Source organism: Dromaius novaehollandiae, chromosome 4 (genome assembly GCF_036370855.1).
Source record: "Dromaius novaehollandiae isolate bDroNov1 chromosome 4, bDroNov1.hap1, whole genome shotgun sequence".
Taxonomy (NCBI): domain Eukaryota; kingdom Metazoa; phylum Chordata; class Aves; order Casuariiformes; family Dromaiidae; genus Dromaius; species Dromaius novaehollandiae.
Genome location: NC_088101.1, coordinates 17569549 through 17641637, shown reverse-complemented (window position 1 = coordinate 17641637; position 72089 = coordinate 17569549). Strand labels below are relative to the sequence as shown.

General features: G+C 37.6%; 1 long non-coding RNA gene across 1 annotated transcript; it reads left to right on the top strand.

Annotated features, from left to right (window-relative positions):
- The first annotated feature begins 25558 nt into the window (after window positions 1-25558).
- On the top strand, window positions 25559-62319 carry LOC135328373 (uncharacterized). Its single transcript, XR_010389204.1, has 2 exons — window positions 25559-26013; window positions 60894-62319. It is a non-coding gene; the product is annotated as an uncharacterized LOC135328373 (long non-coding RNA).
- The last annotated feature ends 9770 nt before the right edge of the window (window positions 62320-72089 follow it).

Below are 72089 nucleotides of genomic sequence, written 5' to 3'. Positions count from 1 at the left end.
GAGCCTCTCCCTTTCTCTGAGGTCTCAGTTCCATAAGCCGCTTATTCCTTGGCCTTTATGGAGGCTTTCTGAGCTCTTGACTTTTACTTCAGCTAGATGAGATGACATGGCCTTCACCAAAGCTATGATCCAGCTGAATGATTAAAAAAAAAAAAAAAAAAAAAAAAAAAAATAGCCTTGCTGAGATAAGTGAAGTCCAAGTGGAAAATGCCAATCTTGCATTCTGAAGTTGCGCTAGACACACAGCAGCCTTGGACCTTCTATTCCTCCATGGACATTGAAGTCCTCTCGACTCCCACCACATCAATCTGAGAGCAGAAGGAGAACTGATGTTTTCCAAAGGCCTGGTAATTTAAATAATAGGTTTACCCACCCTTTATAGCAGTAAAAAGCTTCTCTAGTTACGGCATCAAACATTTTCAACCTTCAGAGTGATTACAGCCATCCTTTCTAAGACTGCTTTCTCTGCTCACTTAATTGGTTACCATCTGAATCACTGTAACTGAGCCACTGGTTCCTTAGATCCCCCTGAGGTAAGGTATTGTCTATGGTAGTGTGTATTTTTTTGCCATTTTATTGCCAACAATATTTATAATATTCCATGGGATTAGAGTTTTCAAGGAGTTTGAGAGAATAAATCCCAGTAGGACTGGATATGTGATTTTCTTTTAGCTCCTTTGAAAATTATTTTATTTTTATTTTGTATTAGAATTCAAAATGAGAATAAACCAATAATGTAAATTCCTGACTGCAGTCATTTCCTGCTCTTACTGAAGGTGCTTACCAACTCTCAGGATAGGATTTTTAGGGAAGATGGAGCAGACATCACAAACTCCTTAGTTGGTGACATCATTATGCATTAAAGAAGGAAAACTTGGGAAAGGGTATAAACAAGAAGTAATGAACACTTGATTTAGGTTTATCTTAACAGAATTCGATCCAGGATGTAATCAAACAATGTAGTAAATGTGTCATCCCTGCTGATGCTGTGGCTTTTTAGTGCTCTGTCCCCTATAAAGTTGCATGAAAAGAAAATTAAAGGTCCTATTGTTGTTAGTATAAGCAATGCAAATATTTCCAGAAATTTAAAAGAAAAAAGAATACTTAAGAAGCCAGTATCATTCCTAAATATATAGAAACCTGTGTAAATTTTGTATTTCCTGTATAACATTTGTCCATACCTTAAAGGATCCCCAGTAACATTAAGAATGGTTCCGTTCTCATTCACTGGAAAAGCACTGTTACAAAATAATTTTTAATTCATTAGAATGTTTGCTTAAGAAGGTTTGTAATTGTCAACCATCTAAGAATTTTTCCACAATGAATCCCCATTATTTTTAGTGTATATTAAGTTGTAAAATTGGAACACACTGCTTTTTCTGTGTAGGCATTAGGTAAAATACTTTCTAAATAAGTGGGTTTTGTATTTTCAGTAAGACACGTATTCTTAAGGAAGAACTGTTGGAATATATAATATTAAAACTGAAGCCCAAGAATTGCTGATGTAATGATGGACCATATTGTCTGAAGTATAGTGGTCGTCATTCAATAAGGATTTCTTCCTTTTCCTTTTTCTAGTTATTTAAAGTTAACTTGACAGAAGTATAAATCAAATTTTCAGTATGGAGGTTATAATTTGTTGTTCTTGAAATGTCAAGATTTATGAAAAATTTTTACAGTTGTCTAATTTTAGTACAACTTATTTCATTTGCTGTGTATGATTTTGTTTTTTATATCTCATAATGTAATAGATCTGCAGAATGTCCTTAAGGCATGGTTCTCTTCACTTAAATTTTTACATTTTTGAGGAGTGGAGAAAGAGATTTCCCCCCCCCCCCTTTTTTTTTAACATTAGACCATTGCATCTTTTTCCTTAGTTCTGTTACTAACCGAGAAGAAAGAAGTCGAAAGATACGCATTCTGCTTTTCTCAGAGTGCATAGCCTTGCACTGTCAAAAATGTCACAGGTTAATGGTACAACTGAGCTTCATTTATCTTATTCTGACAGCTTGCCCAACCTCGTACATCTAGCAACAACATCCCTCCTAAAGTAGGTGACATTTTAGCCTTTGTTCTCTTCATATGGTCCTGTTAAAAGGATTTACAGTAATTCAACATAGAATTTGTAATACATTGTCTCTTATTGTATGGAATTACAATGGACAAATTTTAGGCTAATTTAGTTCCATAGAATAGTTAACACAGTGTTGAAAATGAAAGTCTCACCTTAGAGATCTGGAATTATAGGAATGATACAGTGCCAGGGATTTTGTGAAAAATGATGGTATGTATTTTTAATTTTATAACCTTTCTATTACACTTGTTTAATTATTTATGGAAGCTAAAACGGACAGCATGTGGTAAAGAGCAATCTAATTTTATCCTGAAAAAATGATTCCTAATGAGTAGTTGCCAGACGACCTATAAAATGTAACCAAAGATTTTTGCTGGAATGAGTTTTATAAAATCGGTGCTAATTAAAATCTGAATATTTCACGTTTAAAAATTTGAAGTAGTTTCATTAAATCGTGTTACAATCCACTCTTGTGTCTTTATAGGCAATAGCTGTATAAAAGCAAGCTGAAAACCCTCCCAAGCCCTCCCACGTTTCTGAAGTTGCTTAATTACTTTTAATAGACTTAGATATTATCTAGCTTAACTCTGGATGGCAAAGACATTTGGGACTTTTACTGTTGACTCAGAAGAAGCAGCAGCTGAAAGCATGTAGTCTTTCAGATGCTTTCTCCGTAGTTTGGATAAATCGGGTGTTGGAGCCCTTGAGGGATATTTGGCTTTGAGCTACGCACAGTGCAGCTTGGGATCCTGCGGGAGACTCCAGTCTTTTGAGTAGCGCCCTGGGCAAGCGTTCTGGATACCTAGGTGGTTTTGGACAAGCCCATTCCCCCCTTAGTACTTACATTCTTTCTTTATAGATTTGAAATAATACTCTCTCCATTTGTGAAAGATCTAAAAGCTGCTTGTGAAAAGGCATATCCTATTAAAAATGTCTCTTTTTTTACTCTCCCCATGTACATAATAAGGCAAAACGGATATTTTCCTCACCTTCTGAGGAAGGAATCCTTCCAAGACCATGCTGTAACAGAGTTGACAAATGTTAGAATATTCCCTTCCTCCTATTTGCACCACCTGGAAAAACCTCTCTCTGATCATTCTGAATCGGTCCATTTTAACTTGAACGTATTTATCATTACTTTATAGTAACCATTCGTGATGTTTTCACGTTACTTATTGTTTCAGGATTGTTTCATAGAGAGGTTAACAATATGGCTTCATCGGTTTAAAGAGTTAGGAGATGGTTTAAACTTGGTAAGGTTCAGCATGTGTTTCAGCATAGCCATCTGTTTCGAGCATCTGGGAACAGAGAAAGGAAGGAAGGGATGTTTTCTTTTGGAAAATATCGTTCATCGTAAAATCAAATGAAACCAAACCAACCCTGGGGTGGGGGTAAACAAACCTGATAGCATATAGGAACTACCTGAGCCTGCCCTGGGATATGCTACTATATTTAAGTATCTTATCTAGGGGAAGATAACTGGTGGGATTAGTGTTTCTCAGTCTTTCAAATAAAGACTTCAAAATATCCAAGACTAGAACTTGAATTTAAACAAATTTAACCATTCTTCTGGCATATAGCAAAAGAAGTTTTGGAAAGGATTACCAAATGCCATTGCTTGGGTACTTTAAGAAAAGAATAGCCTTTCAATGTATTTTAAAATAATTTACATTTTTTACTAAAAACTGAGCTACTTCTTCAGTGAATTGTAGCTAGTAGATGGAAGCTTTATGACAACGGCTCGAGTTGCTTCCAGTATAAAGTTGTAGCAGATTGACATGTCGTAATAATAACCACTATTATTTTATTTCAGCATTAATGGTAGTTCTAAGAGATTAATAAATTGAATGAAATAGGCCCTTCAACTTGTTGCATTTTACACAAAGGTATATATTACAAAATGGTGCCGCTGTATCATGTATTTCATCGTAAGTTATTGTGAAGATATCTTCTATACATTAGGACTTATGCTCTAAATTTACTTCAGTGATGAATCTTTATTTTACTTAATAATAAATTTATATTAATTTCTGTGGATTATGGGGTCCTACCAGCTGTAGTTTATACAAGAATAATTATGAGTACAATTCACATTCACCACATAAATATTAACAGAAGACATTTTCATAAACTGAACCGATTAAAATTAGTGCTTATTGACTATATTTAGTGAGAAATTTATTTTCTATGTAACATTGATGGACCATTTTTTTCCCTTCCCAAAAGTTTTTTCTTTCTTTTTTCCTAATCATTCAGCCATCTATCAAAATTGTATTGTGAATATTTCTTTAATTTTTTTTCTTTTAATTGCTTGGGTGGCATGACCTGCAACTAACAGTCAAACAGAATGAGGAGGCTGCTTCCAGTGCGGGTATTTATGCTCTGCCAGCGTCAAAGTGCCCTGTGAAGACTCTTAGCATTTAGAATCAGAAGAAGCTTAACTGTATCGCTATGACGGTTAGGCTGGCAGGTACAGTGCTACAAATATTATTGTTTAGTTTAACAATGGGTTTTCAGTCAGAAGTTGACTCAATGTGTATGTTTAGTTTCTGACACAAATCAGTGCGAAATAACCAAGAAAATAACATTTGAGGCAAATGCATTTGAAAACAATTCAGCAGAAAATTTCTCAAACAATATATTTATCAGTATATTCATTGTAATTGAGATAATCATTGCAATAATTTACTGCCTACATGAACACCATTTGTTATTTTAGAGAATTTTGGTGGTAGGGAGTGTCCATTTCTTATGGATGCAAGATTGGCTGATTACTATGCTCAATATGAAAATAATGGATGAGATTTTAACCTGATATAAATGTATCTGTAATATGGAGCTATTCTAGGTTTACTTCAGTATAAGTGACGTTTTAGTGGCTTGCCCAGAGCAGTCCGGCAGGCTGATGGCAGGTCTAAAATAAAACCCAGGCCTTTTTAGTTTCATGATGCCACTCTGCTTTCCTCAAAAAAAGTAGCAGTAAGAGAAATGTGTCAGATGTCCTGGTTTTGCTCTTTGACAACAGAAGTCTTCTCCAGAATGATGAATTCCTTCTCACTCTTTGGAACTCATTTGTCTGGATTTTGTTGGCTTTTTGTTTGTCTGGTATAACTTGAAGTCACTCCAGTTTCTTCCCTTGGCTTTGATCTTCATGGTTTTACTCTGCCACAGGAAAATATTTTGAAGGGCAAAGTGTCCTGGGGCAGGAATGAAGGACACTAGTTTTGAGGTGGATCTATGGGCCTTTCAGAAATGCTGCATTGACTAATTGCTGTATTTAACAGTTTTACAGAATATAATGAATTTCTTTACATAATACATATAATAGAGGAAGAAGATTTTCAAGTATTAAAATGAAGATGTTTCTCAGTGCTAGGACAGGCTGTCTTAGTCATTACAGAAGAATGTCAAAACTGTAGATGAGAACACTGTCATTACTGAAAGCTGGAATTTAGCTACAAAATTAGAATAAACATTTCCGTTCCTGGAAGGACCTGATATTCAGTTAGTCAGAAAAATCAGGTTTACTTCTCCTTCAAGTTCTTTCTTTTTTTCTTTTTTTTTTTTTCTTTTTTTTTTTTTAGCATCACAGATCTAGTCTGTGAACACTGTGTAAGAGGATTGGTTTGGTACCAGCTCAGAAAAAGGAGTATTTCTGAAATAAAGTGCCAATATATGTTGTAGTTTATTAGCAAATTGTCAAGGGTATCTTTTTTCTTTTTTTCTGTAGAATGGGTGATTTGGAGTGTATGTGCATGGAATAATCTGATTATAGCCTTTTCCTTCTATCATTTTCCTGCAGAACGTACTTCTATTATTATGGAATACAAATCTTCACAGAAATTTCCCATGTGCTTTTATTTTGTGGAGCTGAGTTTTTGCTATAGCATCATGTCACATATAAGCATTTTTTACTAGCATTTGGGCTCTTTACTAAGAGGTCGGTGGTATGCCGCTGTATACTTTATCTTACTCTGAGAAGCAGAGGAAACTAAATGTTCGATTTCTCTGGTGTGTTTGATAGTGTGCTGCTATTACAGTATCCTCGACAATGCATTTTGTAGGTCAATGTACCCAGACCCATTTTCATCCAAGGTGATTGACGTTATGATAGTAATCTGTAGTGACATAGTAATAGAAAACCTGTTTAGATGTTTGTATCAATTAGTTTATTAATACCCACACGTATTCATTCATATAGAGTGTAGGTGGGTGAAGATGCCAAGGTTGAAGAGTTAACCGGTCAGGGAGGAGCCGAGTCAAGATGTTATCTGTAGTTCAGGTATAGCTGGTCAGCTAGTAAAACAATACCATGTTTAAAAAAAAAAAAAAAAAAAGAGTGGGAGGAAGATCACAGTCTTTTCCTGAATATGTTTGAGATAAATAGGCTTGGGCAGAGAGAGACTGAGTCCTACTGGAACTTGTGGATAATCCCCAAGAAGCGTGCAACTGTACCACCTTGTTCACTAGGTCAGCAAAGGTTTCTTCTCTGGTATGAACCTGAGATGTAGGACATGCGGAAAGAGGTACTTCCTCGTTACGGGATGCCAGGATATGAATAAGAGCAAAGCAACTAAATATAAGCAGAGATTTCTAACCAGACCTCACAATCTGATCTTGGTACAAATAAATTAAGCCTGATTTTTCATTCATTTCTTCATTTACCTCTTTTATAAAGCATTTTTAACTGTTCTGTCTGTTTTGGATGTTGGAAGTAATTACTTTTATTATAATCTAGTTTGAGATTAGGTGATTTCAGTGTACCCTCTGACGTAAGTGAATTCCTCCCACAACTGATGAACTAAATATTGGACTACTGGAATACTAACAAGGACCCAGCTCCTCAACCCATTACTCACAGGCACCTGGAGGATAAATGAATGTGCCTAAAGTTTCACAGGTCAGTTTGATTGCAGGTATTGTGGGGATGAGGAAAGGAAAAACCATCAGTTTTGAAGCATTAGTATCCTGAGGAAATTTTTGACAACTCCTCAAAACACAGTTTTAAGAAAGTCAAACTCTGAGAATACTACTGATTTTCAAAAGTTATATGGACTTCCTGAACTCAGTGAAGATTGCCCCTGGTTTTAGCAGGATTATGAATTGGGACTGCAGCACAGAATGGCTGAGCGGAGAAACTCTGGTTTAGGAAATGCAGAAGAGGTAAGTAATTTTTCACTGTTCAGTATCTGGTTTCACTGGTTTTCACATTGCCGTTTTTGCTCAGTACTTTTGCTGGTAAACCTTACGTTGGTTGATCTAATGACGAAATAAGCTCTAGGCCTTTTGAGCTAGCTGCAGAGTTTCGTAACAGTGTCGTGGCAAGCCTTCATAGCGTCACGTTAGAGGGCAATACTCCTGGTGAGGAGGGCAAGAAACAGCGTTCCCTAGGAAGGATGGGGCGGGCTTGGGCGTTGGCCTTGGTGTGCACGTGGTGAGAGGGGAGGTGACTGTGTAGCCATCTTCCTTCTGTACCTTTCCGTTCCTTTGGGTGCGCCTGGTATGTCCAGAGCTGTGAAGAGGGAACATTCCTGTGCTTTTGTGGAAAACAGCTGTGACTGGTGTTCTGTGAGGCTGCTTTTGGTTCCTGACTCTATACAACAGTATCAGGAAAAATGACAGTTTGGTTCCTTACTGTTTTCCGGTAGGGAAGGCGAGCGACACGTATTTAAATTGCTGTAGAAATTTGCTAACTCTTCCTCTGTTGATTTGGCAGAGGTGACCGGGTGAAAGAATGACGGTGTTTCTGTGGGACTGATTAAAAACCAACCCCATGTAGATACCTAAAGGTGGAATTTAAGTGTCTACTCAAATGAGATGTCCAAAAGGCTCCATGTAGCCACTGTATTTAGGGACAGGGGAGGTTGGTGAAGGGAGCACATAGGTCACCTGTATGTAATAGTCCAAGTTAAAGAAAGCAGTCACCTAGAAGTGAGTACCCACAGTTTCAAACATGCACGGGCGGCAAGAAGGGGAAGAGACGCTTGCTTAAAGTCTCACTGCACTGAGAAGAATGCCAGGTTAATGGGATATAGATGAAGTAAGGGGGCATGGCAACATATCAGGGCTCTCCTTGGGTGAAAGAAATGCTGGGTTCTAGTCCCTGCTCATTATCTTTAGGTTTTACCCAGCTGCTAAAACAAACAAAAAAACCACTCTGGAGAGAGGCAAAAGAATCCAGATATTCTGGTTCCTGATCAAATGCTTTATTTAAATGCTTTCATGTGATTGTGACTGTGACCATTACTGCTTGTTAGCAACTTTTGTGCCTCCTCTCGTGATTTGAGTGTTTGCACTCCAAAGGCATGACTGAGGCACATAAATGCAGGAAACAGTTTCAAAACTTAGTTGTAGTCTTATGTGTGTACCTAATTTATCGCTTTTAGCTTCCTATTACCTGACCTAATGCACCCCTGCCCATCCTCAATGCTCCGTGCTGGCTGTGGTGACTCACATTCTTAAATATCCACCTTTCCTTATTCACTGTATATAGATGGTACAGGTGTCTAGCCCGCGTTTGTGCACCTTATTCTGGGCCTTCTTCTAGTGCTGAGGACCTAAAAGTGGTGGCGTTTAGCGTTAATGCAATGTGATGGGAACATTAGCATCAGGCAAGTTCATATCTTTCTAATGTAACTTGAGAGGCCATTATTGTTATTGATTATGATCAAATGTGCCACTGCCAATGCTGAAAAATTGTTGTAATTTCCAGCTGCTGAATATATATGAGGTAAAAAATGTTGGTAGTTATTCACTTAGGAAGATGGTACAATGGTCGTGTAATGAGATTTTTTTCTTTATAACATTATTAAAACATAATTTTAATTAGCAGATTCAAAGTAAGACATTGTAGTTTGTCCCAAATGAATAAAGCATAGAGTAAACAAACATTTGAAATTCTGCAGTAACGTTAGTGGTTGAACAGCTTTCCTGTTCAATTTGAATAATTTACAGAGCTGTGGAAAAGTCTCATTTTCCTCTATAGATTACTCGCTTCTTTCCAGTTGCTTTGGTTATCTTCCTAAAGCATATTCATACATTTTTTTTTAGAAGAAAGAAATTAAAATCCCATTCAAGCTTGAAAGAGTTAATGTCATTTTACATCTGAAAAATATCTCCCTTAGAAATATGGGCTATCTAAAGATCTTTTTTTCAAAAGTGAAATAAATTATGAAACGATCTAACTGGGAGGGAGACAGCTTGATTTTTGTTTCATCATTTGTCTCATACACAAATAATGATTTTTATATGTGTTGGCTATGATCTCTTATGACTGCGGAATAGTCTCCACAAATTTTGATGTTTTTGTTATATTGGAAATAAAATCAGCCACTGGATGATTCAGAAGTATATTATTTTTTATTATGTGGCTCTTTCAGTATTGTCCATAAAACCAGGTAATCATTGAGGCAGCGTATTGCTACTCCAAGTCTGACCGCAGTTTTGTTTCTCCGCTGGCAGGTTACTGTTACATACGTTACAAACCTAAAAGAACTGTGTTTCTTGACAAATTTTGTGAGTATATAGAAATAAGAGGAAGTACACAGTTGAGGATGGTGTTATGATAGCTACTAAATGTCTCCTGTGCAATCTTGATTTTTATCAGTTTCCAAGTTAATGAAGCTAAATGTGGAATAATTGGTTTCTTTGCATAATTAATGATGGCATAGTTGGGTAATTGGGCTGTGACCCAGCAAAACCCTTAAGCACATGCTTAACTTTAAACATGTGAGAAGTTTTGAGAAAATCAGACAAAGTTAGACTGCTAGGCCTCATTTATGCCTTGAAGTGCTTTGCTGTGTTTGGCTTTCGATAATTAAAGAAGCTAAATTCTTGAAAAAGCTCTAGTCTTAATTATGAAACATACTTTAGTCATATATTTGACAAGTTTTATATAGCTTTAATTGAAATGTTTTAATATAAATTACCTGATGCACATTTTCTGTTTAGAATTTATAACAATGTCCTTTAAGTATATAAAAGATATTGAATTTATGTTTTATAAAACCAGTGAAGTCATAATATTATGCGGTGATAACTTTTCATTTAGCTATTAAGTCTTAATTGAAAAGGATAGTCAGGTATTCTGAGGTTTGGTGAAATATTGCACATCTGGAAAATGGATTAATGTTTTCTGCATATGTAATGGAAGTCTAGGTATTTAGCTTAAGTTAATATAGTGGGTTAGTTCATCATTTTGCTGTAAGTGTAAACTACTACTGAGTCAGTATTGGAAATGCAGTAGGAATCAATATAAAGAAACTGAGTTAATGAGGATACTAAACTGTGCTGAACCAGAAAGTACTGTTACATATCTTATTTCATACCAGCGTGAAAAAAACCCCACATTCTTGTTCTGTAAGAACTGTATTTTCTAAAATCTGAGTATTTGGTTTGGGTACATTGCAGCAAAAAAAAGCAAAACACAAAAAGTCGTTGTTTCAGGCTGTGACAGGACACCATGAGCTTAAAGTGGAGTCATTCTTTTGAAATGTTGGATTTATTTGACTATTCAAATAATTTTTTTAAAGAGGCATGATTTTAGCTACAGGCAATATTTTGGGCATCAGATAGTTCTTTGGAAATGCAGGTCAGTAGTAAGAGTTACTCAAGTAAAGTAAATTTCAGGATGCTTAGATATTTGGGTGGGGATTGGGATTACCATTTCATCTAAGATATGTACTTGGACATAATGGACCATGACAGAGTGATCAGATTAATTCCAAAAAGCAATAACTATGTGTAGTTCCATAATGACATACGGTAGAACACAGTCTTACATTACATATGTGCTATTTTCCAAAATCATTTAAGGGATAATAATTATTAAGTTAATAATTGCGGTCTGTTCTGCTACGGTGCAGCCAAAAGTCAGGGGGCCGCGGAGCTGCCCAGCTGCGCTGGGCGCAGAGGTGATGTCTTCCCTCTCAGGTGGCACTTGCAGCAGCAGTATTTTGCTTGGAAAATAGGTAGTAGTCACTAACTCTCCTAGTAAGATACCGTAGTAGCTGCATAGAAGTGACACACTACCTTCTCCCTGTACTTTTGAAGGCCTTCTCCTGTGTTACAACAGAGATGGAAATTGCAGCTTATGAAACCACAATGGGCTTCAAAATCATGTTAAAAGTCAGCCCGGGAATAGCATTTGGATTTCCTGAGTTCATCATAAGCTTCTAATGAGGCCACCTACCACAGGAAGAAAAGACAGGATGCCTGGCATGTTTAGGGAAGGAGGTAACAATAATACAGTTAAAGAAAAATTATATGTTCAGTTTTAAAATCAGGTGTTAACTGAAGTAGGCAGAGATAAGGCAAAACTTTCCGTGTTCAACCATTCTCCCCCTACAGTCCTTTTTTGTTATTAAGCTTCACCTGTATTCAGGCTGCCATTGGATCTTGTCAGTTCTCCTTATTCTTTATCTTCAGCAGTTTATCTTTTCCTCTTCATTACATGGCTACAACCATTCTTCCTACCTCAGACAATTTACATATTAAATATGGGAGTCTTATATCAGCCTTATCACTATTAAGTACATCAGTCTTATCCCAACTGGCTGTCCTTAATTTTCTGTTAGTCCCTCCCATTTTCTGCAAAACGCCACTGAAAATACCATTTTCTGTCCCTGTCGTTGCACTTGCACCTCTGTGCTTCTGCATCACATATCTATGAATTTGAGCCTTCTTCGATGCAGTGATCAGCCTCACTTTTTTCATCAGATCCCTTTTTTTCCGCTGCCAGACCCTCAACAATCTCTCTTGGATATTCTGCTCCCAAACCTGTGTTTATTTGTATAAAATAACAACAGCAAACCCACCAACAACAAGTACGAGATTAAAATTAATGTAGTGATCTGGTGTCCATAACCCATAAAGCATACAGTATTCTTTCTTCTTGTTTTGACCTCATTTAGTGTTGTGGCATTTGTGCTCCATATTAAAAGCTCCAAATAAACTAGATTGTATACTTTGTGGTTTGTCCTCAGAGTTGCAATAAGTTTTTAAATTTATATAGAAGGTAGGAAAAAGAAAACAAAAAAATAGACCTAGATAAGCAGTTTAAAATGAGGTTTCAAAGATATCATCTCAGTGAGATGGGACAGAGGAAATTTACTGAGGGAGAAATCTTTAATTTTTGAAACGAGTGAGGCTATGACAGACCTGCTTAAATATTCAGTTGATGTGTTTGTACTTCTTTGTACGCAGAGGAGATAGACCATAGCCTTTAGCACGTGCTGGCTTCTGGTGAGCTGGGATTTAAAGAGCCCGTGGAGGAAGGAATTGCAAAAATTAAGATAAAATGAGCGTGGCACGTGCTCATCGAAAAGGACAAGAGCATAAAATAAGGAAGTTTTGTTTGTCATTTCAGTGAGAATACTCATGGGATGGTTTAAGATTTGTAGCATCAAAGATAATTATTTAAATCAAACGATTTCATTTGAAAATAAGATCCGAACAGTTCCTTGAGTGTATTTATAGATTGCATTGATCACACGTGCTTGGAATTTCAAAATACATTTGAGGATTTTTCATTTTACATGGCATTTTAATTCCAGCAATGATTGTAAATAGGATCTGATAGTTTTGCTGTGGCACTAATACCTTATGTCAGGGCTTTTGATAGAAACAGTGGAACACAAAGAGAATTTCCATATATTTCTCTTTCATAGTTGGGTCATTTATTTTCTTTGTGACTTGTATGCAATAGTCTTGTTTTCTATTATATAGCTAAAATCATGCAAAAAGAGTTGTTGCTGCTGTCATACTAAAGAGCCCTCTGCCTGTTGCGCACTTAAATTTATTTATGGTTAGAGGCAATCCTAGAGATAATTCTACAGACTGTCATTTGCTCCCAACCATTCCAAATGTGTGATGATTTCACCTGAGAAATGGTTCTTTTCTGAATTCAATGACATTACATGAATGCAAAAATAATATCTAACTATCTAATATCATTGTTTGATCAGGTAGATTCATTATGGACACCTAATTTTCATCTACAACAAATAGCGCTGAATGAAAAACCTGTAACAGAGGAATATTTTATGTATTGGAAAAGATATGGAGACTCATTTCTTGCATGCTCGAGGCACTTCTATTAAGTTAAAAATGAGACTGGCTTTGCCTTGTTTTCATTTGTTACTTTTCACTAAGATTCAATTTAGCTAGACTCGACGTTGTTTTGATTGGAACAGAAACTGCACGTACGCCGTTCAGTAGATATTCCCTTTTACAGAGGGCCGCTATGGTGTCTTGTTTTCATTTTAGAATGATGATATTTGTATTCTTATGTTCATTTTAGCTCAGCATGCTGGCCTTCAGACTTCGTAATCTATTCCAGATTGCACTGTTTTTTAGTCTGCTTCTTGTCCCTGGAGATTTAGAGCACTAAAATGCAGGGAAGAATAAAAAAGACATTTCTTGTCATTAACTGAATATTTCTGCATGTGTATTTCCTTTCACAGACATTCAAATCACCTTCAAAATTTCCTTCTAGACATTGGATTGAAAGGATTTTAACATACCAATGTTTGAATAACATATATTGATATTAGTGCTGCACATGAAAGGAGTTTTAAATGATTTTAGTTGATATGGATAGTCAATGAATTTAATATAGAGACTCAGTGAAGAGCTGCCCAAACCTGTTACAGTAATAGCTTAAACTTCACAGAATCTGATGGTTTCCTAGCAAAACCTACCTCTAACATGGTGAAACAGTTCAGTTTATACATTCAGAAGAAGAGATAATAAGACTTTTCCAAATCAGTTTTACACTATACGGTCATAGGGTGATTCTGGTTAGATATAGTTAGATATGATAATATATATATAATATATATATCTATAGAACATATATGTCTATATAATATATATAGATATAGTATAATAAGATTGTTCAAAGTACTGTGTTTGAACGCAAATAATAGAAAGGGAAAGACCTAATATTAATAAAGTTTTGAAGTTTAGATACCAAATAGTCAACATCTCAAAAATTTTCAGGAGTCTAGTTTGCTTCTAAGATATTAACAGGGATACACAGTCTATGAATTTGATGGTATATATTTACAGTGTATCCTCAGTATACAAATGGTAATAAATTTTAGCTTGTAAGCGTCAGATTCTACCATCCTGTCTCCTACTTGACAGTACTTTTTGCTAACAGGTCGTGCAGTAAAACACTCTTCAGTTGTCGTAAAGTAGTAGTTTGCTCTGATTTATTAAGCTCATAACGCCTGACTGTGATTAAAAAAAAGTTTGTAGTGTTTTTGTAAAAATCATACTTAATCTTTAGTGTTTGGGTTAAATACCTCCTTCCTCAAATTCATGTTAAGCTTTTGGTATAAAATCAGTGAGATTTCAACACTGATGATAAATTTCTTGGTCTGGATCTGTGGAGCATGATCCTGCACCTCGTTGTTATAAGGATGTTTTGTCTCCCTTGCAAAATTATAGGAGTGCCAGTTCTGCCATCTGTATTCAGCTCTCCTGCTCTGTTAAAGAGAAGTTATTTGGCCCATGTAGTTCACAAGTTGTCCTGGACATGCCAGTGCTCAATATATATGTCTGTGGCCATGGTTTTCCGGTTTGTGGCCAGAAAACTCTATCAACAGGGTTTGTTAGGAGTTTTGAAAAGGGCCAACCGTCTGAGAGCGCCAAGGGAAAGGAATTTATGATACAGCAACCTTGCTCTTAATGGAGACATCTGTCATCTTTTAGAGTCCTATTTGTTGCTTTTTACTGCAGCCATACTGTTTTACACTTCAGCATGCAATAGATGCCAGTTTTTTCAATATATATACACCGATTTTATGTGACGTAATGTATCCCAACTTTCGCATCTCTCCAGACTTTGACCCTCAGGCATTTTAAAGCATTGAAACTCATGGATGGAGTATATTATACATGTGAGAAATACTACTTTTTATTAGAGGGATATAGCCGTAGTTACTGTGTTAGCTATCTTGGTAATTCTCTTCCAAAATTCGGTGTGATAAATATGGCAATTTCTTGATGTTTAAAATATAAATTGAAGTATTTAAGTACATACTTTTTAAGATTTTAAAAGGAGTAGGACACAAGCGAAGGCCAAAAGAAAACTAAAACCTCTCACGAGAAGCACATGCAGGTAAACAGAACAAGTGCATGGTCAACTCTATTTTGAAGCTCTTGAATAATATGCAGGTTTTACCTCAAACAAATTTACACAGTTTCTTTCCTTGCTGTTTTATTGCTGAATGTGTTAGTACCTCAAACATTTTTGCTCACTTGCTTTTCTTACTACTATTTTGCTAAATGCATTGGTCAAATAAAACTTGTTCCAGCTATCCTACACAGCACTGAATATTAGTAATTATGATCTATTTTCACCTTAACTGGATTTCTAAGCTCTTGAATTTCAAAGTTTCAATTTAAACTCAAGTTGAACCTCAGTTATATTGGAGCTTTTGGATAAAACCTGACTGTTACGATTTGTTCCTTATTTTCCAGCCTTCAGTACTTAAGAGTTTAACATTGGGAGAAACAATGAAATATTTTAGTTTGTTTTGTTTTTACCCTCAAGGTTTTATTGCAAGTGTTTAATACGCTGCTATTGGAATTATTAATCAATAAATCAATTGAAAGTTTTATCAGCCGCTGTTTTTTCTTGCAGCGCCTATGAAAGAATTCAGACTTACAGCTGTGTGAGAAGCCAGTGAACGTGCTTTTGAATAACTCTTGCTCAGTGCTCGCCTGAGTGGTTCATCACCGTGACTTCACTGACCTACCTGAGCGGAGGATTGTGTGGACTCTGCATGCTTTTGAAAATTTTACCCTAAATTTTGTTCTCAGTCCCCTTACCTGCTTAATTTAAGCACATGTGGTACATAAAGGAAGAAAATTGTTCTGACATGAGCCATGCTTCATCTCCTCAGCCTTAAGCATAGGAATAACAGAAAAACAACTTTATAAGCATTTCTTTATTTCAAACATTTCCTGCCCAAGTTATCCATGAAACTCCGTTTTGAGCTGAGGTGTGGCAGTACTGGTTATACGAAAGTTTTGCTGTATTATGGTTGTTATTCTGCTTTCCTGAGCAGCCTATGGCAAGCAGATTTTCACTGTATATTCACTGGGGAGGAAGGCAGAGAAGGACCAGTGCTCCATCTTTTCTGTTCTAACTGTGTGAAATGGAGAGAGCGTGTTATCCCCAAAATTCTGCAGAAAAGCCTTAGGATGTGCTAGGTCCTGGTTAGCTCTGCCTGGAGGGGATTGCAAAATCCACTCAGCACTCCTTCAATCTAATCTCATAAATATCTTGAGCTCTCTCTGAGATCTTCTTGGAAAGAGGACTAGAATATTTTTAGATCCTGGATAGCCGAGTCTCAGCTCTAGCCTTTGCCTTGAGATAATCCTTCCTTGCCTCAGAATGATCTTACATATAGCGGGTTGCTCTCTGTGATTCTAGACCAGGTGTGGCCAAAGTTTGTCCTGAGAGACAATATTCTGTGTTTTAATTGTGGGTATATGTTGCAAATGCTAAAGATGACAAACATTGCGTTGTTAGTGAAAACATTATATGCTACTACTGGTCATATTGTTTCCGTCCTGAATGGCTATGAACATACACTACTTACGACTGCTTAGAGAGTTACTAAGATGCTCTCCACTGTGTCCTTTCCGCTGCATTTTGGCATAAATGCTACCTGTAGTCCTGCATGACTTCGATGCTTAGGTTTTCCACTGTATCAGACTGCTATCATCTGTAATCAGTGACGCATGTATTATTGCTGCATATTTAGGGAACTTTATTTTTATTCCGCAACTTATCTACAAGTTCCCCAAATCCCTGGGGAGATTTAACACTTCTATGGGATCCGACAGAGAGGAAATCTAGCTGTGGATTTGTTAATCTTTCTATCCAGGAGGAAGGTGACATCTTTATATTGCCCAGTAGAGTGTGATTTAATAACTATTTTTCTCCCCAAAGGACTTGCTTTAGGAAAGACAGAAGTTCAGTTGCTTCTGTTTTGTCTTAAGCAGATATATAGAATTATGCTAGACAGTTTTGCTATACTGGTTCTTTTCTGCATCACCCTTCCTAGAGAGTTCTGTAAATCCATAAACTAGCAGATCCTCTTTCTGTAGCTGATGTGCAGCTAAATTGGTGTTTTTAAAACTTTTTGACATTCTGAAGGACTCAAAGACCTTTATGGGGTAGGACGTGGGGGAGGGAGGAATAGATTTTGCCTTATAAATGAAAGCCAAAAGCATATGTGTAACACGCTTCAGGATTATAGCCTGAGATCTCTGTTAGTAATTTGGCTCCACTGCATGTGGTCAAATATAATAGCAAGATAAAAACTACAAACACACGATTTCATCGATTTGCTTTCTAGGACTTTTAATTGCTTGTGTTAATAACCAAAGTTTGAGGACTGTAATGGATTATTTTTAGCACGCTAGTCAATCGAGTTAAGTTTATTTTGTCTTTATGTGTAGAGTAGCTCTTAATTAAGCACTTACTTGAAGTTTTATAGTTTAACATAGGTTAAACTATAGGTTATTAGAGATTAGCAGTAGTTTACTGATGTGGTTTTACTGATATTACTTTTGTTTGTTCAAGTCTGAAAAAACATTGGTATCTTTTTCTTGGCAGTAAATACTGGAACACTCAAGAAACACAGGGGATTCTCGCTGGAGAAATTAGGTGTCACTTGACTGTCATCTAATTATACCCTCTTAACAAATAAAAGCCCAGGAATCTTTTGCTACAAAACTAGTAAAATACACAAGAGAAGAGAAAAATATTGCATTAAAAAATAATTCGATATTTCTAAAGCAATGAATAGAAGAAAACTGTTCATTTTAATATTTGGGTAACTGTTAAGTTCCAGAAAATACCGTTTGCTTCTATGTGATTACTGTAGCAATTAAACAGAAACTCTTTCTTGCCCTTAAGGAATGGAATACTGTGTTGTAGTGGAGACTCTGTATATTAGGCACTGTGACTTACAGAGCTGTACCAAAATATGAAATATGTGCACTCTGAATTTCTCATTTCTTGACCTTAAGTCCAAAGTTTTGCTTTTTCTAATATTTTTAAAACTGCTTGATTAATGTAAGAATACATACTGCAAGTTGTTTTTATAGTAATAACTGTAATTATTAAAATGATGATTTGTCTACTGACTGAGATACTCTGTTAATAAGAGCCATTTAAGCAGATTTGCAAAGATTGCTATCTGGAGAAAATTGTTGTATACAGAAAAAGCCAATAAATGTCAATTTTTGTAGTTCTAAATATACTTTAGTTCTTTCTCAGGATGAATTCCTGCTTTTTAATTCTGAGAGTGTCTGATTACATGCTGAATCTATATATTGTAGTGAGAGTTTCTGAGTCCTCGGTTCTTGCCAAATTTTATTTTGTAGACTTTGAAGTGATTTTTTCCTGAGCAGCTATTCAGTAACTGAGGACGTCTTTCCAACATGAGTCGTATAATAGAATCCTAGGGCAAGTTTCTATTTCTAAAATTTTCTGTGGGCAAGGCCTCTAAGTTAAATAATACTTCTGGATTTCAGCTCTTTTTATTTACTAGTAGTTTTCAGCAATCTTTTTTTTTGATGTTTTGTTCTCTTTTTACGGCTGAGTCACATAGATGGAAATTTGTACAAACATCGGACAAGTAACGAGAATGGTAATGGAATCTCAGCCCACTGTAGATGTACTGACTTCCCAAGACCTTTTCTTCCTGTTGTTTGATAGCAGTGGTTCAGATGTACGTGCTGCATTCAGAAAATACTGATCTTGTTTCTCCACTGCTTTCTTTTACTCTGGAAAGAAACCAATCCAGAGTGAGAAGGGAGTTCCCTGCCTTGCGTGCCAAAGTCTGAGAGCAGACCACAAGCAGTGTGCTGCTTTTGCAGATTCAGAGGAACTTAACATATTTTTCTGCTTACTGCATAGAATATTAATTCTAGTGCTCTGGTGTATTAAGGCCTTTTACTATTGAGAGTGCATCATGGTAATGCGTAGATTGTGTGAATTCAGGTGTAGAGTGTTTTCAATAGCCGACAAATCATAAAATGTAATTTTCTCCTTTAGTTCCAAGTTCATGATAGTAAATGGTTTAGAAAATTGTATTAGGTAATTTTCTCTAGTGCATTTGATGTAAATTACACTAATATCGTGAAGTGCTTTTGTTTAACATATTCTTTGCAAGTTAGATAAATGAAAGTTCTTGAAGGATGGAATTAGATGAAGCTGATTATGATGAAGGAGATCACATTAAATATATTTAATTCTCTGTTTCAACTGGTGCCAACCCAAATAGCTTCCATTCCCTATAAGACTGGTTTTGGTTTATCTATACATCAAAGGAAATCTTTTCAACCGCTAAGTATCATGTAGTGTGGGTTTTTTTTTCTCCCTTTTCCTTGAACCTTGCAAAATTATTGTCGTTGGTCAGTGACTGTTTTCCCATGAATGTGGTCTTGCGCGTTTTGTAGTATTGGAAAAATGAGAACAGAGAGCAAGACCGTAAAGAACAATGTACGTGGGCTTTGTGACTTCTGCATTAATCACTGGCCTTGGGTGCTAGAGTTGTCGCATTTCCTGCAACACCGGTGATTGTATATGCCCTTCAGCCAACTTTGAATAAGGAAAAAAGGTGCTTTTCTATTTGCCAGTTTGCTTTAATGGTCAGTGGTAGCAGAGCCCAATTAATTTGTGGCCCAAACTGGGTACTGACGTTACCAGTTCTTATGCTTAGTAAATTAGGAGGCGAAGAACGGAAAGAGGAAAATGGTTCGGAGTTAATTTAACATCCTCTCTGACTCCCTTAACAGCTTGGATCTGATTCAGCAGAAGCACAGTACAGTGAGAACATGCGCAGATGCTGAAGTTACCGGTAATGAATTTCCTTTATAACGTATCTAAAATTTGGGATTCCTACTGTTACCAAAGTTTTGGGTCATTTGCAAAACTTTTTGTTCTTCTTCTTGTGCGATCATTACAATAAAGGATTGTTGAAATTTAATGGGACTCTAGCAGCAGTAGAACAAATCAAATCAAATCCACTGCACTTGAGAACAGTTTGAAAACTACAACCACAATAACAAATGACAGGTTTCTGAGGTTTTTTATTTATTTATTTATTTTTCTGTAGGTGAACCCTCCAGAGAGGAGGCAAAAAAAAAGTTAGAAAAACTTTGTAGGGCTGAACTCGAAAAGTCTATTAGAAAAGGTCTTTTCTAACTGGATTATATGACGGCCCATATGCAATAACCACAGTTGCATCTTTATGGTTGGTGTTACGCTATAACTTCAAACATAAACTTTTATCATAGGAGTATGAACTAAAGTTATGACTGCATAAAAGGAAATTCTAAGGCACTTACTGTTGTGTAAAACAAACAAATATTTGAAAACAGGATCTTTGGCAGTTTTTAGCTACTTTTTCTGTGTTGTACTTACTATGATCTTTATTTGGATTTTAGAAACAAGTATTATGTCTTAGATTACAGCATTTTAAAATGTCTGAACATAAGCCTCCAACAAATTACCAAGGTAAGCTAGTACAGACAGCCAAAATTTTCTGAGTTAAAGATGGCATATTTTAAATGGGTTGATTTTTATGAGGATTATTGAAGAACTGGTTATGTCTGTTGCTAAAGCCCTTCACACCAGCATTGTACTGACTGTATGGTATGAAATGTCTTCATTTACTCTTAAAATAGACATGTAACACAAAAACATCTGTGGGTTACAAAGCTATGAACTGAAATATCCTTGTCCTTTTGAGAAAGAAAGAAAAAGGAGGAATTTTGAGAATATTAATTAGAAACTAAAAATGTGTCTGTAGGAAAGAAAATTACTCCAGTCTTATGGTAACAAAGCTGGATCCTTTTTTTTTTTTTTTTTTTCCCCCCTTTAGCAACCTATACCAAAATATAGCCACCTTTAGGGGATTATATTTAGCAGTCTACATAGCGGACTGATGTACAGCAATGGCAAAGTATTACAAGCAGGGTCAGCATGACTGAAAAGGTTATATTCTTAGTGTGGCTAAACTACTGTAACGGAGTGGGAAGGAAAAGAAGATGGCAAAATTAGCAAAATTCAGGACCGAGGCAATCAGTAGGGAGACAGATTTTACAGTTCAAGAACCTTTCATGTGAAATGAAGCAGTGAGGTCTGAAACACCTATATTGAAATCTTTATAGCCTTCTGCTTTTGAAGCATATAAGCTTTGGCTTTAATGTCACTTTCCAAACTCCATGTAGTCTTCGTGGGAGTCTATAGAAAGAGTTTACTTACAAATGTTTAATTTATATGGCTTCCCTTTATAGGCAGTTGGCAACGGGCTCAGTGAAGTGAGACAGATGTACTAAACTCTTTTTTTATTTTCATAAGGGTAACTTCCGTTAATTAGTAGTTCACAGTTCACCATTGAAATTACCAAGTAGTCCTTTTTTCTCATAAAGGAGAATGGAGGCAAGAAAAAATACTGAATTTATTTGGATATGAACTAAACACAACTTCTGAATTTTGCAGAATTTACTTTCCTAAAAAGTGAAAAAGGGATATATGAACCATGAAAACATGTAATGCAGCTAATGATGTCTTCAAAGCTTCAAAAACCGAGAATGTGGCTTATTCTAGAGGGGCTACCTTAGAAACACTCCCATTTTTAAATTGAGAGAGACAAACTTGTCTTATTATAGATCTTCTGTGTTTCATATAGCTTCATGCAACAGGTTTATGAAACCCCCAAGATACTCTGCTATAGAGCTCTTAATTCCTCATTCTTGAGAATGAATCCTACTGTGTTTAGAGAAGATGCTGCATGAGCATTTTCTAGTGAGAGAAGGATCTATTTGAAAAATAGATCCATTTTCATGCCTCACTGCCTGTTATATCGACAAAGGACATATTCAGTCCAGCTGATAACATCATCTCAAAATTCAGCTAACCATGAGTTAATGATGCTGCCTTGCCATGCAGCGTAGCACTATACCTAGCTGTGAAGCATCATTCATCAGGCATAGTGTAAAATAGGCCTGAAGTGGAGCAATAAGTCAACAACCCTCTTTTTTTTTAGTTCTACACTTAGTTTTTCAATGTTATTTTCACCCAACTGGATGATTTGGTTATCTGAACTGATAACGAGATCTCAGCTTGCCTCCCCTGGTCTGGGCTTGCAATAATAGCAGTATCTGCTCACATACCTGCTGCTCCTGCTTTAACGCGGTTCTCCTAGTAGGTTCAGCTGCAGTTCCCCTGGCCTCCTTTTATGAGCTGCTTGTGCAACTGAATGGCCACAATAACAAAATGCCGGATCAACTGAGTGACAAACGTAAAAGAGGAGAAACTGTTAAATGGTCAGGTAGGCAGCTGAGGATAGCGTATGGGATAGCATTTAGACTTCTGGAACTCAAATCATGGGATTTCTTCTTGATCCAGCCCTTGGCTACCGAAGCCAAGGTAGCCACCCGTGTTCAAAATGTATGTGTAATTGTTAGAATTCAAACCTAAACAGCACAAAGACCTTCTGCTCCATGCTTCAAACTGGAGAATGATAAGCCGTCCCTACTCCTGTACCTAAAAAGGAAGCCCATTCTGGGTGTCCTGCCACCTTGGTCTGCTCCCCCTGTGTCCACCACCCTCTTCCCTGGCCTCACTTAGCCTTCTGCTGCAGGCGCTTTCTGTGGTCCTCTTGCTGGTGTGGCCTCAGACGCGGGAAGGTCACACCCTGCGTGAGTTTGCAGCAGGGCAGGTGATGCCCTGGCACTCACGGCTGCTGGCCCCAGCCCTGTGGTTCCTCTGAAGAGCTCCCTCCCGGTTTGCTTCTTCCCCAAGCTCTCGGGCAGCCAGCCGTTCTCCGATCCACTGAAGAGAGTCTGCTTTCCCTGCAGCTTTTCTTCTGGGGGCGGTAAGAACTGTCTAACTTCCCAGTGGGGCTAGCTGCAGGCATAATCTGATTATTTCACTTGATTGCCACTCTCAGCTCTGGATCTGGATGAAATGCGCATCACCAGATGGGTTTAGATTTATAAATCTTTTGAAAACCTTCTGTGGGTCTCTGGAATTACCCCAGGTTTTCACAGTGGGGGGGACAAGGCAGAGATGCTTCCCCTCAGGAGAACCATGGCTGAGGCAAAGGAGTAAAATCCTGCACCTGAACAGCACTATTGCCTGGGTCCTCACGACCTCTGCTTTCACCTTGCAGACTTGTCTTGAAAATAAAATGATGACCATTCCTGGAAATGACAAAATAATTGTGGTCGTTCTATCAAGCAAAAGCACTTCTTTCTGTAAGACAAACTATTTCATTTAATGTTTGAATGACAAAATAGGACTTTATTTTCTGCATTTCTGAAGATAATTTTTAGATCGTTTTTATGTAAAAGATTGTTTTTGATTAACATATTGACATTTGTAACATTCTTCTTTCTCATTGCCTTAATACAAAATATTATTTAAATACTTTAATAACATGAAAATATTAAGATGGTCCAGAATGACGAATCTTGAGGAAAGTGGGGCATGCTAGTGATGTACCTGCACATTGTTTCTTCTTCTGAAAAAGAAAATTGTCTCCAAGCATTTAGAAAAACTAAATCCAGATGATCATTCTTCAGGAAGGAATGGGAGGTGATGCCTATGTTAAAAGGAGTTGTGACTCGGGTTTGCTGGCCTTCATATTTTTTGTTAACATCTTTACTGTTTAGTGGTAAATTATCCTTTAAATGACTTCTTTTTGTACCCTGGGATCAGATGCTTTCTCATAACAGCTAATCACAGTGAACCTATTGTTACCATTAGAAATGTATGATGATTCTGGTGTTAAAAAGAATCTAAAATCTCTTCTGTATTAGTATACAGATTTTAAGTAAGGGTTTCTGACCAAAACATGAAAACAAAGCAATTACTAGTGTATAAAGAACTTCCCCAGTCAGAGGTGAGTCTGTGAATACACAACAGAGCATGGTTGGAAGGTGGCAAACGTGAAAGATTCGGTGCAGCTTTCGGGGCCAGACCTCTGGGGGCTTGAGGGTTACCAGGGCACGTGCCCTTTGTCATACCATCACTTGCAGATTTGTTGAATGTCACCATGTTGAAACAATCTTGTCATGAATCATCACACTATACGGTTGCTCTCTGCCCCTTTGAGCTGATACACTGGCTTCAGACTGACGAATTGTGAATTTCGGTAACTTTTTATTGCTTTGACTTTGCTGCAAATGAACTTTCTGTCACCATAATCTTGCAGTTGTTCCTTCTTCTGGCCTCTGCCACTGGACTCCAATAATTAAATCAGATGTTGTATGTTTGTGGTAATTTTTGCATTTAGTTATTTTCTACAAGATAATTTTTGTTATGATTCATCGAGTGTATACTAGTTCATAAATTATTCCCTCTTTATTTTACAAAGAAGGGATGTGCGTGTTCGTAAGGGACTGGAATGAAAAGAGGAGTAGTTGGATTAGCAGTGTACAAATAACAAATATTCCTGAGAAAGCAGGAAATAATCACAGTCTTCATGAACAAACAATTCATATGATGCTGCAGTAGTCCTAAGTCTGCATTCATTATGCTTCTAAATTGTTGCAAGGCAAGATTTTAAAAAATAGGCTTGCAAAATGTATTAATATACATCAATAGATTGAAGCTGAGTATGAAGTAGTGGTAGGTTTTTCTTTTCTCCACAAAATGCAGAAAGAAGCACGATATGAAATCTGCAGAAAAGATAACTGCACAACTGAACACACTTTTTGAGTGGCTTAGCCTGGTCTGCCTATGCAATTTTTAAACGCTATAGATGTAAAGTCAGCTCTGAGTTCCTAAAGCATTTGTTGAAGGAAGCTGATGGCTTATGCATGTCCTGTGTGTTTCATTAAGTGTTTTTATGCATGTTTCTGGAGATAGAGTACGGGACAAGATGGACCACTGATGCACTTGCTGCATTATGGCAATTACGTTCTCCATTTTCCTTTCTACATACAAGCTTTTTAGTCATGGTTTCCATTTATTCAAAAAAATACCTATCCATTTGTCACAGCTATTAAGTTTAGTTCTGTTATTTGCCGGTTTACTAACTTTACTTTACATTACAGCAGAACAAAATTTTCCTAGGCAGTATGATTAAATTCAGAAAAGAGACTCTCTAATAGCTCTTGGCATTCTGTGTTTACTATCTATATATGGTTTTCAATGTAAAATTTGGCAGGCTTAATAACACGTCTGACCAAAGCTGGTACTGTTAACTAGGATGTCATTCTGAAGCCATAGTTAACTGTACAAATATCATCTCTTTATTGCTACTAGGTCCCAATATCTGTTTTTGAATAAGTTTTTTTCCACTATTGCTAATTTGTTTCTCTAACACATAATAATTGTTATAAGATAAATAAGAAACATTAGTTATTTTTTGAATCAGTTCTGTATGCTCTTGTGGTTCAGTTTGCTTGAGTTTTGTGGAGTTGTTGCTATTTTACCTGAAGTGTCTTTAATAGTAACCAGCTTATTAAAAAAAGCAAAAACAGTTAATTAACAAGAGTCAAAAATTTCTTTTTTTTCTTCTGCAGTATTTTGTATTTATAAGCTTGCTTTATGCCCTTAGTTTTAGGGGAATTATATGGGTTTTATATCTTTAACTTCCAAGCAAATACCCATATTTTTTCTTGAAAAGCATAGTCATCAAATTCAAGCATTTATCTGTCGGAGTGTTGGGAATTTTTCTAAACCGAGATTTTTCTTTCTGTCTCTGAGCGATCACCTCCGACCGGAGTCGTCGTTCTGGTGTCTGTCCACGTCCGGGACTGTCCGCGCAGACACGGATGCCCGTGCCCCGTTTGCCCGTGGCTGTGATTCTGCCGCTGCCGTCTGACACGTTTCTTCTGCAGAGGGGGAAGGAGTCACCCCGCCGTCTAGCATGTGCTGTGAATGCAAAGGCATAGTGGGTATCTTGACTGAATTTTAACTGAATAGTATGGATACTGAATGTAACTTAAAAATGGCTTTGTATCACTTAGTTAAGTAACTGTGTCGCCTGCAGTGTGTGAGAGAGGCATTTTGGGTAGCAGCTCTGTTAGTATTATATCAAATGCCAAAGTCTGCCAAGGCATTTTACTTTTTGTGCTAGCAGGGGGATGGATGTACATAGCACTGAACCTTCAACTTTCTCAGACGAATTCGTTGTCTTAACTACCACAGTTTCTTTGGCTTTCAGAGGAAGGGTCTCTAACTGCTTCAGTTCGGTGCTCAGAGGCACCCACCTTAGATTTTGACGTTTGGGGTAGCCTGGCAGGGTTGGCAAAACTTTGCCTGAAAAAGACAAATTGGCGAAGGTGGATGGTGGCTTATAATAGCTTCGTTTCAGCCAAGCTTGACTGGCATTTAATCTGCTAGGGAAAAAGGTATTTTTCTTCCCATAGGATTTTTTTCCACTAAATTTCAAATCTGCTGCATGCAATGGTGGTATTTGAACTTCTTAATGAACTAATCGAAATCTTTTATATGGAAAGTGTGAGACAATCGATGTTTCGCTCCAGTACTAGTTTCTCCTAAAATATTTTTGTGACACTAGAAACGTCTTATCATTTGACATATTGTAATACAAAACTTACATATATGGTTTTCATAACGTACTCAAGAACGTGAGGCTGATGGGTCGGCTCCTATAATATGTGTTCCATGGGATCTTGCGTATTTTGGCAAAATGGCTAAACTTTCTAGCAATCTGTAATTTTTCCCTGTAGATAGGCACTGGCTTTCGGGGAGATTTATAATGTCATAAATATTAATATGTTTTTTCCAGGGTTGTAAATAATGTTTTGGTTCTTAATAGCTGGTAATATAGATATTAGCAGAATTTCAGCTTCTATTAAATAATTCTGTCATCCTTTAAATTTACCATATTTCTGATGATTTCTTAAACATCAGAACTGGTGATTAGTTTCGTGTAAATGGTAAATAAGGAGTGACATGTGAATCTCCTTGAGAATTAGTGAGGTGCTGTGTCATCATATGCAATCTTGTGTCATTATATGCACCCAAAAGCCGGAGAAGTGTATATTGTTTTTCTTAATCTATTTGTCAGTTTGCTAACTACTGTATTCAGTGCAAACAGTCTCAATAATGTAGCAGTATACTTTTAAATACCTCCTAGTAGGTTCTTTTTCAGATTATTTCAGTATTTTGTAGAGACTCACAAAAGTAAGTAAACAAAATTATCAAAACCTGAGAAGCTGAGTGAACTGGAGTTTACATTCTTTGCATGCCGGTTCTTAATAAGAGGCTGCTCGTTCTTAAGAGGCCTACACGTTTGTAAAGATGTTTTGTTTCACCGTACTGTGTTCCACAGGGTCAGATAATGTGTATTGATAGTACTAGAATAATTAATTTTGAACTAAGTTTGGATTTGCAAGGGTGCTGGAATAGCTTTCAGGGAAGAACTGTAAGTATTTTTCTGTGTTATTTGGTTCATAAATTATATAGTATTATATAGTCTTGTCTTTTGTGAATATAGGAATTGTCTTTTATTTGCAGCCTGAAACTATGACTGATTTTTTTTTAATGTCTCCTTAATTTCCTTCTTGAATTTAAATTTTGTTTTTCCTGAATGTCTAAAATACAGCTTTTAATAAGAGTTTTACTATGCAATAAATGTCGGGATTCTTAATCTGTGGAACAGAAAAGTGAAGACGCTTCAGTTGCATTCATGCAAAGATATTTTCCCACACCTAAAGTTTCTTAATTTCACTTTTAAAAATCTCATTAATGACACTGGGTACTTCGTGTATAAAGGCTCACTTCCTGCAGTGTTTTACTCATGCAAAACTCCCGTGGTATTAAAGGGATTTCTACCTAAGTTTCGGGCAACAATTTAAGCTTAAGCTTTTGGCCATCTCCAAATAAAAAGGTATTTTGTTAAAAGTTTGCAAAGGACAGCATTTTGTAGGCATATAGTAAAACTTCTCTTGTGACAGAGTAACAAAACGAAAATGGACATGTACCAAAAAGACATTCTCTCTCTACATTGCATATGTATTCAGTGCATTAAATTACAACTTTGGTAATCGATTTCCACTGAGATTTTGGTAGAAATAAACTTAGGGCTCAGGAAATACTACTGAATAAAAATAGTTAAGATTATGTATTTTTCATATAAAATTCTAAACCACTGCTAGTGAGACTCACGTTTTTAAGCATGGCCTTTTTTAAAAAGCACACTTACATAAGAATTTAGAATGGGTGAAATTTAATAAAAGGAATCCACTGAAGTGTTTTGAATCACTTAAAGCTCAATTAAGCTTTGTGATGGAGAGTCTGAGTGGAATTCTATGAGAATTTTATTCATTACTATTTTACACTGGTTGTTTAACTGTTGAAATATTCTGTCTGGTTGTGATGGCCAATATTAAGAAAATATATTAATAAACTTTGAAAAGTTTCCTTAAAAAGGCCTCAAAAAAAAAAAAAAAAAAAAAAAAAAAAGAAGAAATTAAGACTTGAGTTACTTAGTCTCTTAATTAAAGGCAGGATTATCATAATGGCAACTTTATCTGTCTATAACAGCTAGGTCCACTAAAGGATTGAGGTAGCTGAAGCTGACTTGGTTGAAATATAAGCAACTGGTTTCAAAGTTGCAGTTCAGTAGAACTGTTGCTCAGATGTCACCCCTTAACTTTGATGGTTCCTAAATTCACCAGGACTTCCTTGGGTAAATGGGAGTTTGACAGATACCTTGGGCTCTTCACGTGCCCTGATTGAAAAGACTGAGTATTTTTTTCCTATATGTAATAGGAGAGTACAGACTGTATTCTAATCAAATGCATGTAATTCTCAAAGGTTTGAGTGCAGGTTGAGTGCAGAGCTACAGGAGCCGCATTTAGTCTTAAGTGCTTGGAGGTGAGATGGTGGCAGAGATGAACAAAACATAGTGATACATGTAAGAAAAATTATCTCACTATTTTGAATCCGATGTTAAGAGACATAGTTCTGGGTATGTTCTGTGAACATAACTTGCATTTATGCAGAACAAAAGTCATGCGAACACTGATTATTGCTCACTTCCAAGACTGGTATTTTCACAAGCCTGAGTTATTTAGAATTACATTTTTAAGTGTAGGAGGTGAGAATATTTCTTCTGAATATATAGTCATTGTTTTTAGGTCATTTAAGAGGCTAGATATATGCATGCAAGGTTGATGAATCAGGCTCTTTCTTTATACAGGAGTGTCATCCTTATGTACATGCATATGCAATCCGTGATCTAATCAAGCCTCACCATTTGAACAAAAGCCTAGCAGATCATCAGGTCTTTAGTGTGCATTGATAATGCTTGACTATTTGGCAAACAACCTATAAGTCTGACATGTAATACTGCAGGTAAATTTCATTTCATTTCAATATTTGGAGGTCACTATCTTCCAAGAGAAAGAAAACATGAATACTAGGCTTTTGTCCTTGAAAAAAGTAAACAGAAAAAATCTGGTGAGGATGCTTATATAAGTGATTATTATTTGTATATGATTTTCAGGATCTCTTGAAACACGGTTCCATGAAGCATTGCAAATTTCCCATATTTAAATGCATTCTTAAGTGATTTTATGTTTAGCCATATAAAACCAAGCTTTTCCATGACCTAGAGAAGCCATATTCACTTTTTGAACAGACAGGCTGATATTCTGGTGAGAAGGATATCATTTGCATCTGTCTGGAGTTGTAGTTAGCTTCATGGCATCCAGCTGGTCACAGAAACATGTCAGATAACGTCTATCCTAATAGACTTGTGTGTGGGCATGAGAAAAAAGAATGGAAGTGTCTATGGCTCTAGTTTTTTACAAGTTTATCCAGTATTAAGGGGTTTATTCATATATATAGGTAGTTGTCGTCTGTTTTATATGCTAATGACATACCTGTCATATACCCAGATTCACATGCTGGTATTTCATATTTGAAATCACCGTTAGCCTCATTTTTACATACTTTTGTTTGCTGCTGCTTAGCGTAGAGGTGAGCATGTTACCCAAACGACAATTAGAAGGGTGCGTGTTCTCTCATACGTATTTTCATGTGACACTAACGTGGTCGTTTTACAAACACATATAAATGTTTCTTCTAAAAAAATTCCTTCCTGCCTAGAGCAACAAAAACAGAGATAGCTTTTCTACAACAGATTGGGTGGTGCATGTATCTCTGCATCTAACTTCATTTTGGATGTATTTTCTATTCTTAGGTAAATATGGCTTTTCTGTGTGCTGATATAAGGAAGAAAACTTTAGAAGATGTCCCAAATGAAAAGTAGCAATATATTGTGGGTATTTTGGAACCTTTGTTTAGATTGGGTTTCGTTTTATTCCCACTTCTGCATGGCAATGTTTGATCCCGTAGTTCAGTAAAGTCCCATTTAACTGTACAAGCTGTCTTGCAAAATAGATGAATTTTGAATGTTTAAATTATTCTGCAAACCTAATTTAATTGCTTCAAAGAATATATTAGCTCCTGAAGCTAATGCAAAGGTCAAACTACTGATGACTTGTGATATTCTAGTACCAACTGATTCCACAGAAAAAGCTATGGCTAACGTTACGTGAAACTTCAGAATTCCCAAAAGTCAGGGTTAAGTTTCCGTGGTCATCAAGTGGATAGACGTATGTACTAAGGTGAAAAAGTGGATGGTCATAAAGAGATGAGCAAAACTGTTCGACAAGTAGTCTCTGCCAAGCCTGGGTTCCTTCAGCACTCGCCTGTGTTGCGGTGATACCGTAGCCAGGCCAACCAGTCCTGGCTCCTGTCGAGTCCCTTCAGCTAGAGGATACATTAGAAATATGAACCTTGCACTTGCTTCACATGACCATTTTTTAAAAAGTTTTTGTGTGCTTAACATGATCTAAAATCAATGTTTTTGAAAGAAAACATTCATGACCTATGCTTATTGGTATGATGCATGCCTTTAGCTCCTCTGGCTGCTTTTAGAGAGATTTTAGCTGTCTGAAGTTGAATCAAGTCTTTGTTGTCTGAAACCTGGAAGATATGCCTTGGTTAATATACACAGAATTGCTTGTTCTGAACATTTAATTTTTCAGTGTGTTCAACTGCTTTTAAATATAATGAAACAGAATTATTAACCCCAAGTTTTTTAAGCCCTCTTTTCTCATTTTTCAATATGAAGAAATTACCTGTTGCTGTAACTTTTTATTTTCTTTTTTCTTTCTTTCTTTCTTTTTTTTTGAACATAAAGGTCACATGGCATCACTTGAACCACATCCAGGGCTTAATAGCCATATTTCTTCAAAAATAAGGTGAAATTTTAAAGCGAGTCTTATTTTGAGACCTACTGGTACAGCATTGATCATGTCAATAGTAAATCAAAAACATTAGGAGAGCTCCTCTGAATTCTGTGGATATGTGAAAAAATATAAAATAAACAAGCATTTTTGAAGATTAATTTTTAATTTAAAAACTATCATAATGCTATCTAAAGCCAAAATGTGTTAAATATCTTCCTAATGTAAATATTTTCTCTTTAAGTAATCATTCCTGTGGTTTGAAGACAACATTGCCATACCCATTTAGGAGTTCTATTAGTAAATGTTTTACAGAAGGACATTTTATCAGAAGATTAAGCCTTAAAATTGAAGTAAATCTGCTATTTTCAGAAACGATAAATTGGATACAAGAATTGAGATTAAATACTTCTGTTTTCCTCCTGGGTATGGGGTAAAAAACACGTAGGGGAGGGAGTATGGCAGAAAATGCAAGCAAAAATAACTTCTAGTCTTCGCTGTAGTTTGTTCATCTGAAGCACAGTGTTATTTAAACTTCTGTTAAGAATAATTTCTTGCTCTTATTAGAGCTGCGGTAATTGATCTTTCTTCATTATGGGTTTTGCATATGAAATGAACGCTGCTTACCAGTTTTCCCCAGGCTGTTGCTTGAGTCATTCGGTGTGTTTGGCTACAGACTTATGAAATCTTTATGAAAGAGGGATGTGGTGCTTTAAGCGTTATAGGATCATCTCACTTCTGCAAAGCAACTTTCTGGTGCGAGCACGCATCGCTCTCGTGTTTTCTGTGTTTACTTTACGTAGGCAAGGAAGCTCTGTAACGTGCCCTTTCCTTCCCCGTTTTGCTTCTGGGCTTGCTTTTGTTAGTGCCTCTAGATTTTCACCATAGTTTGTACTTAACTGAGATTTATTCCCGTGAAGCAAAGCATTGCGAGAACCTGAATGACCGCCAGCCCAAGCTAGTATATGAACAGGCTTCCTGTTGCCTTGGCTCCAGTTTTAGATTAGCTCCCGATAGACGGACTAGCATGTCAAAGGTTTCTGCTCCGTGATGTCAGAATATATAATTTGGAAATTAAAGAGCGTGTTTATCTGTGCACAGTTCATGTGTCTCAGCCTTCCTGGAGCGAATGGTTTTGAGCCTGACCTACGTCCTGTCTGCTATGGAGAATTATGATGTGCTGCAGAAAAGAGAGGTTTATGCTATAGCTGTTAAAATTGTGTTACATGGAAATTGCCATTGCTGAAAGCGAGGAATCTAAATAGGTGTCATAGTACTAATTCTCAAAGTGGTGCAGCTGAATCTTTCTTAAATTTGTAGAGTTAAGAGTCTATTTTTTAGTCACTCTGGGCAGGTTGGTTAAGTGATAAACACCTTTTTACACTAGATTGTTTGGAAAGTTGATTTTAAATTTCTCTTTCTCTATGCAATGTTTTTTAATGTACTTGGAAAGCCGACTACAGTAGTAATATAAAACTTGGGTCATCTGTTCCCTAACATTGTTCCCTTTGCTCATTATCTGCAGGATAGAATAGATATGTGTTTCTGTAATCTCTGCCCTTTCTATACTTGTTTATTTTTAGCTGACATGTGCTGGAATTGCTTTGCGTGTTTCTGATTGAGCGCTTAAAAAGCCCTTCTGACTCTTCTGTTCATTTGAACGTATTTCGTTGTTGTATACCTCAAAGGCTTTTCTTTCATTCTGGCTTTTCAAAAGTAAAATAATTCAACTGATCTTTGATACGACCTAGATACTTCTGATACATTTTGTTGTCTGCTTCCTGTGTCTCTGGATGAAAATTCTTAGTTTCAAGTCAAAACACACTAGCATGACCCTTCTTGGCTATATCATCTCCTAGCAATTGGATTTGCTTTAACCTAAGTCTTCCCATTCAGGAGTTCTGTGTTGAAAAAAGTCGTTAATTTTTCTGTGGTGTTATACTGAGCTATTTATCATTTTCAGTCTATATCTTTGATTTCCTATCCAGAAGGAAGTTACTACGATTTGTAAATAGTTGGATGTAATTGAATATCTTTAAGATCTCATTCTATCCTGCCTTTTAAGAAAACAACTTAATTTTGCATAAGCCAGTGTTCTCTTGTTTTGGAGAGATATTTCTCATTTGTTCTGAAAATACATTTTCTTTCCAGAGTAGCTTCGGTTTGTTTGCAGGAGCACGTGCCTGTTAAGTTGCCACTGACATGCAGAAATATTATTTCTAATTCTGTATTTTGAATCTCTGTCATCACGGCATGATGTCATCAGAAGAATTTATTTCAGTATATAAAATAATTTTTATGAAGTTGGAAAGAGTGCTCTGCTGGTTTTTATTTTTACTGGTTTAGTGATGGGGCATGGTAGGCCTGCAAATGCAATGTATTTATGACATTCAAATATTAATTCTTTATTGACAGTAGCTTTGTTTATGGGACTACCGACTGGCTTACAGCTCAGTCGTTCTGCAAAGACCATGCACTTAGTGCAGCCACCACATTCAGCTAGTGAGGAACAGTGCTCAATACTATATATTTGCAGTGCGTACATTAGCATCGCCTCCCATATTGTCAAAGAACTGTGTATACTGAGTCTATCTGCAAAATGTTTTATTTATTTGTAGAGAAACACCACTGGGTGTCTTCCTCTGCTTCAAATATCAGGTTATTTGAAAGCACCCAGTTCTGGTGGGAAAAGGGAATGGCTAACAAAAAACCCTGTATTTATTTATGTCTGTGGAATTAGTTTACATTTTAACCTAAAATTTCTGAATGCCACGGAGAAAGAGGGGAAAAAAAATCTTTTTTTTTTTTTTTTTTTTTTTTTAAAGGGCCTCTGGGATTTTTTAATGTTATACTATTTACTAAAGCAATCTTCTCTTCATTGCTTTCGTTCCCAATCAGTGTTCAAATGTTCTGGTCTTGGCAAGTAATCTTAGAAGTAAATATTGCTATCAAATTCCCTTTGTCCTTATGACAACAATGAAAAACATGAGACTCAGGAAGAAACATATATCAAGCTGCCAAGCTGGAAGCTAGAATTTCTTAATAGGAACAACAGAAATACAGGTCTGGCATGTTTCAGAAATAGATGAGTGCTTTTCATATAATAAATCATACTAAGGCACTTCATAGACTTAAAGATTTTCTGTGCTATTTCAACTGTTTTTCTAGAAGAGTGGTCATTGTCCTATTTTACTGAAAATAACCTACCACTAAATTCAGTATTTATGAAAAAACAGATTGCAGATAGATATGGTTGAAAACCAGCAGACTTTTAAATATTTATGAATCAGTTAAAATATTGTCCATATTCTTGTTGTTCATTTCAGAATATAAAATAAACCACAGTAATTTAAGTGTGTCTTTGGCAAAATATAGAGATAGTTTCTGGCTGTAAACAATTAAGAGCCAAATCTTCACATCCCTGATCAGCTCATGTTCTTGCAAAACACCAGCTTAGCTTTATGTATGGTGGTTTGAAAATATCTGTTTTCCTACAAGAGTTAACTTTTTACCTGCTAAAAATGGTGGGTATTGCAAGTATGAAATACAAGTTTAAGGAAGGCTGTTTCTTGGCATGGCTTTTGGGTAGTACGGCGTGGAAAAATAGTTAGAATGTTACTCTTGAGTCATGGGCAGGAACGGAAATATCCAGGATGTCTTTCAAAAACACAAAATTAAACAAATCAAGAAATTAAGACCCCTCTCAAGCTTGTTCCTTATGAGCGAGCTAAAATTTAGCCCCTGCACTAACATCAAATGTTTAAAATAGTTTTTAGCACAATGATTTTTTTTGAAGTAGTATCACATAGTTATATTTTTCTCTTCATGTGTATATCAAGAGTGAGCAATCTACAGAAATTTTCTGAAACCATGTTATCTCTAGGAATTGTGATTTCACCGTCTCAAATGTTTTAAAGGCAGCAGAATGCCAAAATACCTGTATGTAGCCTCAGGCCAGAAATACTCCAGAGCTGATCACTCACGGTAATCCCAGCTATTGCACAACGTTGCAAAGATTTTGTGCAAAGAGGTACTGGTATAAAGCACTTCGTTTGACAGATCGTGAGACAGTTGTCAAAATACTGCATGTACCTAGCTCCAAATAAAGGAAGTTTAGCTGAGGAATATAATACTCAGGTACTTGATCCATAGAAACAGTTTATTAAACAATATATATGGGAGAAGAAAGAGTGTGTTCAAGAGAAAAGAGGAACTAATGTTCAGCTTGCTTAATTTATAATTCAGAATAACACTTATCTTAAGAAAAACAAACCTGATTTAGAAAGAATAAAGTAAAATGATTTGTAGTGGCTAAGATGTGCTTTCCTGATCACGTTCTTCATTCTTACCGATTTACTTTAGGAGACATCTGTGATAATTTAAGAAATCCAGAAATACATTTCATTCCAAGTGGCAAAGGTTCTAGACCCAGGCTCAGGATTCATTACTACCACCTGCTGCCCCTTAAATAGCTTCCAAAATTTGCATCCTTTTTCCTAACACTAATCAGATTGTAATATTTTCTCTGTGAAAGAACCAAACGGAGCAAACCTAATATTTTTTACCCTGATACTGTTAACCTCTTTTTACTGAAGCAGAAGAATTGTTTGATAGGATCAGCCATCGTTTTCATGTAACTGTCGTCTTCGTTCATGCGCGTTTTCTCTGGCAGTATACATAGCAGGCAATCCTTGTCTCAATGTTTTGTAGTTTCTTAATTACGCACTGTCAATGTTAAATGAATGTTTTAAGGATGTCTGAGTATCTGCATACTCTTTTGTCACCTTTCTTAACTTTGCGTGTAGTATTGAAGACTCCTAGTAATTACCGTAATAGTACGTCAGAGAAGTTATGTCAGCCTGCACATACCATTAATGCATTAATGTGTCAAAACAGCAGTGAAAGACACAGCTCTAGGCAATCTTAAGAGCTACTAATGGTAGCCCAACCCAGAGGAATTGATTTGTAAGCAACTCTAAAGCTATAAAACTTTCGTCCTGATATACGGCTTCACAAAGTCTTTTTCTATCATCCACCTTATTTTTAGTACATGAGTAACAGCTATTTGAATAAGGTAGCAATCCGTAAGGGCAAAATGCTTCATGCCATTCATACTAGGATATTACTGCAGAAATTTTTCTTATTCTGTCATTACTGAATGGCAGAATAAGAAAAATAATTAAGTTGTTAATATTAAAAAGCAGAGGGCCAAATACTACTTAGTTACACCAGCAAGAATCTAGAGCAACTCAAAAGATGGAAGTAGTTCATCTTTATTTGAATTTTAGTGAGTGAGAGTAACGTGGACTATATTTATATTAAGTACTTCTAACACAAGGCATTTAGTGACTAAAATGAAAAGTAAATGATAGTCAATGGTAAAACAGAGAAGCAAAAAAAACCAAAAAAAAACCCCCCCAAAAAACTCCCACCCACTTCAGCACCCTGGAAACCATGCTGCAACTCCCTGTTTGCCAAACTTAATGTCATTCCCAAAGACTCTTCTATTGCCTGGACAGAAGTTTCTTCCAGCCTACCTGCTGCAAAGGGGATTGGGCTGACGGCTTAAAGCCTGGGATTGTACAGGTAGAGAGAGAGAAAAATTGCACAGAATTTTTAAATACGCAATTTCTCATGGTTTGTTAGCATTGAAAATGCAAATCTCTTGCATGAAATCCTCCTTCTTCTAGGTCATAGAAGAGTGTCTCATGTTCGGACAGTTTGATTAGCTGCTGTAAGTCATCCAGCTCCATGGAGCTCTTGAAAAAACTGGCCCAACCTGCATTTGTCATTCTGAAGCTTGTTCCTCTTTGTATTATTCTTTTTTAGTACCTGTCGTGTTTGTTCAGATTTGGGGCTTTTCCACTGTTAAAACTGAAGTCTGTGAAAACAATGTGTTCCAGTTGGTTTGCCCAGACCCCCGCTAAGCCTTTTTTCCTACAGGCATCTATGTTGCAGTCGGGCATTAAGATAAAATGAGCCACGGCTCTCCTTGGGAGAGATGGCAGACATCTGATCCATAGGAGTAATATACATTGACAGAGAAGCTTATTGGTGGAGCAGCGGGCAAGGCAGCGACAGCACCGTGCCTGTGCGGTGTCAGCCTTGCCACGAGTCACAGAAGTTGTAAAGCGGTTTGCCCTGATGACACTATCGCAGCCCTGACTCGTCCTTCTCAAAAACTGATTCCTTTCAGAGCAAACTACAGCAAATATCCTCCACTGAAGTCTTCGTGTCTTCTTCAGGTAACTTTAAACAGAGGTAAAACCTCTGCTCCTTTAGGGAGTCAGGAGTGGATTTAATTATGGGCTGCAGATGTTTATGCTGGCCAGAGAGCGATTAGCTGCTTTTACTGATCAGCATCTCGATTCCTTCGCAGTGAAGTAATAAACGCTCATGCTTTTATCGGACATAAATGCAGCTGCTTCTTCCTCGTCCATTCGGAAGGTACTCGGCTGGTGCCAGCAATTAGAGATAGTTTGCTGTTACCTGCCTGGGCGTGGGAGAAGGACAGAGAAGGAGAGAGACAGTGCCCTTCAGGGAAGGGCATAAGGGCTGCAGCTGCAAAAAGTTGGAGGTTTGTCATTTCTCAAAGATAAGATAATCGGAAATGTGTCTCATGATTGCTAAATCTACCTGCCTTGTGTGGATACGAGCCCATCTTTGCCTTCCCAGTTAGCATGTGCAGTTAAACTTTGCTGAGTTTATTTTATCAAAAATCCATCTTTATTTATCACGAAAAAGAGGTAAAATGATTTGGGAGTTTCATATCAAATGTCAGTATTAAACTAAAATCCTGGCCTCGTTGATGTCGGTGGGAGTCGTGTTGTCAAATTCAGCGAAGTCAAGATTTCACTTCTCGTATTCATCTTTATCTTAACTCCTGCAGTAGCGAGGGCTGGGAAGAAGGAAGAGGAACTACTAGAAAGGAAAGATAGACAACAAGCAGTATAAGGCAGGTGATCAGACAGCAGGTTCATTTAGATGGAATGGGAGGCAGAGAAATAAGGAAAAAGAAAGGAAATAAGATTAGGCTGCAAAAGACTGAGGAAGAAAGAATAAGAAAGAAAAGAGTTTTCTAATATTCATAATAAGTTCAAAAGCTTAGACTCTTCAGTCACGATGGTAAAGTTTTCTTTCCTTTCGATGTCAGTACAGCAACAAGCTGTTGACAGGCATGGCCATTAATGTGGAGTTGCTCTGAATGCTCTCTGTTTTCTGAAATGGGGAATTTGAGTTGGGGGGTGAGGGGGGAGTACTCGGAGCAACAAGTTCTTTGCGACTCCACTTTGTGACTGTTCTTTACCTGTCTTTCCTGCCGGGAAGTCAGGATCGGAAACCAGAAGTACTTCCTACTACTCTGCTGAAGAATCACTTCCTAAGTGAAAATTATAATAGTTTTTAATTAGGGAAAAGAAGGGGAAAGAACTGTTTGCAAAAGCTGGAAAAGAAAATCTTTGGTCTCTGTTTTCTTTTCTTTCCTGTTGAGATATTTTTGTCGTTGCTGTGATGGTCTGAGGGCAGAGCAAAGTTTCTAGGCACCTTTTATTAGACTGATTATTGTTTCTGGGGAAAAAATGGACAAACTGTTGAGGAAGTTAAAAAAAAAAAAAAAAAGAAAAGAAAAAAAGGAAAAAAACAGCTGGTGTGGGACTTATGTACCCCGCAGTTTGTATGCTTTTTTGTCTTGAAAGCATCCTTTCTGTGTTCAACAACTTCCTGCTCTTTTCCTCTTACCTGCTCTTGGTGGGGAAATAAAAAGTAAGTTATTTAAAAAAAAAAAAAATTCCAGATGTTTCATCTTTCTACCTGCACCATGAGTCACTCTGCGATTTTCTTTTTCTTTCTTTCTTTTCCTTTTTCTTTCTTTTCCTTTTTCTTTCTTTTCCTTTTTCTTTCTTTTCCTTTTTCTTTCTTTTCCTTTTTCTTTCTTTTCCTTTTTCTTTCTTTTCCTTTTTCTTTCTTTTCCTTTTTCTTTCTTTTCCTTTTTCTTTCTTTTCCTTTTTCTTTCTTTTCCTTTTTCTTTCTTTTCCTTTTTCTTTCTTTTCCTCTTTCTTTCTTTTCCTCTTTCTTTCTTTTCCTCTTTCTTTCTTTTCCTCTTTCTTTCTTTTCCTCTTTCTTTCTTTTCCTCTTTCTTTCTTTTCCTCTTTCTTTCTTTTCCTCTTTCTTTCTTTTCCTCTTTCTTTCTTTTCCTCTTTCTTTCTTTTCCTCTTTCTTTCTTTTCCTCTTTCTTTCTTTTCCTCTTTCTTTCTTTTCCTCTTTCTTTCTTTTCCTCTTTCTTTCTTTTCCTCTTTCTTTCTTTTCCTCTTTCTTTCTTTTCCTCTTTCTTTCTTTCTTTTCCTCTTTCTTTCTTTCTTTTCCTCTTTCTTTCTTTCTTTTCCTCTTTCTTTCTTTCTTTTCCTCTTTCTTTCTTTCTTTTCCTTTTTCTTTCTTTCTTTTCCTTTTTCTTTCTTTCTTTTCCTTTTTCTTTCTTTCTTTTCCTTTTTCTTTCTTTCTTTTCCTTTTTCTTTCTTTCTTTTCCTTTTTCTTTCTTTCTTTTCCTTTTTCTTTCTTTCTTTCCTTTTTCTTTCTTTTCCTTTTTCTTTCTTTTCCTTTTTCTTTCTTTTCCTTTTTCTTTCTTTTCCTTTTTCTTTCTTTTCCTTTTTCTTTCTTTTCCTTTTTCTTTCTTTTCCTTTTTCTTTCTTTTCCTTTTTCTTTCTTTTCCTTTTTCTTTCTTTCCCTTTTTCTTTCTTTCCCTTTTTCTTTCTTTTCCTTTTTCTTTCTTTCCCTTTTTCTTTCTTTCCCTTTTTCTTTCTTTCCCTTTTTCTTTCTTTCCCTTTTTCTTTCTTTCCCTTTTTCTTTCTTTTCCTTTTTCTTTCTTTCCCTTTTTCTTTCTTTTCCTTTTTCTTTCTTTCCCTTTTTCTTTCTTTCCCTTTTTCTTTCTTTCCCTTTTTCTTTCTTTCCCTTTTTCTTTCTTTCCCTTTTTCTTTCTTTCCCTTTTTCTTTCTTTCCCTTTTTCTTTTCCTTTCCCTTTCTTTCTTTTCCTTTCCCTTTCTTTCTTTTCCTTTCCCTTTCTTTCTTTTCCTTTCCCTTTCTTTCTTTTCCTTTCCCTTTCTTTCTTTTCCTTTCCCTTTCTTTCTTTTCCTTTCCCTTTCTTTCTTTTCCTTTCCCTTTCTTTCTTTTCCTTTCCCTTTCTTTCTTTTCCTTTCCCTTTCTTTCTTTTCCTTTCCCTTTCTTTCTTTTCCTTTCCCTTTCTTTCTTTTCCTTTCCCTTTCTTTCTTTTCCTTTCCCTTTCTTTCTTTTCCTTTCCCTTTCTTTCTTTTCCTTTCCCTTTCTTTCTTTTCCTTTCCCTTTCTTTCTTTTCCTTTCCCTTTCTTTCTTTTCCTTTCCCTTTCTTTCTTTTCCTTTCCCTTTCTTTCTTTTCCTTTCCCTTTCTTTCTTTTCCTTTCCCTTTCTTTCTTTTCCTTTCCCTTTCTTTCTTTTCCTTTCCCTTTCTTTCTTTTTTTCTTTCGCTCTCTCTCTCTCTCTCTCTTTCGCTCTCTCTCTCTCTCTCTCTTTCGCTCTCTCTCTCTCTCTCTCTCTCTTTCGCTCTCTCTCTCTCTCTCTCTCTCTTTCGCTCTCTCTCTCTCTCTCTCTCTTTCGCTCTCTCTCTCTCTCTCTCTTTCGCTCTCTCTCTCTCTCTCTCTTTCGCTCTCTCTCTCTCTCTCTCTCTTTCGCTCTCTCTCTCTCTCTCTCTCTTTCGCTCTCTCTCTCTCTCTCTCTCTTTCGCTCTCTCTCTCTCTCTTTTTGGATGCTGAATAAAGCTCTTCATAAAGTATCATTGGTCATAAGTTTTGCCAATACCCAGACTTTAAAAGTAAGAATGGGCAATGAGAAGTTTGTGGAAAACAAGATATGAGTAAACTTAATTAAAAGTTGTCTTGCAAAGTGCAAGATTAATTGATAAGGTGAAGTGTGAGCTTTTCCTTCAATTAAATATGCAATATAATAGAGCTAAATGTTATGCCTCTCTTAAAAACTAGTAAATTAATCTTTGAATCCAGGATACATTTTGTTAAAATCTTAGATTCCTTAAAATAAACCCCCAAATTAGTTTCTGTATTACTCTTATAAGCATCATGGGAAAGTCTGCATTTTAAGATCTAGTTAATATTTGTTCACCTTCCCAATTCTTGTATTTTTTTGTTAACCATACTTTTATGCCCTAAAACTTCCTGATACAGGAAAATGCCATTTCATAAGATTCATTAGAAAAATAAACTGAGAGCAATGCGACAGCAGGGCTCCACAATGGGCATGTTTTAAACTGACAGAAACCTTAAATAATCTTCTGGATTTGCGAGGATGAAGTGCCTGGAATGTGCTCTCAGGAGGATTATTAAGTAATGCTAAGTGCCTTAACAGAATTGACTCTGTTTTATGTTAAATGTGGAGCATTAACGGTTGTCATGTCATCAATATAGATTATATTTTGTGTGAGATGGATGCTGCATTTATCAGCATTTAGGAACTTAACATATAACGTGAGTCAAGCTAGGTGAACACTTTGCCATCTAGAGACAGTCTTTCCAGACGGAAGTGCTCTGTGGTAGTGGTCCCAAAGAGGCTGATTACTCTTCCTAGTGCATTGCGTTGCCTCAAATCAACGTTTACTTGCTGAAGGGTTTTGTTCTTATTTGCCATAGTTGCTTTTTTCAGCAAAAATTATTCTACTATTTCCACTCTTTCCTTGGTACAGTAGATAATATTTGCTGCCATAACAGGCAGATGGGTCAAATAAAAGCATTTCATTTTGTACAGAAATGCTTCACAGTGGGAAATACATTCTGTTCGGTTCTTCCTGCCGCCAGGCGTGGTGTAGACATCAATGTGTCAATGCTTAAGACTGAGAAGAACGGGCTCAGCAGAACCAGTATCTGCTACTCAGCCACTTTGTGTTGCTGGTTTATGTCGTGACACAATATGCAGCCTAAAAATGGTTTTGATTTTGAACAGAAAATAGTTTTATTGACTGGCATAAGTGAACAACCTCAAACTCTAGGAAGATTTAGCTCCTGATTGCAGCTGAAAGATGTTTCTGTTGGATAGATTTGACAAAGACTTCAGAGGTCCAAAATCTAGATCTAAACTTCATGGCCAGCCGTAGTCCTGGAAGTGTGATATGGTTTATGGCTTTTTTCAAAGCAATTCATTTATCTGCAATTTGTACCAGCACACTTCTGGCAGTTAGAGTAGACTGTGGTCCTCTGGCAGCAGTACATTTGCCTGGAGTGAAAGGTGCATTCACATCAGCTGTCCTCAAGCCCTAGGAGTAGCGTGTTGCCATCGCAATAGGGTTGGCGAAGAGTTTGGGATCAGCATCTCTCTTGGCCAGGTTCCACCAGGGGACACTTGTTACTCTCCAGTCAGGTTCAGAGTTGCTTTCCGTTACATGTAAATCACCTGCATTTTGTGACTCCTCTTGCCTAATGAGTATTTTAATCTAAAGCATTGTATCAAGACGCTAGTTTCAAATAACTAAAGTGAAAGCTTTGTTGCTTATTGGCATTAAAAAGCCCCAAAAGTTAATGAGGAAAAAAAGTATTCTCAGAAATACAAATCCAAGATTTGAAATTTTTATTGTATTTGTGTAAATTTGCTCTGAACCACTTAAAGATTTCCCTGCAAGCTTAGACAGACCTGGAGGCATCAAATTATTTTAAAACGCATATATTTCATGTAGGTGAAGTAGGCTTTTTGCCAGCAACTGGCTTCCCTTCCCCCCTCCTCCCGCCCCCTTTCCAGGAAAATGTACTTCTAAATTCAGCCCATTGAAATGTAGCATTGGTTAGATGCTGAATTATTAGGACAATATTATAAAAGAGCAAAAATTGGTGTAGAAAATAAACATACACTGAGGGAGCTATTAAGTCTTTAATAGAGCTACTGTTGCAATCATACTTAATGGTTCTTAAATAATAACGCAAGCATTACAGTACCTCTGAGTCTTCAAAAATATGCATTTCATTAAATAGGCTTTTGCAATCAGTTGGGATCTAATGATTTCTTCTGATGCAGTTTTTATTATGAATAAAATGAATTGCAGCTCAGTGCTATATTCCTTTCTTTTTAAAAAGGCAGGCGAGGCACCAGCTACACAGTGTATGTAGAATACAAATCCTTCCATTTGCTTGAGTTCCTTCTTGTAGTAAAATATGTCACTCGGAGAAGTAGTGTAATATTGTAGAAATACTGCAGTGTCATAAAAGTTGTAATACAACATGAGCAAGTGTAAAGTACTTTAGTAACTTTAAAGCATTTTCTGAGAGAATGAAAAAGAAGCAGTTTAACTGTAATGCATTGAGAGCCTTCAACTCGTCACCCAATAAGAAAAGAAATTCATAAGTAAGAATTTTTAAGCATCCGGAACAAAGACATGACAATCTAATTTTTTAAAATCACATTTGCTATATACTATATATACTTTCTGAAGGTTTTTGAAAGGTGAGAAATGCTGTATATATTGAATGATGTGCCTCATATGTAGGCTAGCTTCTTGTTTTTTTAAGTCATCTCTTTCTTGTCCTCTTTCTAGCACTGGGGAACACACTGCCTGTTCTGTAAGTGCTGTGGTCCTCTTGCCTTCTTACGAGCCTGGCAGTCCCATGGTTTCCTGGGGTGCAGAAGTCCAAGGAGCTGAGTAGTGTGGTCGAGCACTGGGTTGGCCTGATTAGCCTGTCTGCTAGCAGGCTAGTCCTACACACGGAAGAAATGCTTTTGTCACGAAGGTGCTGGTGGTCGAAACGTTCTCTTTGCTCTTCAGCTCAAACCAAGATCGTGCTGTGTGGGCGTCATTGGATAGGTACATTTTTTTCTGAAAGACAGTTTCTGGTATTGAGTGTGCAGGATCTTCCATTGCTGCAGGGAATATGCTGAGCTGATTATTCTTCATAATCATGCCGTGTTTTACCTGTGTAGAGTTTTGTCTGATTTCTGGGCATTCCCGCTCTGATTGCTGCTGGGGAAACCCAGCGCTTCAATCAAATATTTGTCACAGCATTCTGATAAAACTTTTCTTTGAAATGCTTTCTAAGAAAGATATTTTGATCTGCTCAGGCATCTATTTTGGCTGATAGCTGACTTGTAGGGACATTTTTTCTCCACAGTGAAGTTTCTACTAAATGTGCATAATCAGGAAAAAAGCTGCGGTGTATTTGCACTGGCAACTCCACTCTGATTTCTGCATCTGGCATATCTTTGCCTTAGCTTTCCATATGCTTGTTAAAGACATTTAAAAGTGTTGCTGTACACCGACTTACAGGTTATATAGTAGCCTCTGCTTTGAAGCTATCTGATAGTATGCGCCTAAATGATCTGTACCGTCAAAAGTAGAATTACTGCTCTCCCTATATCCTTCACCTGGAAAGATGGATATATAAATCAATAGCTGTTGTCTGCTTATGAAACTGTGTTTAGCTAAAATGAACTTCTGAAACTTTTTCTGCTATTCTTGTGTGGGGTATACACGTCAATGATAACATCCCAATTTTTAAATCATTTTATACAATTTGCCTCTGAAATGTTGCAACCGTTAAAATTGTTATATCAACCAGGGAGAAAATGCTTGTATTTCCACATATAACCCTAGACCTACAAATTTCCATTTTAGAGGAGTACTTTTCTGAAGACTTTCTGTAGCCCATGATAACATTTGAAATGCATTTTTATTTTTAAATCCTGGAAATGCATGGAATTTCATACAGAAGAACTTAGACATTTTTCTAACACAGTTACAGTTTTCTTATTGTGTGATTTAAAGTGTGTTCGGACTTCTTATAATCAGTCTCCTGCAAATATGAGAAGACTGGTGGGAAATGAAAAAAAAAAAAAAAAATTCAAGTTCCGAATCTATACGCTCTGCAGTTCTGTGTTCCTTTTGGAATATCCATATCTTATACCTAGCAATTCTGGCAGGCTGCAATACGAAAAATAACCACCTTTTATGAAGAGCCCTGCAGCTATCAGCAGGGTTAAAAACAACTTTGCTACATTTTGCCTTGGCTCGTATTTTGTCTCAATCTTTTGTACTAGTCATTTCACATTTTAAATAAAAAAGCAAGAGAATGTACAAAAGAGAAGAAGAAATTTAGTCAAGCAGGAAACGATTTGGGGAAAACAGTAAATGACTGAAGTGTGTAACTGTTCTGGGAAGCAGCATAAGGAATTTAAGATATGGAGGAGAAGAATAAGTTTAACTGCAGAAGGTGCACAGGAAAGTATGTGGGACAATTATACAGGAAGAATATTATGGTTTTGCAAAGCATGTCTGTCTAGCTCCTGTGGGATGACAAAACAGCACCATATTTGACGACTGCATGGATGAATGCCAGCTGTGTATTCAATGTTATAGATGTTTTCTGTGACTGTGTATACATGCACTATTGAAAAAATGCTTAAACACATCTATACCATATATAAAAGATATTTTTGATTGGCATACCCCACAACGGGGCATGTTAATCTCTCTAACAAGTGTTAGACCCTTTTACGTGCAAGTCCCTTAGACTCGCAGGCGCATGAGAGGCCATGACTGCACTGCCTACATTAATAACTTCATACTTATTATTTGTCCTTACTTAGGTAACCTTGATGTATTGCTCGAGAGGAAAGTATGGGACAGATCCTGTAATGTGCAGCACGTAGGTAATCCTGGCGTACAGTATCACACATGGGCAGGGAGCTTTCAACACCCCCCCCAAAACCGATTCTTGCAGTAATCCCTTTAGGAAGGAAACCTTGTTTTCTATTTGAGAGAGACTTCTCTAGCCTCCTTGTGCCCATGCTTTGAAGAAAATCCAAGTTGGGGCTTGATTCACAGTTCTAGGTTTTAAAATAGTTGTAAGCTTTTCTGGTGTGTTGGGGACACTGGCAATGTTACAGGCTGTTGTTAATAGCATGCAGTCGCAGAAATTGTAATTAATGTGTGTTTTCTATCAGACATTCAAATGCACAGGATTTATTTTGTGGAAAAACACACGTTCTCCCTTAAAAAAAAAAAAAAAAAAAAAAAAGACGAAAGTGGCTTTGCCAACAAACTAATGTCTAGAAAAAAAATTCTCATATTATCTTTGGTAACATTGTAACGGTGACTGGAAGATGATAAATGAAGTATAAAAAGGCTTTAGTAGATAACACTAATATGTTACCAACTGTTGGACCACACTCAGTGCACTGCAGATAAATCAGGTCAGTATTATGATGTTTATGAGATATTCAGTTAAACTTTACAGATACGTAACATACATAAATGCAAAAGGTCATATTATAAAGTTCCAAATAGAGAGGTCATTTTTCTTCTAAGACCAACGGTTTCCTTTGGTGGCCCCCTGAGCCTTCCGTATATTTTACCTTGTAACCATGGCAGTGTAATAATTCTCAAGTCGAATCTTTTCATGGAACGCAGCTGAAGTTTCACCAGCAGCAGGAAGTATGTGACTGAAAGGCAAATCACGGTCCTTTGGAGATGGGATTCATGCTGGGTAATTCTGAGTTCAGTGTGGGTCTGGAGGGGGGCAACTTTAATAAATTCTTTCCTGGAGGCAGCTTTATTTCTGCTGCCTGGAGATACAATAGGCAATTTGTTCAGCTGCTAGACTTCACTCTTTAAAATACACACAGAACTTAATTGTTGAAATCAAATAAAAATTGCTAATCATTTTTCTACAGCTCTCCGGATAGTCCAGGCTGATTTAAAAGTTTGCATCATGGTCACCTAGAAGGAGATGTTACTCAAATATTTTTACTGAAGTTTCAAAGCTGTAAGAGTGAAATACAAACAGAAAATTAAGGTTTTAGTGAGTGAAAAGAAAGACTAACTTTTTATATTTAAAATGCATCCCAATGGGTTGTAGATCTGTAACTCTGCACCTCACCCAACCCTTAGACTGACTGTCTTACTTGTATGCATCATATGCTGTCTATTCAGTAAAAATTGTAAAAGAGCAACACAATAATGCATATGACTTGTATTATTTCATGCATTCTGAATCTATTCATTTTGCCTGATTGAAATTTATAATATCACTTTTTTTTATGATACTTCAACTAGCCTTGTCATAGAATACTGAAAGACAGTACAGGCCTCCCATTTGTGTACGAGAGGCAGTTATTCCTTTTTGCGAGGACTGTTTTAACATTGCAAGTTAGAGCTGTGCAGACATCAGCTGCTCTTCCATGAAAATAACTCTTATTTAAAATGCTGCAACAGAGAATTATCTTAAAACCTATTTCACTCACTTGTTCTGCTATACGTTTAGGCCCTGATCCAGCTTACATATAAATTAAAGTGTTATTTTTCATGTAATTTGTTTATGATCATGTTTGTGGCCTTGACTGACAATAACAGTTGATTCCTTGCTTAAACTCACTCCCTGTCCAGGAAGATAAAGTTGTAACTGGACGTGATTTATCCATGAAAAGGTATACTTTCCTGAACGAGGGGGTCTGTGCCTGGCTCATATATTAATGTTATATTAACATTAATCATATATTAATGTTCACAGCAATGAGTCTTTAGAACCTTTTACAGCAAAATGGGAAGGCATCCATCATTGTCATTTCAGCCCCCTGTGAATCAATAATTTGTGATACTGTACCTTCAGAGTGCAGCCTGTCAGGTTTTGCATGCCTCGAGAGTTTTCGCATGCATTAGTGTAATGCTTTGTAGTTGGATTTAACCACGGAGAGACATTCGTAGCAAAAATACTGTCTTTCCAAGAGAACTGGAGAAAAGTCCTGTGTGGAGTAAATGTTTCGTTCTTGAAGCAGTTTTAAGGAAGTTTTAATGTAGGAATTTCATGCCTGGCTTTTCTTTTCCCTTTTTTTTTTGATATAAATAGCTATTAGAAGTTTTAGTTTATTATCAGATTGTTACAGGAAAAACTTTGAACATTCATACTTACCGATGACAAAAATTTATTTTTTTAATTTGTGCAGCTACTTTAAAGCATTTAATGAGTTAAAGCATTAAAATAAATCTAATGGCTTGGCATCAGCTGGAAAAATGGTAGAAGTTTCCAAAAGATAATATCAGTACAGAAATGGATTCCTAATATTGTTTATTGCTCTAGGGAGCAAAATAATTTAAAACTTTATGTGCTGATAAGAAAACATCAGAGAGTATTCACTTCCTAGCTTTTTACTATACTGTTAATTATCAGCTGTGGTCAGCAACTACTACAGGAAAATGTACAATGATTTGCAAATGATAAAGCAAGCCAAGTTCAGTCCCACTGAATACTTACTTCATACTTTTTAAATCCGATTTAAACTAAAATACTGTTTGTTTATGTCCAATCTGAGACTGAAGTATTTTCAAGGCTAATGTATTTCTTCATAAAGGTAAGCATTTTGGGATTACATTTGGGGACATTACAGTTTGAACTGGGATTTTTAATGAGTAAAGGTGGTTCTTTTTCAGAGTGGAACATTTGCTACACTTTCAGTTTTTTTCTTGAGGCAGATTTGTGGCATGGAAGGTTTCCTTAAAGCAGCAGTTTTCACTGGTTAAGAAGTTTTAAAATGTTTTCCTTGTAATACATAGCAAGCATTTCCTGGAAAACAACTGCATCTTTTAAAAACTTTATGACTTTAGTTGCTTTTCTTATTTAATAATAGCTTATTCATGTTCTTGTTTATGTAGGAAGAAAGGCAAGATGTGAATGATGTGGTTTAATTGGGCTGCAACATCGTTAACTTATCTGGGAGCACTGTTGGGAAATGAATCATGCACTGTAGGTCGTCGCGCTTTCATTGACGACTTGTGCTTGTTTAGGAATTATGCTGCCAGTTTTCTTCCTACTAGCTTTGCTCCAAGCAATTCCCGAGACCCTGCTATTCTGTCGCTATAGAAGGATTAAGTTGTTACTAGTGAAAGGAGATTGTCTTCCTGTTGCAATAAATAGTAAAGGCCTCAACCTTGTCTTCCCTGCTTCCTCATTACTTAAAATGCATTTCCAACTCCACTTTATTAGGGAGCTTGACCCTCTTATGAAATGAAAGTTTGGCTGGACACTTGCCAGGGTGCAACACATTAAATCTAACCTTCTTATCTTGCAAACAGGGTACGATCAGTTGTAAAAAGAATACCTCCAGTTTGATGGTCGTTTTCCTGTCCCAAAGGAAAGCAGGGAAGTAAATCAGTGTCCAGGCCAAACGCGATCCTACTGCCATCAATAGGCGGTAGGGTAAGAATTGCTGATTTGTCAGAAAAATTGTGTGATTGAAGCCCCATCTATGGTGAAATGTAATGAGGTCCCTGCCCTCGTTGTACAGCTTCCACCTGGGGTTACTAGATGCCCCTGGTGCCTCTCATATCTTAAAAGAAAAGTGATTCTTTAAAGGAGGCGAGACTGATTTCCTTCTGCTAGTGAGACAAAAACTTCTGTCTTCCCACAATGTAATTCTTACGTGGTGCTTGTTGTAAGGGTCCTCCTGTTCGTTATGTGATTATCTCTTCAATTATGGCACCTTCTAAAACCTTTCCTGATGCACAGTTGTGGCAAAGTTTATCTTGCAATCCAACTTATTTAAAAAATGGCAGTTCACCATTTTACAGCCGTGCTACCTGGGTATCGTTAAACATGCTCTGCATGTGGGACATATGAAATGAAAGGTCTCAATATCTTTCACAAAAATGTGGCACAGCTGGAATACTAGACTAAACAATTTTGGAAACATCCTGTATTACCACTGCAATAGAGTGCTTTTTTGTAGGGCATTAAATCAACACATCTAATACTGCATACGCGACTCTCATCTCTCTAGAGAATTAAACAGGCAATTTGATGTATCTTTTTAACTATAGTTCTGTATGTTTATATTAGAGAATACGTCTTCAAGAAGCGTAATCAGCTTTTGAATCATGAAGTGGTGAGCTTTTTGATGCTTCTTCATTCCTGTGCAAGTTTTTTTCATGTTTTCAGACCAGCCCCCCATGAACTCTTTCTTTTCCAGAGAATTTTTGTCTTGGTGAAAATGTCATTCTGTGCTTGAAGATCTGTGTTTGCGACCATAGTCTGTGTCATGTAGTTTTAAGTGGTCTTTCTGATATGAAGAACCTGGGCTCTGATTCTCTTGAAATTAAAAACCAAGACCATATTACAATTGTGGTATTTGAAAGGTGCGTAAAGTTAGTGTCCTCACGTGTAGGTATACCACATTGCTGAAGGATGAAAATTTTGTCTAACTGAGACAGGCTGCCCTGATACTCAGAGGTGGACTTTTAGCTAACTGGACTTGCGATGAAACTTTGCTGCGTGCTGCTGTGTGAAAGCTTACTAGCAGTGCAGCCTGCAGCACTCCTGCAAAGGGATGCAGCTAACTAACTGCAGTCGTATGTCGTCTTCTGGGGCTCGATCTTTGTAAGTGTAAAGCTCAGTCCTTTGGTAACTGGCCCTGTGGGTGATTTTTGTTCTGAAGAGAGCTGTCAAAGTCCTCTTATACAAATTTTATAAACACATACATTTCTGTCTAACTTTTTGATTCGCTGGCTCCCCAAGCTGTACCATGTGTGCTGAAGGAAATGCTCAAAGTCTCATGAGTGTATCATTTTTTAAATGTAAACCAGCAGAGTTTTGCTCTAGGGTTATGCTTTTAGCACGTATCTATCTTACTCCAACCTGAAGCTACCTACTTGCCTAACAGTATTAAGTGGTTATTTCCAAAGAAGCCATTCTGCTGTTCTAACTGGTCTTCTGAGGAACTGGATTTTCAGGGGACTTTGACTAGCTGTTTCGTGCTTGGAATTAGTCTGGGCTGGGACATACATCTGCCTGGGATGTGCCTCCATAGGATAAGCTCTCTAGCAAAATGGAAGGTGGGGGCTCACCTGCTCCCAACACATTTGTGGAGGAGGCAGGTTGGTGCCTATCGTCCTCTTCCCAGATGATAACGAGAAGGCTTAACATTATTTTAAAAAGACAGGTTTTACATTTCCTGTGAAAGAAATGGATGGTTGAAATGGGTTCAGAAATGGATGTGCCGTTCCTTTTCTTCTTTTGTAGGAAGAAAGACAAGCTGTGAATCAGCATGGGGAGCAGCTTTCCAAGGTGAAATTTCCAACTCGTGAAATTTGGAAGGCTCATGAGTGAATTTTCATTTATACTTTTTTTAGGAGATAATCCTTTCAGTGTGAAATCCAGATCAGCCGATCGTTTCAGGAGGTTTCTGTCTCCGTTAATTAATGCTCTGCAGCTCCTCCTTCTGAAGCCTGATGCCGCCTGCTAGTCTTCTCAAGGGTGTCTGCTGAGATTATACCTTGAAGAAGAGAAATGGTTATTTTCTGGCTCTTGTTCTCTGAACATGTTGCATTTACAGAATGCTGCAGACTGTCCTTACTGTGAGTTTTGATAATTATCCCTCAGCTCCTTCTTATCTTCTGTGACATTAAGAGTCAAGATCATCTACACTTTGTTTCAGAAAGTTGTGACTCAGAAGCATATTTACGTACTCTGGAAAAGGTTCACAGCTTGTGTCGCATTGTGTGGTCAGTGAAGGAAGAGTGAATCTGCTAATGCAGAAACAACAGCTGTGATATAAACATCATTTATTTCCTCACGTAGTTACAAAAAATATTAAAAAATGCAATGTATTTGGTCAATTTTGATCAAGTATTTTTGTCTCCAGGTAGCTATTGTTAAAATGATATACTAAATGAATAACAAAAAGGAGTAGCGCACAGGGAAGCAATTTTCCTGAAGAGAAGTGCCCATTTGGAGGAAAATGTGTATTATATAAAATGATCTAATGATATTTATAAATGTTCATTTATTGAATAGAAGTGGAATCCAATTAGAAAAAATTACTTCCGCTGAGTTTGAAAACACGTTAGCCCAAATTTAACGTTCCCTCTATAAAAACAGAAGTTAATGGGGAATGCACTCACCTATGCCTGAAGGTCAGATTCAGACTGTTTTTGGCTGAAAAGGCAATGGGGTAATAAATATTAATACAGTGCAGCTTTTGCTCAGTTTGTTAAAAATTCTACCGAGGAAGATCCTAACACAATTTAAATGTCAAGTACCAAAGCATTTTCCTTTTTTCACATCCGCAAAGACTGCAGATCCCAGGGGTTAATTTCAGAGAGGTTACTGGTTGCATATTTCTGAATTTTCAGGGACTGTTTTTTGATTGGCCTCATTTGAACACGAACATAAAATGCAAACCCAGAGGACCAAAGGAAGGGCCTTAAAGTAGATTCACAGTACACTGATTGTGCTTAATATTAACTTACTCAGGTGACGGTACTAACTTCAGGTCAGACAAAGCACTTCCCTGTATATAGCCTGAAGCAGAATTAGAATTGGATTTGAGTTATAATACCAGCTTTAATTAGTATTAAAAGCCCTGAATGGAAGTGTTCTTGGTACTCATATCAGTAATTGTCATTTGTAAATAGTTTTTTATTGTTACCTACATTAGACTTGCAATAAATCCATGTTTATGACTAAATTCCAAAATTATGGACCTTATCCATACCATTATGAACTACTTATCCAAAACGCATAATGTGAGACTTTGTTCAGAGTTACCAGTTAAAATTGCTTGTCTACATAAACATTTCCTACTGGTTCCTCAGTGTTTGTTCCAAATCTCTCAGTCTTACTCAGCACTAATGGAATTTGTAGTAAAGATTTTTTCTTTAAGTTAAATAATCCTACAAACTGATTTCATGCAGGCAGCAACAGGTTATTCTGCCTTCCTAATGTACCTCAGTTGTGCCATTCATAAAATAAAAGTAAGGATACTTGACCAGTTTTTGGAGTATCTTTAGATCCTTGATTGAAAGATGCAATATGATTTTGAAATATATTGGTTATTTTTTAAATTATTCCCAGCCATCACATTTCGATTTTACTACTTACTACAAGGATAGATGTAAAATAAAAGTCTAACAATGATGTTGTTTACTAGGCTATTTATAGTATTCAGTGACCCATAGCTTTGTTTTATTCTTTGCTTATGCCGTGTATGGGTAGATAGTCACATTAAAAAAATGGGTCCTGTACCTATTATTTTCTCTCTCAACCCAATCATAAAATCCCCTGTCTTTGACTTGAACAGTCATAGCACACTGCAAAGGTCATATTTATCTTTCTGTAATTTTGTTAGACAGGATGTGTTTCTGTGTTCACTTCCAGTGCTAATAACCTAGATTTGTGTACAGTGTAGCACAGAGGAGAAGACTTGTAAGACTATCTTTGAACACACAGAACACTTAAAAAAATGTAACCAGTAAAGGAGTATAATCATTTAAGTGCCATAAAAAGAATAAGTCTCCTTAAGGCAGAGAAAAATTGTCATTTTTAGAGTCTATGAAGGGGTAATTTTGCTGAACCAAGTTCACATATAAATAGAAGGTTGAATTTCATACAAGATTGAATGACTATTTCCAGGTTATGAAGCTACAAGGAGAGTTAATACTGAAGAACAAATTTCAAAATCTGGAGTGACACATTTAGATCTCAGAAGCAAAAAGTGTACATATTGTGTGTGTACACAATAACGGTGTGTGTACTGGTTATATACAGTTAGAAACAAAAATAAATTAGGTTAAGGAAAAATAAGTGAGGTCTATTTCAAGATATAACTCATGCACAATAAACACAGCCCACGCCATATTTAGCATTATGGGCCTTGAATCAAAATGGATGTTAACAGATAGACTACAGGAGTGTGAAGTTTAGAGTTCTTCCCACTAAACTGATTTAAATAAATTCATAGGTGTTTCCAAAGTAGTCATTTGACCTAATGTGTAGACAGCAGCTTACAGTACAATTCTGATTTCCTCTTGTTATGCAATTAATATTCACCATGGGTAATATGAACATGATTGCTTGTTTGCTCTGTGTCTCGGGATGTTCCCCACTAGTTCTGCTCTCTTTTTGGATTTCACTGCTGACCCTCCCTCCTTTCTGTTTGTTCCTCTTATATTCCAGGTCTGGTGCTTTTTCATACAGCCTTCCAGCTTCCCTCCTGGGAGCAAGCAATCATCTCCCCACGCAGAACTTTGGCTGTTTTGAGATTTCCTTCCTTCCTGCTTGCTTTCTTTTCCTGCTTTTCATCTTTCTGTTGTTAATTGCATTTCTGATCTCACGTATTGCCTCTTCTGGCCATCTTCTTAATGGTCTAATCAAAGTCATCAGGAACGTACAGTATCGGCCTCTAGCTGCACTGTGACTTGCCGATACTCCTTCGGGATGAGGTTCCCGCAACGCGTGTTCCTCACTGGCTTGTGTGACAGTGCTTGCCATTTGCTCTCTCACTTCACTTTACGTCAGTACTCTGTACCGGGAGCAGAAGGTGCCCTATAAACACGGTTTAGGGCTGCAGGCGTTGGATAATGCGCACCAAATGTCTGAAGTCATCACTATAAAGAAACATTTGCAAATGACATTGATGCTGAAATGTGTTTTCATAAACTATTAAAGGGACAATTACAAATAACAATTAGTCACATCATGGGTGATTCACTGTCAGAAAAAAGGCCTGCGTGTGTTAATTATTCCCAACAAGGATGTCCCACAGACCATGTTTCTGACTTACGATTTGCGAGGTAGTTTTAGCTTTCTCCTAAATTTGGAAAATTAAGATTAACTTGAACATGTCTGTTTCAGTTTAGAATTCCTATGTTATGCGCTGGAAAGCTTATGAAGTGCTTTCTCCTGCCAAAACAGTGTAAAGTGGTTTAAGAGTAAATGAGAATAAAGCCTTTTTTTCCTGCATCCTCCAAACATTGCACATATGATGTGGTCATGCCACTTGCTTTACCTGTAGCTGTGCATTTTTCTCGTTTTATAGCCTTCTTTTACCTGGCCATTTAACTGATTTCATAGCAGGTACAGATTTGCCCTACTGGTCTCCAGAATGTTTTGCTATACCTCCTCGAGCTCCTTCCAACAATTTGTCTTCCACTCATACCGTTCCTCTAATATTTTTTTAAGAAGGTGATAGTTCAATTCAGTATGTGTTTCATCTATTTTAACTCTACTTTTTCTCATTTTAAGTCTTTCCTTTAAATCTCACTTTAAAACTATAATTTTCTCTGCGGTTTATTATAATTTTATATGACACCTTTGTGATGAAAAATATGCATAATACCTGAAGAGCAGAAATAAGCTTTTGAAAAATCTGTAGAGGTTTTAAGTTAACTTTGCAAACCTGAGGGCTCCTAATTCAAATGTATATTGGAACAAGTATTCCCTTATACACATTTTTGCCGAAGTATTTGTAGGAATAGAAGACACAAGTAACATTCTGCAGATCTGAGCCCTTAGTAGTTTCATGTATAATGAGCCACTGTCAACTCCATATTAATTTAGCCTTTTATGATATGAAGTCAAGCAATTATCTCAGTAGTTGATGAAGATCTTAGTTAAGTAGCTGATTACAGGATATAAACTTATAAACATGGGAGAGTTTACACTCCCTCAGACAAATAATAAAACAACTGTCTTCTGAGCCCACTAATGTTTTCAACGTAGATCAGTACAAAATTTTGTGGTAAAAATACATTTTGAGATATGGATACAAACAGCATTTGCTTACAGGGCCTCAGAGCTGTGTGTGCTTATAAACAATACTCGTCTGCCCCTCTATTTACCTATCTTCAGATAAAGATATAAATATGTATTCGCTAACTTTGTATGCTGCCAGGCGTTAGGAGTTTGCATTAAAAAGTTGCTTATTCAGTGGAGGTACTCTTTGCAATATTGTCTCGTTCCTTGCTTTGTACCTGTGCTACCTTCGATTGAACAAGGTTGTTGGACTTGCCACCCTTTCTTTTACGAATGGAGAAGATCACTCTACCAGAAGAAAATGTAGGTATCATCAGCATCTCCTCACCATAACCAGTAGTGGGGCTATGGAGAAAAAGAAAAGGGAAGCCTGGGGTAGTTGTCACTACTGCAAACTGTATTACTTTGCTGTCAGTAAAGGGTAGAAGAAAAGCCACGGTCTTTGTCAGGTTTAGTTTTTGGAGTCCAAGTCTTAAAAATGGAAGTGTTATTTTAGGCAGTCCCTTGATCATGTTGAAAATAAAAGCTGTAAAACTGCTTGCTAGCAGGTAGGTTTGCAAATGGCAAAACGGTGATAGTTAAAGCAAGAATATGTCTTTAAAGGAAGGATTTTTAAGGAAAGTATCTTGTATTCAGGAAAACTCAGAGATCAATGCATGAGAAATAGTAGAAAAATGCTACTGTGATCTGTCCAACAAAAACGTTTTTGACAAAAGTCCGAGAAACAATATTAACTAAATCTTTTCCTCACATACGTGAAGTTGTTTTCCTGTCTTATCTTTGAGATTCAAAGATGCAATCTTATTGGTTCTATTTTTTCAATTTTTACTTAATGCAGACATTTTGCTAAATTACAATTTCTTCTTATCACAAGCATTTTGCCTGTAAAAGATTTTGTGAAAACAACAATTTTTTTTTAATGCTTTATGGCACAAGTGGGTTTAATTTCTTAGGAGAGTTATTGAATTTGCTGAAATCGGTGATGGGAACCAAGTAGTATAACCTAGCACGAACATGTAGCGACTGACCATTGAATGCTGTTTGGTATTGTGTGTCTGTACTAGTTGGTCCTCAGTAAAGAGTAAAAAAGAAGCTGGTTGTCTGGGGAAGAGGAGAGAGCAGAGGACTGGTAATGTAATCCAGGGCCTGTCACCTCCAGGTCATTGGTTCAGATCTGACTCAGGTTGGTAGTGACTTAAATTCATTGCCATCGAACGGTTGGTCAGTGGCCTATATATAAGATGAGCTGCTGATCTCAGCCCAGTTGCTACTGGGAAGGTGCTCGTATCTCAAGAAACGCTATAGCTGGCACCGTTTGCTGATGGATAACACTTGTGAAGGGGCCAAGCACTCGGTTGTCACAGAGGTGAGGCTTCATTCCTGGCTTGCTCTTAACAGTGGAGGTATTTCTGTTTTTAAGCAAATAAAACCACCGTATGCTACGTTTTAGTATTCGGTGCGTGATCTCCGGGCCATGTCATTACCGTCCTGAATACTGCAAAACGAGAGAAAAATACAACTGTAAGCTCACAGCCTGTAGCCTCTAAGGAAGTTCCTCATGTAGGTAAGAGGGATGCTTAGGGCCAAGGGCCTAATCCTGCAGGACTTTTATCGCTTCATGCTTTCCAGGTCCTCAGTGCTTCGTCTTTCGTGATCCTGTACTATCCTGTGCTGTACTATCCTGCCATGACTAAGCTTTCCCAAATTGCATTTTCTATCTGCAGTTTTCTGATTAAAAAATACCAAAATCTTCTTTCCAGCTTTGTCATGATTTATCATGTTTCCTCCAGAAACGTTTACTGTTTTGAGGTTTCTTCTAAAGCTTGTTCTGTGGAGGCTCTCTCCTGTCTTCTTTTTGTTTCTTGTTTTCTTTTTCTTTTTTAAAGTTAAAGTTGTAAAAGTTAAGAGTGATTTGCTAAAGATACTGTCTCGGCTGTTTGTGGCTGAACTGAGTGTTTCTGCTCTTTATTACTGTATATATGTACAAAGGCATACCCGTAGTAAGGAAAGTGCATGTGATTTACACAAATCCCAATCGCTAAGCCGAGAAGCTGTATGGAGCCGTACAGGCAACGCAGCACGCTGCTGTGCTCGGCTCGGGGTGCAGTTCACAGGTGTGTCAGCCTATTGCAGGACCACAGCAGGCTTCAGGGATACTGCGGAAGCAGCAGGCTTTCCTCGTGCCGGGGAGGAGAGTATCATGATCGTTCTCCACATTTCTATAGAGAATATTGCTGGCAGACTATATTTTGCTTTCCCTTCTCATTTCCCTTTGCCATGAGAAGAATATCCATCTGGAAGGCAGGATAAGATGTGTGTAGAATATGTTTTTAGTTAGCAAATATTTAGCAAGTGGCGGGAGTGTTTAACTGCTAGAGAAAGGTCTTGACTACTTGTCCCCTGTATCAGCAGTCTCCAGAGTGCTTTAACTTCATGTTCTAAACCAAAAAAACTATGCTCACTTTAAAATTCTTGGTTTCTGCACTCTATATCTTCTCTTTATTGTGTGGTTAACCATAGTGATAAGTATATTAGTGCAATTAAAAAATGTAACAAAACCTGAACCATAAATATAAATGATCTTTTTTTCTGGAAAGAAGCATTTCCCAAAGTGCTACTTTCTTTGTCTCTTTTTTTTTTCTTTTTACTTTTCCTTTGAAAAATTGTCATTATTCTTCATCATTCAGATAGTTCAGGACTATATAGCCATTATGTAGTGCCCGAAGCATCACCTCCAGAATTCAGAGTTTAAAAAAAGGATTCCTATGCCAGAGTCCTGGATATATATTTGGATACCTAAATATCTGGTGTCTGATTTTCACAGATGCTGAGCTTCTGCAGTTTCCAGTGTTCTTTAAAAACTGATAATTTAAAATCCAGAGCAGCACAGTATAAGAAGTAATTAGTAGGTGTGGTGAGCAGCTCTTTTAGTATTTTTCATGGAAGCATTGGAAATGCATGGCTGTGTGTGTGTGTGTGTGTGTGTGTGTGTGTGTGTGTGTGTGTGTGTGTGTGTACACAACGTATGTAGGTGTTTTCTTCTGCCCGGCAGTTTCCCAAGGAAATATAAAGTCAAGATTGTTGTAGAATTTTGTATTATTTATGCCAACTCTTGATCCAGCTGCTATGTTCATAACGTGGTACTTGACGTTTGTATATCCTCAGTTAAGCCCGTTGTTTAAGGACACTGTCCTCCAGAGAACATTGAATGTTACTTTACAGAATCCTATTGCTGCTCAGATGAAGAGCACTTTCGCAAAAATGAGGCAGTCCACCATGAACCCCTCTGAGTCTACTTAGGAAATCTATGATCATGAGTATTATTCTATTGCGAGAAGCTTTAAAAGTTCAAAATAGATTATTCTCTTTTCTAGTATATGCTCCAAATTAGAAATATACCCATTCTTATTTTCTGTATTTGACTGGGAAGTGAGTGCCTTTATTTTGTATGGTGAAGCAACCATTACTGTACTCACAAATCCCCAGCTATGCATTTGTGTCTGTGCTCAGAAGGAGTGATATTTGGTTAAGTATATTTTAAAATTAATTAGAACCTTTCAATCTTTGCTAAAGCAAATGAAAATTGTTTCAGGGATGGGTAAAGAAAAATGTATTTAATTTCCACTTTTTCCAAATATGTGTTTTCCTTTTGTAGATGTATGTGGAGGAACTGTGAAAAATTACCTACAAATGAAATATAGATGGCAGGCTTCTCCACAGGTCATTTCTTTTCTCTAGCAACTAAGGCAATGAACTATCAGTGTTGTGCTCTGTTGCTGTGGAAACAATTATGATTATGAAGGTTATATTCCGTTTTTTTTTAAAAAAAGGAGACAAAAGGAACTGACATTCAAGAATCATTTAAGTCAAAGAGGCTAAAATAACATGCAGGGATAAAGCAATATTAATTTTTGTCTAAGGTTCCATGTTAGAAAATGTTGATTTTAATACTTGCTCCCAAAGCAACAAACTTTTCCCTTAATAGTGTCTGTTGTTCAGCATACTGTTAGGTCCCTTAGATCACTGTAGGCTGAGGTATATCTTGTTTCTGTCCTGTTAGAAGCCTGTGGGAATGAAAAGGCATATTGAATCTGTATTTTTACTCTTGTTTTTTTTTTCTTGAATTGACTTTGGATGTATTAATACTGGGTATATCTCCTTTTCACTCAAGGTGATTTGAAGTATTTCCTTGTTTACTTAACAAATTACAAAACTAAAATTTCTTTTCTTTTTTACATAGCTTAGTTATCCCATCCTTTCTTTATTGTTGTTAAAAATCTGCATTAAGTTCCCACTTGATTCCAACTAAGAAATGAATTGAAGCTCTCTTTCTTTAATCTTTCCTCTGATGTCTGCAAATTTCAGTGACTATGAGCTGCAGTCAGCATCGCTGGCCTGTCAGTTGAATCTCAGATTGATATAACTTATTTTCCTGGCATCAAACGTATGTAGCTTCCTCTTGCACACTGAAGAACCGTAAGGAAAGAGAGTGAGCATCTGGGCTTCGTTAAAGGCAATAAATGGGGTGCGAACAGAAGGTGACCAGGAGTTTAACATTCTGGATATTAAGGTACATCGTAATCAAATCCAAAGTGACTGGTAAACCTTTCCCCTTCTAAACTACAGCAAAGATTTTGTTTTAAATCTCCGCTTTGAGGAATAGCCGTGCCGTTCCCCTAGCGGTTCTGCTCAGTCGTTGACTAGGGAGCAGATCGCTGCAGCAGCGATGCAGGGCAGCATCTGCGCGCTGTGGGCTGCCGTATAGGCTCTGCTAATTTTGGATTGGCTAGTCATTGCCAGTAAAGAGAATTTACAGCCAAGCATAATACCCATAGATCTTGATAGGCTTCACTAATTACCTACAGTGGCTAGGTAAGTCTCTTGAATGCAATTTGACCCTAAAGAATTTTCTTCCTAATGAGTTAGAGAGGTTTTGAAAATACTGCTTTAGTTCAGGTTAAGAAAAGTTACACTTGGTGAATCATATTTTTCTTCCTTTCTCTTTCACACAGGATTTAATCCAGCATTAGTACCCATTAGTGACAGAGACAAGCTGAAGGCTCCTTCCAGAGGAAGAATTCCTTTCATGATGATCTCCACCAGCTGCTCAAAATGACTCTTCTTACAACCTCCTGAAAAAGGAAAGCTGTTCTTGCAAGAACTTTTCTCTAGTCTAAACTTTTTCCTTCTGATCAGACATCTGTTCTTCACCATACAATACTCCTCTGTTTCCTCAGTACAATTAAAAATACAAATATTAGATTTTCCCCTCCTCCTTTTCTTTTTTAATGAGCCCTGAAATTGTGTAACTTGGTAATTCTGCGCAGTGTGAAGACATTGCTCTGTCTTCAGTATGGGGGATTAATTTACAGCTAGACTGGCCCAGCGTAGCTGCAAACCTTGTCGAAGACATAGAAAAGAAGAAGGGAAAACCTGTAATGTTCTCTTCGTGTTTGATATCTGTACAGCCTTTAAGTTGAGGAAACACTTTTGTCCCTTCCCGTTGAAGCAGCGAAGTTGGTCCCCAGCACCCATAGGATGTGGAGAACAGATAGAGGTACAAAGCTTTCCAACTCAGTTTCTGTATTTTTGTGGCTCATTCAGCCTCCCATCTGCCCATCTTCGATTGGAATTACGCTGATAACAACAACATTGATTTTACCTACAAATGAAGGGATCTCCCAAGTTTATTAAAAACATATTCAGCTGCAATAACAAATGTAATCAAGGGGAAGGGAAAGGCACCTCAAGAAGACAACTCGACCAGCTTGAGCTTTGGAAGTGCCCCTCTCTCCTGTGACTGTACAGGGAAGCCATCCTCCTAAATTTGGCAAGCAGGATAAACCCATTGGGGAGAATACTGGAATATTAGTTGCTGTTACTCATTTTTTTTTTAGTGTTTGTTAAAGAGAGTTTCTAATACTAGAAAATGTTGGATTGTGATGGTGGATAATGACACAAGCAGCCCTTAATATTGTGGTATTCCAAGTAATGGCCTGCTGTTGTTCTCCACTTTACCTTCAGTGTAGTTTTCCTCATGTTTTATGAAGTACTAAACTTGGAATATGGCATTGTCTGCCATATAAAAGTGGAATCAGGCTTCAGATGGCTTTTCATATGAGCAAATCTCAAGGTAGTGGCTGCTCAAATACTAGAATTTAAATAATTAAAAAACAAGCAAATGAGCAAAATTAACCATAGCACTTTGGAAATTCAGGCAATGTCTTTTCAGGATTTGTTACCTCACAGATTTCCAGTACTGGAAAAATCCCAAAATGCTCTCATTGGAATAAGAGACTTCTCAGACTGCCAAAGCTATAAGATGTTTGTCTCTAACTCTGATGATTTGCACAATACTATGTCTTTAAAGTATTGTTGGCCCTGAGTCTAGCTATCTTTTTTGTTTGTTTTTGGCATTAAAGCAAGTCCCAGATTTCATATGTGCAGAATTTTCTCTGAATCTCTTATTTGAAGAATACTAAAAAGTGTACCTCTGAAAACTACTGCTGTTTTCCATATTGTAATAATAAGGAAGTAAACATACTAAATATTTAGTGTGAAAATACTGTCCATTAACTTGCGTACTCTGAAGTGTTTATCTTTTAAATAGATAACAACTGGAAAAAGGAATTGAGAATATTTTTCATGGAATGCACTGAGAGAATGACCTAGATGATGTAGCTTAATAAGTTTTCTCCATCTTTATTGTCACTGGTACCACTCCTCAGAGATGCTAGAGGCATCAGGATGAACAATTGAAAGAAAGCAAGGAAGGAAAGAAAAAAAAGAAATCCTTAACCATCTGGCCATGAAAAAAGTACAAACTATTCTGGAACGAGGCACACTCACAAGATAGTAAGTGTTTAAATATATTGCATAAATGATTGCTCAGTGTCTTTTCATATTGATATTTGGGCAGTGAGATAGAACCAGGAAAAGAATGAAACCTTTAATAACTAAGAAATTTTGAAAATGGAAAATATGTTCATCTGAGATTTCTAGCTAATACTGTGGAGCGCAGATTTAAAACTGATTTTATGTGGGTGCTGAATAGATGTAAACTGCTGGTCTTGGCAAAACACTGAAAGCTAACTACCAATTAAAAAGCATTCTGCAATATATCATTGCAATGCTCAGCAATAAAATGCCTTAAATTCACTGGAGTCATTGATAACTCCTTTTTATCACAACCTAATAAAGACGGTGCTTAGCTACTATGCTCTGCCTATTACAAAATCATTCTCAGCAATAGTAGCAGTGCAAAATTCATGGAGCAAAATGATTCATGAACTCCATTTAATCAACACACTCAAAATGGGAACAAAACTCTGCAATTGTGGAAACATAGTTTGAAACATTTTTGAAACTGGAGCATTAATGAGAAATATTTTTCTTTTGCCTCTAAAATAAAAAAAAGAAAAGCTGTGTGAAGGTAAATGCCATATGTATAAGATAACTAAACAGCACTCGTCAGAGCCCAGTCATCATAATCTTATTGAATATCTGTAGCTCTTAGGGTGAAAGTATCCTACTCGACCATTGAGTAGGGACAACTTGTTTTGGGGTTGTCCTACTTCACTTACCTGGAACCTGTGTCTTGGAAGTGCTGAGCATACCTGCTTTGACTGTAAACGTTTCTGTTTTAGCAAACACCATAAAGAAGGAACAGCATACAAGTTTCTTAGCACAGCAGCACTCGTTGTGTTAATGAAGGGATCAGGCGTACTGATGTTTGAATAGAAGGTATTCTTGTCATAAAGTCCATGCTAAGGCTTATGGGAATAGTACCATCATCCCGTTTATTTTCCTAAGAGCTGGTACCATTATACAGAATGTTAGAAAAACTGCCATGTGCAATTAATAACTGACTGTAAAATATCTCAGTTATTTCCACTTTTTTATTTCCAGAAAAGCATCTAGACTGGTATCACCCCAAACAATCTGTTGGTGTATTTCCTGTCGGTGACTGTTCTCCCCTTTGCTATGGTGACTTCATGTGAAAGTTCAAAATGGAGCAGTGCAGGAGCCGCACTGCAAGAGGACAGGTCAAAACATGTTTATATATATGATTGCCCATTTGACTGCATAGCTGTCTTTTGTGGCCCAAGTTATAAAAGGGTGTGTGCGTGTTGGTATATATGCGAGAGCGGCAGAAGGAGAACAGTCCTGAGACATTTTCACAAGTGCGTGGCAGATGCAGCCAGACTATCCATAGGAATTGCAGTATGTGGCAGCCCACAGCAGTCCTGCTGTTCCCCAAGGAAAGATCAACCCCGAGTACATGCTTCCCAATTTAGAAAGACAGCTGGAGCGGACTGGTCCTTACCCGTTATTTTGGAGTAGCCCTTCAGGGGTAAGAAATACTACATGGTGCTCGGCAGCTAAGCAACCTTGCAGTGCTTCAGAGGGTGAACCAAGATTTGATTTTCTTTGCTGAACAGGCATGTGGTTTCGCTGTGCCTTCTCCCTGCAGTTTTTAAGTCTGCAAGGGGAAATATGTGCGTGCCACAGTTGTAGGTACAAATAAGACAAAGTATGTACAAAGCATGCTGTAGGCAAAGCTTTGACTTTAATATCTGCAGGTTGAGAAGTGGAACCCACGGTGCTGTGTGTTGCTGCAGTGGATAAGGCTCTTTTCAATTAAGTTTATAAGCAAGTAGAACTTCTCCCAGAGGCTTCTCTCATTCCATGGTCATAGACTGGAGTCTGTATTTTGACTGGACGCTCTCCTTTTAATTGCTATTTGATTGCCTTTTTTTGCCCCCCCCCCCCTTTTTTTTCCTCTCCTGTCTCTATTTTTGGTGCTTCAAGTACACAGGTATCACGAATGTGAATCTTTCTTTTAAGTCATAGCAGCAATAGAATTCCTATTAGGATTTTTCAGGTAGTCCAGTAGAAGAAGAATACTTTTTTGTTTTGTATTTTTCACTGTCTGGACTTAACAGAATTAGCATCATTAAAAAAATTAAAGAAGAACAAGTGCAAGCTACAGTCAATATTAATTAACACCTCAAAACAAGTTGCAAGGTAAGATAATTATTTTGATTAATTAGTTGAATTCCCGGTCTGTCTAACCTGAAGAGATGTATGTGTCTTTGCATCTGTGTTTGGAAGGCGCTGAAGAGACTGGAGTACAGTACTGTGTTTTGTTGTCCTTGAGAGATACTGGCAGAGGGAGGAGAAATTAAGATGATGTCTGGAATCCAGCTCCAGCTGGCGGGTTTGAGCTGCGGTCATAATTGTATCCACAGGTGCGTCCTATGAATTCCTCTAAAAAGCCCCGGTGGTTATAGCTACAGATAGGATAGGTTCGTTTTCTGGAGGGACAAACCCAAGTCAGAACGTTCTTGGAAGGCCTCCAGTCTGACAAGGGAAAAAGCTGCCTCTCAATCAGTTTTCGTTCGGCGGTAGTCCGGGAAATTTGGGGTGGTGGCACGATGGTGGACAATTCCACAGATCAGCCACTGCATTACCAGGCTGTGTCAGGCAAAGCGCGAGGCCCTCCGTGTCACAGCTCCGTCCTTCCCGTGGGTGAGCGGGGCCCGGGAGCCCACAGGGCAGTGCTGCCACCCCTGCGGCGCGGCGTGGACGTGGCCGGAGCAGCAACCAGCCTGGCCGGAGGGATTCACCGTTTCCCAGAGCCCCGCGCAGGCCCCTGCCGCAGCGCAGAGTGCACTTCTGCTTTCGGCCGCTTTGATCTTCCGTTGCGCTGCGCAGGTTACAGGCCAGTGCTGCGTCCCATTCTTGTGGTGGCCACTCAGGGCGGACGCTGTTTGTGCTGGATTCCTCTTTATTTGTGAAAGATGACGCCCGTTGTTCCAACTCGTACAGCAGCCGGTGGTCTGAGCCAGAATAAAATTGCCAAAAATGTTGGAAGGGAGGAATGGGAAGCAAACAGTTGGGATAAACATCCCGACCTTGCAACAGCCGCAGCACTTTGCTTGAGCTTTGATACCGATTTTCAAGGGCTTTTTCTGAACCTTCAATTGTTACGATTTGGCCGGTCCGCAAAAGCAAGGATTACAGCTCCGTTTTTGTTCCGGGTTTTTGCTCTTCTTGACAAAGGGACTGGGGGATTGTTTTAAAGGTAATCCCCGAGCACTTATCTTTGGCCTCCAGATAGCGCAGGCTGTTGCTGAGCAAGCAGCCGGCGAGGCCGTGTAAAACACATTCATTAGAAACCCTGACAGGCCGCGCTGTGCCTCTGACCTCGTGATTAACAGGAGAAAGGAAGGGGGTTGTGTGTGGGGGGAGGGATTTTTAATCTCTGCCCAGGTGTTGCATGAAGAAATCCTGTTTTAAAGAAGAGGATTTGAGCGTATGTGTTTCACACATCACTTTGAAAATGTCCCCATTTAATATTTTATGAGAATGATGTCAAACCACGCTGCCAGTTAAGGTAAAACAAAATAATGTGTCACAGTACTTTCCACACAAAATTGTGTTTAGAGATTTATTTATTTATTTATTTTAGGTTAAAATGCCTTATGTATCATTTCAGAAGTATCTAGGTTTAGTGGGGATTAAAACTTTAAATCCCTCTCTCCTATATTTAACCTTCTTTAGTAATGCTAATTTTTAATAAGTCTTCATAAAATGCCATGACATAAGTCGTGGAGGCAAAGGCAGTTGCTACAGGTGCTATATATTTAGTACCCAATAAAAGATGGGGTGTTTTCTTCTAAGATGTTTTAACTTTTCTGGCAGAGAGCAGTCAAGACAATGCCCGAAATTCTTCTATTGAGAAGTCTCTAAACAATCCCATGAATTCAGAGTGCTGGTGTCCTTGTCCCGAAGCATCACTTTCAGCTTGTTCAGGCGGAGTCTGTGAAAGAAAGATGCATTTTATATTGGAAGCCTTTTAATTCTATAGGTAGGACCCAAAGTCTGAATCCTAATGCATATTAAGCTGAGGGATCCAGATGCAGTTATTTTGGCTCAGGAGTAACTTTATTGTATATGGTTATCCATAATCCATCAAAGAAATAGCTTAAAGGTGGTTTCAGGTGGTATGAAAAGCTAGATCACAGCAGGAACATTTGGGAAGTTGCTTAGCCGAAATTGTTATGAAACCCTGATTTTAGCATTAAAAATACATTTGTAAACATTGTGTATCATTTGAGCACAACTGTTTTTACACCCAGGGAGTTTAAATTTGCATGTCTTGCCATATTGCACTAAAAATGTCAGTACACATGAGATGCTGCTTGAATTCCTGGAGGCTTCCCTGGACAACACATTTCAAATGTTTCCAGAGCTTTGCGATACCAAAGCTCAGCTCTCTCAAGTTGTTAATGTTCAGGGGCAATGCTCTCTGGAAACTCCAGCTACTAGTAAATAAATCTTTTTTTTATACCTACAGCTTTTCCAGCCTTTTCTTCAAGATTATGTGTAGTAATAGAAATAGTTTAACACTAGGGAATCTGCTGCATAGTTGTCTTACGACCTTTATTCTGAACGCAGTTAATTATGGAATTTGGGGGTTTACCCATTTTGTTTCTTTTTCCCTTTTTGTAGCAAAGTGTTGTTATAATGAGTTTAATTAAGTGAAAATGAATGTTGGCTTACAATGTTACAAAAGGTTGCTATGCACCAATAAATCATAATTAAATGTATTTAGTGTAATAGTAGGAGTCATTTACAGTCAAGTTGTTCATAACAAATGTTAATTGTTGTCTTAAATGACAAGCTCTTCCAATTATAAAGAAAGCAAACCAAAGCCCAGTTCTGCTAACCAACAGGATATTTACATTACAGAGAATTTTGGTGTTTTATTCATGAGCAGCTATTCAAAATGGTAAAAAGGTGCTATCTGGGGTGCCTTGAAGGGTTTGAGCATGCCTTATTTTGATGGAAAATGTTTGCTGGTTGTTTCGGTGAAATGTAGTTATGGTTGGGGCAGTGACATCTCATAAAATGCATCGAAGATGCCCCAGGGAAAGCTTCACTGCTTAACTGTATAGGGCAAACCACTTGAAATCATAGTGTGGACTATATGAGCTCTGCACGTTACAAGGTAAGAAATAAGACATTTAGGGTTCAGAAGTGTGACTTAGTAGCATGCACTGAGTGCATACGCTGAAGACCAGAGGATTATTCAGATGAGTAAGTACCACACTGTTGCAACTTTAATGAATCATGTTTTAAAAAAGCAACTAACAATTTGTTTGCAGTTTGCGAGTCGCTCTGTGCTTCCACATGTGTGCTTTTAAATAATGTTTTGTGCAAGTCGAAATATTTACACAGGAAGGACTGCCTGTCCTGTCTCCAAAAGTGAGGACGTCTTTGTGGCAAAACGTGCTTTTCCAGGTGTTTGGAGAACGTGTGCCATACACTGGGGTGTTGCCACTGCATGCACAAGGAAGGACAATAACCTCTATACATCTGCTTTTCGTTATTCTGTGGCGGAGACTATGCCGCTGTTCCTTGCCCCTCACCACCACGACCCCTATGTGCACACACCCACCCACACCCACACCCACACACACCCACACCCACACCCACACACACACACCCACACACACACACTTTTCTGGTGAAGGACTGGCCATTAGAGCCAAAAGGAAGGGTACAAATCTGCTTTTTTGCAATCGGTCAGAACACTGTCAGCATCTCCAATAGCATTGATTTAAACTTAGGCTTTGGGATTACGTGTTAACAGAGGAAAAATGCTGCATGTGCAAGTGCTGCAGGAAAAAGAAATGAAGAGGTGAAGAGACATCAATATTATAACACTCGGATTCTTCTGAGTCCTATTTACACACAAGAAAAAGAAATGCTTCAGTGTACAGCTGTGTGTGTCATTATTAGAGCAGGCATTTAAGATTAGAATAAGTTTATTTCTTTATTTATTGGTCTCAGTTCTAGTCTTCACAATAACCAATTCTGGGAGAGAGGGATTAGAAGCAGCTGCAGGCCTCTGTGATCTGAAGGGCGCAGTAGGAGTATGGGGAATTTAAATATCATTCGTTTTCTTTTCTCTTCCTTCCCTCCTCTTCCCCCTTTCCCCATGCCGTTCCACACGGGAAACAGTCAGTCATTCACGGCCGCGGACAATGACCCCCTCCCTTTCACAGCCCGTATCCAAAAAACCTTTGGCAATGCGGAGCCGGGCTCCAGCTAACGCAGCGCTGCTGGAAGTCACATTTCGCGCTGTGGGACCCTGGGCCTCAGGAATCACGGGCTTATGCTGTACAGCGAGGGCCTTCAATCGGTTGTCAGAAACACTGATTGACCGCTGTCTGAGCGCTCCGCGTACTCCCACTTTTGTTTTACTGCCTTTTCAGCTTTCACAATGAGCTTCTGGAGCCTCACTGGAATCGAGCTCCTTTCTGATTAGGATGTCTTTTCTTTAAGTCCAGCTTTGCAGCAGGGATGCCAGCCTGAAGGGCCCAGCGTGGCAGCGATACGTTTCTGATGATTTATACAACCTCACTTCCTTGGTGATTATCCCAAATACATCTTGTTGGTATTTTCAGGCATGATTTAGGTACCCTTTACATCCGTATAAATCTTCAGGCCAAGGAGAAAATTAGCCAAGTCCCCACATTGATCTTGTGAGGTAAATTGTACCCAGGCAGCAGGGGCTCCATTGATAAACAATGAAGCCGTGCAGATAACTTGCCAGTTTACTTTTAATCAATGCTGCTTCTCGCAATGTATTATTCCAGCAATGGGTCTAAATCACTGTGCACCATAACAGTCGTTTTCAAAACCTTTTAATCTAATTGGAAAATCTTCCTTTCTACTGGTAATAAACACTCGCTAAACTGTCTGCACCTAATTGAGCTGTAGTAATTTATGTGAGCTCCCCACTGCTTTTTCTCCTTTTAATCAGGCAGACTGCTTTATGTCTTTAACTAATGAAACCTAAGACTTCACCAAGTAGAGCTGATCAAATGTCACTACTGAATAAATCTTCATTAACACTGGCATGTCCTGCATCCTCCCCATGTCCCACTTCATCATTAACTCAGAGCAACATCATCACAGGAAGGTGATGGCCACTACTTTATTTATATAAATAATCAAGCAGTAGTCATTAATGTCACACCAAATCAGAAAGTGGAAGGATACAGTACTGGAGCTTTTTCAGCTTTTATTATTAATAAGTACACTGACGTTTTTTTCCTAGAAAGATCTCAGCACCCTAGGTGTGCATTAGGAAAGCCACCAATGCCATGTACACTAATAGAAAGTTTTTCCTGTTAAAATAGCTACTCCCATCAGTCCTTTTTGCTCGTAAAAATAAATATACCCCCACACCTATCAGTGCCTTTCAGAGGTACTCAAAATGGGTTGGGCAGCAGAAGCCATATGACCAAAAACTTCATGGTGTGGAAAATACTGATTTGAATCAGTGAGAAGTGAGTGTTGAATGTTAAAACAGATTTAGTGACAGGCAAAGGTATCCAAGCATCTAAGGATGCCCACAGCTGCCAGGTAAAAATGACAAAAGCACGGAAGGAAACTTTCTTTGAATTTTCTGCATTGACTTACGTGGCTCTTTTACGCACAAAAAATGAGGTGCCGAATGAAGTGCTCACAATACCAGCTGCAGGTTATTTCAGTGGGCTCTCGGGATTAAAGCCCCTTAGAAAAGCTGCTTCTGTACTTCCTTTCATGGGAAAGTCAGTGGGAGGGAATAATTTTGAAAGGCTATGTGTGGCTCTTCCAAAACTTAGTAAGTGGTAAAAGACAAAAAAGCTAGGAATGTGCATATTGCTGTTTTTAGGGGGAAATGGGATGAAAGTTGTGAAATATATGCTGGGTGATGGTGGTGGGGGAGGAGCCTTGAGGACAAAGACTTTAAGGTAATAAACTGGACAAGAAGCAGCCAAGGAGCGATTTATGGTGGCTGGTGACAGAGTTTGATAGGTTGAAGAAGAGGGTAATTTTGGCGGTGGAGTTCGTCAGAGGTTTGGCAGTCTCTTCAGCAAATGGAGGTGTTGGCAGAGATGCATGTGTGCGCACACACACACAGATGTATACTTAATTTTGCACAGATTTTTCACAGAAAAAAAGAAGTGCCGTGATTCTGAAGACTCGGTAGAATCACATCTGCCCCGGCTTGGCATATCCCTTGAAAACCTTTCTGAGCAATCATTTTGCAGAGTGCATAAGCTGATTGAATTGCACCTGCAAAGGTCAGTAATGTTGCTATATATTTTCTGCCTGACTTTCTCTGTGCGTGCATGGATGAGCATGTGGTGCATCCGAATCTTCCCTAAGTGCTCTTGTGAAGAGCCCTCTGGTCCATTCTGCTATCAACGTATTTTGATTGTGTGGGGTGACAACAGCTGAGTCAAGCTGAGGAAAAAGGAGGTAGGGCAAGGATGGATAAAGTAATAGTTTTATATGGCGTAGGTGGAAAGTAAAGGAAAACTTGAGACTTGAGAGGAAGAGAGAGCGCATTTAGATTTTCTTTAGGCCTTTAGCTGCTATTTGCAATTTTTTAACTGTTTTTCTAGGTATAAATTTTCCCATGGTTAGTTAATATTAGCTGTGGAATGTATTGTACTTGACATTCATCAGTTGGCCTTTCATCCTAGAAAAAATACATAAATGAAATGTAAGTCATAGTGGACTTTGGACAGTAGCTTGAGTCTTGCCAGAGTTTTCTTTGCCAAGGGAAGATTTTAGCTAGAGATAGCTCTGCTCACCTACGTTCCCGAGGGTTTTATTATATCTGATGGTAGCTCTAATACCCGAAGATAAAAGGAAAATTCATAGGAGATGATTCATTATAAACATTAGTCAGGTCCTGTGTTTTTTTTAATCATGAAAAACAGTATCTGTTCTGTGGTACAAAAATATTCTGATTAACTGTGGAAGGAACGTTGTCTAAAAGGTAAGGATGAGAGAAAGTACATTTTTGGAGTATACTTGGAAAGGCAGTAACATATGGAAGTGTAAAAAGAGAGATACCTACTAGCCTGTGCTTAATGCTGCCCATTTGTTAGGCTGGATATAACATCTGTATCTGTCAAGCATATTCCAGAAGGACTTGATTTTAATATGGAAATTGTTTCTCCCTGAAGTAGGTACAGTAAGTTGGGTTCTTGAGAGCACTGTCGACTAGCATTATATTTAGCCTTGTACACTGCATGTCTCAGTAGCTAATGTTTCTTCTTGGCAAGAAAGCATCCAGTTGGTGCTGAGTAAGGATAGCTGCATGGTCTGTGAAGGGAAAACAAACCACTTCCATG